The 72,089-nt window shown below is 36.0% G+C and overlaps 1 protein-coding gene across 1 annotated transcript; it reads right to left on the bottom strand.

Annotated features, from left to right (window-relative positions):
• Window positions 1-22,948: 22,948 nt before the first annotated feature.
• Window positions 22,949-30,603, bottom strand: LOC141595110 (O-fucosyltransferase 7-like). The gene is made up of 7 exons (XM_074415084.1): window positions 30,556-30,603; window positions 29,689-29,739; window positions 28,935-29,063; window positions 28,723-28,836; window positions 28,202-28,366; window positions 27,789-27,973; window positions 22,949-23,039 (listed from the first exon to the last, which is right to left on the bottom strand). Exons 1-7 carry the CDS (start codon window positions 30,601-30,603, stop codon window positions 22,949-22,951), a joined length of 783 nt encoding a protein of 260 aa, XP_074271185.1.
• Between the last annotated feature and the right edge of the window lie 41,486 nt (window positions 30,604-72,089).

The raw sequence follows: 72,089 nt of genomic DNA, 5'->3' as shown, positions 1-72,089 counted from the left end.
AACAAACCTAAATTCAATATTTCAATACAAATCATAAGAACATTCTCCAAAAGATGATAATAAACATGAGAATTTTCTTAATTTGCACTTCTTCTTTATCTTAATACAATTCATGTTTTTTTTTTCATTTCATGTTTTTTATCATTTTTCATTTTTTTCTTCTTTCATTTTTCTTTTCTTTTCTCTTTCTTCATAGCATTTCTCTTATTTTCTTTTTCACAACTTTTTTTCTTTCACTTTTTTTCTTTCACTAAACAATTTCGGAAACTAGCAAATCCGGCATAACCAAGCTCATAAAGACCAAAAATTAAGCAAATCGTAGATGAGCACCCTAACACCAAAGACATAGCTACTTAACAAGGTAGGCAAGTATGATGTTGCTAGATAAGATATAAAACATGTGTAAGAAGGGGCTAGAAATGGGCAATAATGTCTATGTGAATGGCTTCAAATGCAAGCATGTAATGAAAGTAATGCTCATAAAAGAGATGAAATAAAAACCATGCTTGTGCGATATTGATATAACACACACCATAAGGAGACCTACACTTACCTATGTGAGACCGAAAATGGATGAACCGGTCCAAGGAGGCTCTACCTTACCATCTTGTGGCTTGCCAAAAGTCAAGATCAAGCCTATTTGGTTTAAATTTCATCTTCCACCTACTATGTCAAGACATCCTCATGTATGCAAAACCCGTCAAAAGCGTGACTCATTAGCTTTAAAAAACTACAATATGGGAAATGCAAAGAGGAAAGACATTATGCATAAGATAAAAGGGTGGACACAACACATAATTTGTAGGTTTTTAGGATTTCCCATAACTAGACTCACTAAATCCCTCCCCCAAGCTAGAACAACACATTGTCCTCAATGTGTAAAACAAAGAAGAACGCCCAACAAAAGGAGATGGGATGACACATGTGGAAATAAAGAAAGGAAAGCATACAACTGCATAGAAGCTCTCCCAAGCTAGCTTCGAAACAGGGTAAAGCCCAATTCAATTAGCAAAGCACCTGCGAAAGACAAGTTACTACATACGAAAGCAAGCTAAATTTCTTATTGTCCTAACTATTGCATCAAAACCGAATTTGAAATTGCAAATGTAAATTGTCTTAAAAAGCATAAGTAAAACAAATTTTCCGAAATAAATATCCGTTGTCCTCTAAAAATCATGTCAACACCCTCAGAACTTGATCATAATTCTGCGTATGAGCAATACACAAGCATATATAAGCAATTGATAAGATATAAACATGAAAGATCAAAGGCAAGAAAGGATTAATGTTATCAAATTGCTCATGAGATATTTCAAGTAGAACCACCGTACTCCACTCGTCAGCAAGAGAAGGAGCATCATGCTTAAGACCATAAAAACAACTGTTAGTGCACAAATTATAATCATGAACGGTCTCAAATTGGTGGTATGAAAACTCTAAGTGGTAGGACTCATCAAAATGGGGGATGCATCCCACTTAAACTCTATATTAGCGTCACTAAGTCCTCCATCAACTTCGAATGGGTCAACTACATTCCATGTGAAAGGATGTTCAAAGGTTTCTGATGTCTCGGGTAAAAGCTCATCCACTTCACTATGGTTGGGCTCAAGCTTATCCATGGCACGTGTGGCAACTACCTCCTCCAAGAAATAGTAAATTCGAAAGACAATAGGGGGCATTTCAATAAAGAAAGTCAGTTCATATCATCGTCATCCAATAAATCAAAATGGTTAGGGTCAAAAGACTCGCATTGGGAGGTTGGAAAAGCAAAATGAGAAAAGATAGGCTCACATGGTCTCAGTTTCTCTTGAGAATTTTTTCCTAAACGAGCCTGTAACACTTTAAGCTCCTCTTCGATGCGCCAATAATGGAATTGGTGTGCTGATTCCCGACATTCGGAAGTCATGAAATCTAAGAAATTCTAAAGTTTCGGCCCAATCATGTTGTAGAGATTCTCATTACTCAACTTAAGAGCCAATCCACGGGTCTCAGAATCCATGACACCAAGCACGAAATGACCCAAGTAATCCCCATTGTTGGACCATATAGTTTATATGTTTATGTTTTGATGATGTCAAGGTATTTTATACTGTATATACTTGTTGTGCGTAATAGTTTGTTAAGTGTTTTAGCATTAACCTTTTGCGAACAACAAAGAGGATTGTGACGGTTACATGAGAAGTTCAAGCCCTCTATCAAGATCAAACAATTCAAAGATTCATTCAAGTATTATGTGAAGACGAAGTTCGTCTAGAAGATTAATCAAGCTTGGATGATGATGTAGCCTATATTCGAAGATCTCCTTGAAGATTAGAATAGTATAGGTTATTATCTCGTAATGATAATTAGAGAATGAGTTTCCTAATTAGTAAAGTTATAGCTTTGCAGCTATAACATTACTAGTAAAAGAGTTCAATGTTATAGCTCTTCTACTATAACATTGAAATGCTGAGTTTTCATACACGACTTTTCAATGATTCGAAAATTGTTTTTACAAATTCTTAAAGTTTATTTTATATGTTTTAAGGAAAGTATTTATTTTATTAAGCCCGGTTTAGTGAGGTCCGGTTTTATGGTTGGCGTTAATTGATAGTTTTTGGGTCAACTTATGAGTTGGACTCTACTATCAATTAGGGTTTCCATCTAGCCTCTTCTAAACCTAAATTCTAATTATATACTAAGATTAGGGTTTGCATGGTTCACGAGCCTATGAGCCGTGTTATGCCGTGTTACCTAAGAGATATTAGGTAAAGATTTTATTCTATAATATAATCTTTACATATCTTGTATATCTTACTTATATATTTGTTTATGATAAAAGATATTCTTGTTTTAGGAAATCTTATCATAATCTTAGAATTTATAGTAAAGATAATATTTGAAAGATTATATTCTATCTTTTAGAATATTCTTTATTATCTTTTATGGCTTTTAGGTAAGAGATAATAAGAAGATATAATTTGCAATTATATCTTATTTCGGCTATTAGGGTTTTTATAGAAACCGTGTGGCCTTCCTCTTCTTTGCCTATAAATACTTTGTTATTTGCAACATCTAAAATAGAGACCTTAAGCATAAAATTATTTTCATATTTTAAAGTGCAAACCGTGTGTTTTTAGCGAAAACCGATTTGCAAATTTTGAAAGGTCTTGTAGTACAAAACTCGCATACTTGTTCTTCATTTATCGTTATAAGATAATAGTGCTTAGTTGATTTCTGAACTTGTTCATTAACGTGAACCTTTGTTAGAATCATTAGTGCTTTTTTATTAGCGTAAGTTAGTCACTCGAGTATTTAACGGTACTCATTGAGTTACAGCTAGAGTTAGTTGTACGAGTTGGGTTAGTAAATTTGTAATCCGTAGAAAGGTACTAAATTTATTAATCGAGAATAGTGGACGTAGGTTTCGACTTGTGAAACTGAACCACTTCAAAAATCCGTGTGTCTCTTCTTGTTTCGTTCTTTCATTTACTTTGCTTACAATCGTTAGTTGATTAGTTAAAGTTTAATCAATAAACTTTAAATAATCAATTACATACGCACAATCGAAAAAGCTTTCAAAAAGTTTTAAATCCTCAATTCACCCCCCCCCCCCCCTCTTGAGTATTTTGGATCAATAGACTCTTCAATTGGTATCAGAGCCTCGTGCTCTTGATTGCCTAACCGCATAGAGGCTGATCTATATTGTTTTTCATTTATCCTATCGCTTTATATTCCGCTGCCTATCACGTGATAAATGGATTCCAAATATCTCAAGTGTCCCGTCTTTGATGGGAAGAATTACGGATTGTGGAAAAACATGATGACTCACTATGTGAAAGGACACGATTGGGAGTGCTGGAGGATTATTCAAAACGGACCGCATAAAATTCTTGTGGCATCCGAGGAAGGCACTACCTATGAAAACAAAGAAGAGGACTATGTCGAGGCCGACTACAAGAAAGTCGAAAAGAACTCCAAAGCAATAAGTCTTCTGCAAAACGGAATGACCTCTACTGAGTTTGATCGGTTCTCCTCTTGTTCCACGGCCAAGGAGATATGGGATGGGCTCGAATTAGCTTATGAAGGTACTTCCATTGTTAGGAAGCACCGAATTGATTTGCTTATGCAAAAATATGAGCTATTCATCATGGAGCCTAATGAGTCTCTAGATAGTATGTCCGCAAGGTTTTCAAGCATCATCAACGAACTGAAAAACCTAGGTAGGAAATTCAGTACTGAGGACATTGCTAGAAAGGTTCTTAGGAGCCTTACTAAAAAGTGGCGTGCTAAGGTCACTGCAATGGAGGAATCACGAGATCTTGAAACCCTATCCTATCAAGAACTCATAGGTGCTCTCATGGCCCATGAAATTACTCTTAACAAAGATGACGCTGAACCAAGTCGTAATAAGAGTATGGCCTTAAATAGTGAAGAGGTTGACTCTGAATTAGAGGATGAAACCGTTTTGTTTGCACGGCGTTTCAAAAATAAAATATTTCGAAATAAACAAACAAAATCATCCTACAACAACAACAACAAGTCATTCAACAAGAAGGTTAATGACTCAAAGTCGTCCTTTGCAAATAGAGGTTGCTTTAAGTGTGGAGAATCTGGTCATATGATCAAAGATTGTCCAACATGGGAGAAAATAAAGGACAAGACGAAACGTGAGAAGACAAAGAGAGAATTCAAGCAAGTTATGATGGCTTCGTGTTGGGGAGACCTTGACTCAGAAGATGACGAGGAATTTGAAGACGACGAAGTAGCGAACCTTTGTCTCAGCAGTGTCAGTCTTGACCTAATCTCCGACAGTGACGATGAAAGCACAAGTTCTCATTCAAACTATTGCCTTCTTGGAGAATCAGACGAGGATGACGATGAAGAGGTAAGTTATCTTGAGCTTAAGAAACTTGTTAGGAAATTGTCTAAAAGTGCTTTAATTGAATTCTTTGAACAATCTCTTGATAAGTGTCACGAACAGGATTTGGAATTAAAAGATCTAAAGGAACAGATTCTTGAAATTGCGGAAGAGAATCATACTCTCAAGGCTAAAGCTAAGAAGTTGAAATCTAAAGTTATAGCTGAGAAAGCTACAACATTAGATTCTACTAAGGCTGAAAAGAAGGAATTAGAGTCCAAGGTTATAGCTAATGAAGCTATAACTTCTGACCTAAAGCTTAACATCAAGCATCTTCAAGCCAAAGTTATAGCTAATGAAGCTATAACTTTAGAACTTAGAAAAGTCAAAGAACTTTTGGAAACTAAGGTCACATCTAATGAAGAAGTGATCCTAGACCAAAAGAAAGAGATAGATTCTCTTTCGAAGCAATTGAAAGAATCTAAGACCGATATGATCAACGTTAAGAAACAACACACTGATGTCGTGTTCATTCTTAATAAACGATTCCAAGACTTTCGTGATAACTTCAAAAAGGACAATGATGTAGATCACACGAAATGTCAAGAGGAAATCAAAACCCTAAAAGACCTACTTCTACACGCTAGAAAGGTCCATGACAAGTGGGAAGGTAGCACAAAAGTCCTAAACTTCCTAACCGAACAATCTGACAATAATATGAAGATGGGGTTAGGACATGAGTGCTACAGCCGTAGAGATCACTCTAAATGCAAATCAACACCTTCGGATTTTGATTTTAGAAAAAGGAAGTATGCTGATCTTCCTGAATATTTGATTTGCAATTACTGTGGTCATACGGGTCACATCCAAATCAATTGTGTCAAAAAGGCTCATGACTTACGAAAGAATGCCGAACATGCTAAAACTGTTGACACTGTTGTCGAAGATAAGGAAACCCCCACTAACGAACCTAACGAAGAAAGGAACAATAAATTTCGTTGGTTCTATGACATGGCCTTTGACTACTCTAAGAAACCTAGCACTTCACAAAGCCCTTGTAAATCTCAACCTAGTAAACCAATTAACAAGGGAAACAATCAAGAACGACCTAGAGATATTCCTCGACCCAGAGAAATACCGAGACCTAGAGAAGTTCCGAGACCTAGAGAAAACCCTAACCCTAGAACTCCTCCCAAGCCAAAAGTTAGAAAAACGGTTATTAGACGTGTTTGGGTTCGAAAGGATTTAGTATTTAAAGCAACTAATAATAAGGGACCCAACTTAGCTTGGGTACCTAAAAACTGTATCTAATCCTTTATGCAAGAAGTAGTGAAAGAAAACAACCAATGGTATCTTGATAGTGGATGTTCAAGACACATGACCGGAGACAAAAATCTATTTCTTTTACTCAAGCCCTTCAATGGAGGAAAAGTGACGTTCGGGGATAACAAAAAGGGAAAGGTTGTTGGCGTTGGCAAAATTGGAATTTCTAAGGATCACGCAATCAGTGATGTTTATCTCGTGGATGGTCTAAAGCATAACTTGCTAAGTATATCTCAACTATGCGACAAAGGTAACAAAGTAGTTTTTCATACTGATAGTTGTCGCATTATTATTGAAGGGACTAGCAATGTTATTCTTGAAGGCCACAGAAAAAGGAACGTTTATATGGTGGATTTAAATGCTGTACCTACTAACTCTTTTTCGTGCATGAAAGTTACATTAGATGATCCTTGTTTATGGCATAAGCGTTTTGGTCACATTAGCTCTCTAACCTTGAACAAACTCAAGAAGTGGGACTTGGTGGAAGGGTTACCTAAGATCAAGTTTGACCAAGAAAAGATGTGTGACACGTGTGCAAGATGTAAACAAGTAAGATCATCGTTCAAACCAAAAAGAGTAGTAAGCACAGATCAAGCCTTGGAACTAGTACACATGGATTTATGTGGACCTATGAAGGTAAGGAGTAGAGGAGGATCCAGGTACGTCTTTGTTCTTGTGGATGACTACTCAAGGTATGTATGGCCTATCTTTCTTCATTCAAAAGACGAAACTTTTGAAGAATTTGATTGTCTTATGAAACGCGTTCAAAATAAATATAAGACTAATCTAGTATCTATTCGTACGGATCATGGCACCGAATTTGATAATCAAACCTTTATAGAATATTGTAGAGTTAATGGTGTAGGGCATAACTTTTCTGCACCAAGAACTCCTCAACAAAACGGTGTCGTTGAACGTATGAATAGAACCTTAGAAGATATGGCACGTACAATGCTCTTGTGTAGTGGTTTACCTCGTAACTTTTGGGCTGAAGCCATTAGTACTTCTTGCTACATCCATAATCGTGCTATGATCCGACCTATCCTTAAGAAAACCCCCTACGAACTCCTTAGAGGTCGAAAACCTAATATCTCCCATCTTCGTTGTTTTGGGAGTAAATGTTTTGTACATAATAACGGTAAAAACCGCTTAAGTAAATTCGACCCTAGGAGTGATGAGGCGATTTTCATAGGATACTCAGATCATAGCAAGGCTTATAAGGTCTTCAATAAAAGGACTCTTTGTATTGAAGAAAGTGTACACGTTATTTTTGATGAGGATAACATGTTCGATAAGCCGTTACAGGATGAGCAAGAAGACTTGGATGAGCCCGACTTTCGTCTCTCTAGAGACGATCCCCCAGATTTGGAATTAGAGGATAATGAGATTGAGGGAATAAACGATGAACTTGATCGCTCCTCTAAAGACAAAAAGGAGAAGGACAAAGTTATAGTTGATGATACCATAACATCCACTCAAAATAAGAACTCCCAAACCAATGTTATAGATGATGTTACTGTAACAATGAATCCAAATCAAGGTGTAGAGTCCGAGGTTATAATCGACTCAAACACAACACCCGAATTGGATTCAGGGGGAACTTCCCCTAATTCCGAACCAAATGAAGTCGGGACAAGCTCAAATAACGATGGTGAACCAAGCACTTCAACGAAGTGGAAATACAAGAATTCACACCCCATGGACAATATTCTTGGGAATATTAAGAAGGGTGTTCAGACAAGACGTTCCTTGAACAACTTCTGCTCTTTCTACTCTTTCCTATCTATGATCGAACCAAAGAACATCAATAAAGCTCTTGCTGAATCGGATTGGATTGTAGCTATGCAAGAAGAGTTACAACAGTTCGAAAGAAATAAGGTTTGGCATTTAGTTCCTAGACCAAAAGATCGAACAGTCATTGGAACTCGGTGGGTCTTCAGGAACAAATTGGATGATGTTTGGGGTCATTGTCGAAAACAAAGCAAGATTGGTGGTCCAAGGATATAATCAACAAGAAGGAATAGATTATGACGAGACTTTCGCACCTGTTGCACGTCTTGAAGCTATTAGACTTCTGATAGCATTCGCCGCACACAAAGGAATGAAGCTCTTCCAGATGGACGTCAAGACGGCATTTTTGAATGGATATTTCCAAGAGGAAGTCTTCGTTGAACAACCCCCTGGTTTTAAGAATATTAAATTTGAGGATTTTGTGTTCAAATTAGATAAAGCTCTATATGGATTGAAGCAAGCACCTAGGGCTTGGTACGACAGATTATCCAAGTTTCTACTTGACAGTGGATTCAGTAGAGGATCCGTCGACAAAACCCTATTTCTAAAAACTGAGGATTCTGACCTTTTGGTTGTTCAAATATACGTCGATGATATCATCTTTGGATCGACCAACCGAAGCCTATGCAAATACTTTTCTGAATTGATGACTTCCGAGTTCGAGATGAGTATGATGGGAGAGTTAAAATTCTTCCTAGGTCTGCAAATACAACAAACAGATGAAGGCATTAAGATCCATCAACAAAAATACATTAAGGAGTTGATTCGGAAATTTGGAATGGAAAATTCATATGCTATGCCTACTCCAATGGTCGAGAATAAGAAATTAACATTGGATGAAAACGGTAAATCAGTTGATGAAACTACTTACCGTGGGATGATTGGGTCACTGTTATACTTGACCGCAAGTAGACCCGATATTATGTTTAGCGTATGCGTTTGTGCGAGATATCAATCATCTCCCAAAGAATCGCATATGACGGCCATAAAACGAATTTTACGTTATTTAATTGGAACGGCCAACTTATACCTATGGTATCCAATGGAGTGTAATTTTGATCTAATCGGTTATTCCGATGCCGACTACGCGGGATGCTCTCTAGATAGAAAAAGCACGTCGGGTGTCGTCACATTTGTCGGACCATGTATTATTACGTGGGGTTCAAGAAGCAAAATTCGGTTGCCCTCTCAATCTGCCGGCCGAATACATCGGCGCGGAGATCGGTATGTACTCAACTATTATGGCTTAAACAACAATTACGTGATTATGGTGTTGACGTAGGATGTATTCCTATTTTATGTGATAATACTAGTGCGATAATAATTTCTAAAAATCCAGCACAACATTCTCGCACCAAACATATTGAAATTAGACACCATTTTATACGAGACCATGTTGAGAAGGGGAATATAAAACTTGAATTTTGTAGTACTGAAAAACAATGGGCAGACATTTTGACAAAATCTTTAGCTAGAGAACGATTTGAGACTTTACGGTTGGAAATTGGTTTAATCAGTGATACCTAAGCTTCTATATGTGTTTGATCTTTTTATGACTGACTAGTTAAGTTAAGATTGTATGACTGTGTCCGTATATTGCGTTGCATGAATAATTTCGTTATAGAAATTTTTGTTTTCATAAGATTCTTTTTGCTATTTAGAATCTAATTAGTCTACAAACCTATTTTTATCTCAATAAACAAACACACCATATTTCTTTTATCTTTCCAAATCAAAAGAAAATCTCACAAAAAGGCTCACAATACACGGCTCATATGACTCCTATATCAACCCAATTTCCTAATTCATGTCTTATCATCATAAATTCCATCTTATCACTCTCCTATTCCTAATTAACTACACTTACCATATTACATCTACACTTGTTAACCCTAAACCTACACCTATATCTACCCTTGCTTGAAACCGTCCACCCATCCCCACTTGTCTACCTTTTTCTTCTTCAAAATATTTACCATCATTACATATCTTCTTCTTTACTCCAACAATCACCATCATCCCTTTTTCAAAACATCTCCATCATCATGAACACATCCCATGCAAAAAACACCCGATCCTCAACCCGTCACCACCAAAACCGTCCCTTTCCTCACCAAACATCACCTTTACCACCACATACTCCTCATTCCATGAATTGTTCTTCACCACAACCAAATCCAAACTCGCCCCTGTTTCACAGTCGGGAAGAATCGGTCTCCGAAGGAAAAAGACGTCGTCTTTTCAAGGGTAAAAATAAAGTGGTTGTTAATGATAGTGAAGCTGTTGTGGAGGAACCCGAGGTGATCGTTCGGAATGGTGTTACTCGTACTCTGCTCAGAGATGCTTCGAAAGCCGCGACGAAGGAGGGATTGAATCGTGTTCGGCTTACACACAATGAAAGCGTCTTGGTAAATCGAGTTTTGAGGTATTCTATTCATGGTGGTCGGTATTATCCGAAATATTGGTTGGTTAGTGTACCCGCTCTTGCTTTCTTTGTTAATTTTCTTGATTTTCAAGGGTGGAGTCACATAAGTCAGTTTTCGGGTCCTGTATACCCGGTTGAGGTGGTACAGTTCTTTGCAAGTGTGTCGATTAAAAAGGGAGTGTTGCATGCGGTTGTTAATGGTGTCGATGTTACCGTCTCTGTTTCGGATTTTTGCTCTGCTTTTTCGGTTCCTAATGAAGGAATTGAATTAAATCCGAGTCTTGAATGGTCTAATGTTGGAAGTGAAAAGGAATTGTTGGTGAAACAATATTTTGAGGAGATGACGGAGGGTGTCAATATCGTGGTTCGTCCTCTTTCGGCCAAAATTAAGTTCCTCTTAAATTTTTTGTGGAACACTGTGGTGCCGAGAAGAGGGGGCCATGATAAGGTGTCTAGTTATGAGGAGATAATGGTGTATTCTTGGTTGGAAGGTCAAAAGGTGAACTTGGGGAGTGTTGTTTTGCACCGTATTCTTCAAACGGGTCTTACGGTCACTAAGGACAAATTGAGTACTACAATCGATTTGCCTTATGGTATGTGGATATCTAGGTTGTTGGAAATTAAGCAAGTGATCGGGCCTGAAAGTTATGGTGTTAGTGCTAGAGATTGTATGTGTGACAAGTTAATCAAATTAATGGGTCTTGTTGTTGATGGACCCGAATTGCAACTTGTAAAGGATGTTGAGAAAGTTTCGGTGGATTCGGGTTTAGGAGCTATGGAGTCGAAGTTGGAGGGGTTTATGAGTGGGTTAATGCAGAAATTCGAGGAGCATTCGACTAGTCTGGCTACAGCATTGTCACGGGATGGACCATCTCGGTCCTTAGACTCGGGATTGGATGCTAGTCGGGTGTACTCGTGGATGGAGGATGTGGATAAGAGATTGGCGGGTTTTGAGGGGGAGCTGAAGGCTATACGTGGGGAAGTGTTCCCACACGGTGATCGTCTCACGTTCCTTACTAGTCAGGGTGGTGCGTTGGTGATGCACGGGAAAGCGATGGCGGGAGATCAAGCTCTTACGTTGGAAGCTACAAAGGCTCTTTCTTTGAAGGTCCTTAATTTTGAGAGGAGCATTGGGACTCTTTCACAGTTGGTTAGGAGTTCTTTCGACCGTCTGGATGCTTTGGAGCATCGTACTCGACCCGACTACGTGAACCCGTATAAGACCCGCAACATCTGATTTTCTCTCGTCCTACCCTTATTAGCCCTCACCTTAATTAGCTTTTCTTTTATTTCATCTAATGGTGTGTTAATCAAACTCTTTTCGGCCCATTTTGGCATTACACTTGTGGTTATGGCCCAAGTGTTCTATTAGACATGTTATCATTTGGCCCATTTCGGCTTTAGACATGTTTAATTCTTGGTTTGTATGCTAATTATCTTTTGGATGCTTCTAGTCTTGCATGTTACTTTAATTCTTATGACGTTTTTATCTCTTGTCTCGTCTTATATTATTCTAGTCATTTTTGATTTGTTCTTAACTTTTCGATGATGTCAAGAGGGGGAAAGAACGTCTATAGTAAGCATCTACCTAAGCTTGCTCCTTGTCAAGACCGATTGTCTCTTAAAGTCCTTAAAGTTTCGGTTTTGAAAATATTGTTTTGATCTTGCGTTAGTCTTTATTATCAAGATAACGGTATTATATTGAGGGGGAACTTTTGACTTAGTCACAATTTTAGGAGACTTGCCATCATCAAAAAGGGGGAATTTGTTGGACCATATAGTTTATATGTTTATGTTTTGATGATGTCAAGGTATTTTATACTGTATATACTTGTTGTGCGTAATAGTTTGTTAAGTGTTTTAGCATTAACCTTTTGCGAACAACAAAGAGGATTGTGACGGTTACATGAGAAGTTCAAGCCCTCTATCAAGATCAAACAATTCAAAGATTCATTCAAGTATTATGTGAAGACGAAGTTCGTCTAGAAGATTAATCAAGCTTGGATGATGATGTAGCCTATATTCGAAGATCTCCTTGAAGATTAGAATAGTATAGGTGATTATCTCGTAATGGTAATTAGAGAATGAGTTTCCTACTTAGTAAAGTTATAGCTTTGCAGCTATAACATTACTAGTAAAAGAGTTCAATGTTATAGCTCTTCTACTATAACATTGAAATGCTGAGTTTTCATACACGACTTTTCAATGATTCGAAAATTGTTTTTACAAATTCTTAAAGTTTATTTTATATGTTTTAAGGAAAGTATTTATTTTATTAAGCCCGGTTTAGTGAGGTCTGGTTTTATGGTTGGCGTTAATTGATAGTTTTTGGGTCAACTTATGAGTTGGACTCTACTATCAATTAGGGTTTCCATCTAGCCTCTTCTAAACCTAAATTCTAATTATATACTAAGATTAGGGTTTGCATGGTTCACGAGCCTATGAGCCGTGTTATGCCGTGTTACCTAAGAGATATTAGGTAAAGATTTTATTCTATAATATAATCTTTACCTATCTTGTATATCTTACTTATATATTTGTTTATGATAAAAGATATTCTCGTTTTAGGAAATCTTATCATAATCTTAGAATTTATAGTAAAGATAATATTTGAAAGATTATATTCTATCTTTTAGAATATTCTTTATTATCTTTTATGGCTTTTAGGTAAGAGATAATAAGAAGATATAATTTGCAATTATATCTTATTTCGGCTATTAGGGTTTTTATAGAAACCGTGTGGCCTTCCTCTTCTTTGCCTATAAATACTTTGTTATTTGCAACATCTAAAATAGAGACCTTAAGCATAAAATTATTTTCATATTTTAAAGTGCAAACCGTGTGTATTTAGCGAAAACCGATTTGCAAATTTTGAAAGGTCGTGTAGTACAAAACTCGCATACTTGTTCTTCATTTATCGTTATAAGATAATAGTGCTTAGTTGATTTCTGAACTTGTTCATTAACGTGAACCTTTATTAGAATCATTAGTGCTTTCTTATTAGCGTAAGTTAGTCACTCGAGTATTTAACGGTACTCATTGAGTTACAGCTAGAGTTAGTTGTACGAGTTGGGTTAGTAAATTTGTAATCCGTAGAAAGGTACTAAATTTATTAATCGAGAATAGTGGACGTAGGTTTCGACTTGTGAAACTGAACCACTTCAAAAATCCGTGTGTCTCTTCTTGTTTCGTTCTTTCATTTACTTTGCTTACAATCGTTAGTTCATTAGTTAAAGTTTAATCAATAAACTTTAAATAATCAATTACATACGCACAATCGAAAAAAGCTTTCAAAAAGTTTTAAATCCTCAATTCACCCCCCCCCCCCCCCCCTTGAGTATTTTGGATCAATAGACTCTTCACCCATCAAGGACATGTCAAAGGGAGATAAGATCATCGCAAAAGTAGTAGAACCGAACAAGATAGTCAGGAAAAGGCTAATCTTGGAGTTGTGGGACCAATTCGTAAATCATTATGAAAAGCCAAGATTTATTACCTACAAAATAGGCATTAAAACTACAAAGACACCGTGAGAAGATCTCAAGGAACAAGTGTTCCTCGAGACAAAATAAAACAAGATAAAATTCAACAACTAATTAGCAAACAAAACCATGCTCCCCGACAAGGACGCCAAAATTTGATAGGCTATCGCACACCTATGCAAAAATAAATACCCTAGACATAAATGAATGTAGTACGTAGGGGTCGAATCCACAGAGAGACAGTAGTTGTTATTTAGTTGTTATGGAGTGAATTTATCAAGGTTGATTATAGTATGATTGGTTGGTTTGGATGATGGAAGAAAATAATAATGATAAAGAAATAGTCTAGGGAGGTCGGGTCACACATATTAATTATGTAAATTCTTAAATTAAACATGGGAGTTGATGAATCGTTAATTGTTTAGGCTTAGAGACACCCACCTCACGATATTAGTGTCAACCATAGACCGGGTCCTAGAGAAACTCTCGTTTATGACTAGGTCGTCCTACTACACATGCTTAGTCTAATCCGATTCCATGCCTCTCGACTTCTAGAACGAATTAACAAACTTAATCAATGAATAAGGCCTTTAAAAAAATATTAAACGCGATGATACAAACATGTGATAGAAACAATGAAACGATATTATAACATCCTAGTTTATCATGTTACAAATACTTTTTATGCATGTCTCCCTTCATTCCCTAAACAAGGTTGACTACTCTAGCATATTGCAAATGTATACTAAACTAATGACAATTGAAATGGTAAACATAATGAAAATAGAAATAGAATTACCTTGAAATGGAAATAGAAATGGAATTGAAGAACAATGCAAATATAAATAACTTGAATATAACTTGAAATGGAAATTGTAATATAAATTGAAATGCTTAAAGGAAATTGTTAATAGTAAATCTAGTCTAAACTAAGAATAACTAAACTAAGAACATGAAAGTAGTGTAGAAAATACTAAGAAAAATGGTGTGTAAAAGTGTGTAAGAGATCCAGGATCAACACCCTTTATATAGGGCCACAATATGAAACGTAAACAATTAATAGGGAGCTAACCCCAATAGGGGCCACCCCACCCCGATCAGGGTCGTGGTGTTCTTGATTTTTGTGTTAATTCCATCTTAACTCTTGTTTAATGCTTGTGCGAAATCCGATGTTAGCATCTTCAAGCATCCGTTCAAGGCATCCTAGGGGCTTCTAATATCCAATGTAAGCTTTTGTAAACTTTATTTTGGGCTTAACTTTGATTTCCTTACTTGTGCATCAACTCAAGATAGTATGACTTCATGCTCGGGATTTATATTTCTTCCTAAAATGCCCCTATACTTCCCGGAAGTTCATTGCATGATCAAGACTTGCTCTCATTAGCCTCGTGAACTCTTGTACTTGCTACTTTGACGGGAAAAGGCTACTAAAATCTTAATTTCCTACAAAACACAATGAAAACCAAGCAAACACAACTAGAACATGGGATTAGCACACAAACACTAACATTAGTGCAAATGACATGTAAAATAGAGCTAATATAGGGGGTTAAAATGTATATAAAATGGACTTATCACTTTTCCTAGTTTCTTTGTCCTTAAGGTTTCTCATGATGGATTAAAAAATTAATTTTCCTTCTCAACTTTTGTGATTTAGTTGTGTTTAATAATCATGATGTTTATGACGACGTTCTTGCTTAGTGGATTTTGGAAATAGGAGTGCCGTTCATCTCTCATATTAACTTGTTAAAGGATAAGGGTAATACTCTTTTTAAGGAAGCTAATTTCTCTTTAGTTGTCCTTCATTACAATTTAGCCCTCAAGTTTTTGTGTTTTCTTGGCCTTCCATCCTTATCCGACCAGCCCTTGGCTTCCACTCTTATAGTTTCTCTTATTCTAAACTTAACTTTTTTTTTGAAATAAGGCTTTCTAATTACTCTAAGGCTCGTCTTCTCTGCAATTTTGTCTTACCTTTTGAACTTTATAATGTTAAAGCATTGTATCGTAGAGGCTTAGCCTTCAAGCAATTAAACTCCCTAACCAAGGCTCTACATGATTTTGAGTCTGCTTCGAAACTTGACCCAAGCAATAAATATATCACTCATGAGCTCATTCCGGTGGTAGACGATTTAGCACTAAATTTTAATGGAAAGCGTGTTGCTTATCCATTCGATCCTCTAGCCTTGAACAAAAATGGTAAGAAACCGATTCGGAGTTTTGGCTTAGTCATCAACTGTGTACCTCCTTATGAAGCATAGAAAGTTTCTAGTTTTGCAGCACCGTCTTCGACCACTGGTATGCCTTGTGATCAAGACGGAATTGGTACTAGCTCGGAGGTGATGGACTTCGTTAATGAACCGTATTTGCAAGTTGAAGTTGATTATAGTTCTGACCCTACTCCTTTCATTACCACTTCCTCAGAACTACCCAATTCATCTTCTCCAACAAAAATCACACGCATAAGAAATTACATCTTTCGTCACTGGACTATAATAGTTTGATGCTCGGGAAGAATATTGATTTTTTTTTCAACCCGGATCTGGGGCTTTCTTGAGGGTCTGCCCCTTACTCCTAAAACTTCTAATCAGTCCGGAACTCTCCATGATAATATGTCATGGGAAGGAGCAGTTCCAACTATTGTTCCTTTGCTAGAGGTTCGACAGTCAAAGGAAGCAGTGGTTCCTATCTCTCTGCCAGAGGAGAAATGTCATCTGAACACTGATACTAGGTTTCTTAAGAGTGTGGAGTTGGTTTATGAGGAGATTATCCTCCAAATAGATAAGAAGAAACGCATCTCTTTGGACTCTTCTTATGTCAGTAAGGTCTCCTCGACCCAATTTAGATTTGCAGCCGTTAAGGCAAATTCAAGTGAGCAATTTTTCCTAAAAGAGAGTCGTTTTCTTGGTCGCGGGAAAGTGGCTCGGGCTAATATTAATTTGAAGAAAAGCGTTTCGACTTCTAGCGCCCATTTAACTTCTCTTTGCAGGTACACTAAGACTATGGTTGCAGGTAGGAAGGCTCAGAGAAGTAAGGCCCATCCAATCGAGTTTGACGACTATCATCCACCTTTCAAGAAATGTCGTCTTGCCATTTATCTATGGTCTACTTCAAATTTTAGCTCGCTTAGTTGGATCCAAAGTAGTATAAGGGGTTTCTCGAGCCCATCCATTAAAAACTGGGTAACATGTATTTGAATGTTTTGTAGACTTGTTTTATTTTATATCAACTTATCTTTGTAAAAAAAAAAAAAATTAAATAAATAAATTAAAACACACCTACCTTGGAATCTATAACTAAAAGTCAAAATATTTGTAGAATGTAACCTTGTCCTTGGACTTGATGATTGGGGTTGTACTTATAAAACAAGTTTGCTTTAATTAACCATCAATATTCAATAATGAAAAAAAAAAAAAAAAATTACATTCCATGAGCTTTGGTGATGTCGTTTGTAACATGCTTTCCACATGTATTAGACTATTTATAGCAAGTCAAGTAGTTCGCTTTAGTTAACATAAAAAGAGGACTCATTAATTTGCTTCTTCCACTAACTAGGTTTGAAGTTGTCAAGATTATGACATCTCTCTACCTTGCCAACTATCATGTGTAATTTACCTTAATTATTCAAAAGAATGAGATAAGTTGATTCTACCCTAAAGGATTAATCTAACTTTATTACCTTATTAGGAAGAAAAAAAAATCTATCATGTGTCCATGCCCATGTACTTTTAAAAAAAATCCACTATTATCCTGTAAGATCGCTATATAGTTGGTAATATAATGTATTTGGTATTACTATCGGAAAACGATGTGTCTAACCAGGCCCGTCTAAATCTAGGCGCTCTATGTGCAATGGCACTGGGCCTCAAAATTTTTGGGGCCCAAATCTTGGTTGTCCATAAATAATTGAAAAAAAAAACAATGGAATTAGGCAACTCAAAAGCACGGTGTGTCTTATACTCTATTCCAATACTTCAAGTATTCAATCAATTCAATCTCCTTCCTAAAATACTGAGTAAATTAATTTTCTTCCTAAAATGATTAAATTTGCTCTCTAGTTTTCCCATAAATTCATCCAATGTTCCTAATTTTAAAATCTTTAAATATGATTTATCCCATATCAATTTCCCACCATTCCAAATTTACAATTAGAGAGATTGTAATCAAAATTTTGCTATATTGTTTCGATTGTCAAAAAAAATCCAGATTTACACTAAGTTTCAAAGAGATAGAAATATAGGTAATATTTCTTCTTAGTTTAATGAATTGTTTTGTTATGGGGATAGTCGATTTCTGGTGAATCTTATCTTTATTTTTCTTTTATATGATTGTCTTAATTTTTATTTGCTTTATGAATTTGCAGCTATTTTCGGGAGATTAGAGGATTTTATTTTGTCGGTTTTTGTTTCACACCGCCGCAACGATAGTTTTGCAATTTGGCTTCAATAGGGCAGTTTCAGTATTTTGTAAATCTTGGGGGCCTCGTATTTTTTTGCTCCGGACCTCCACTTTTCTTGAGACGGCCCTGTGTCTAACACAAGTTTTGACTGGTAATCGGGCTGTCTATCTATCTATATTAATAAAGGAAACTTTTTTCGAGCGATTACAGAGAGTCCAGCTTTTATAAACTACCTATTTTTCAAAAAAAAAAACGTTAATTTGTCAAGCGGATAAGAATTGTATTCTAACCCAGCCATGTTTCTAATACAAATCCTTATTGAAATCAAAAGCAGTACATCCGTATCAATTCAATGAGATTACCCTAGGGAAATGAGATGGCGACACCGGGTGTTACTCAAACTGAGCGACACCCGGGGTATTATTGTAATTTATTTATGTATTTTGCTTTCCGTTCTTTAAAAGTCAAATTTCAAAGTAAATAATACTAAAAGGTAATATAGGAATCTAACATTAATTAATTAATTAATTTAACAATTGTGATAATAATAAATATTTTTAATACCCTGCCACTCTTCATACAATCAACCACCTATGCTACGTCCCCTGCCGCCGCCCCAACGACAGCTATCCAGCCCTCAATCACCGGCAAACCAGCCGTACCTCACCCCACTGTCGGCCCAGTCATCTCCCTCCTACTTGTGCGTTTAGTTCTTTGAAATCCTTCTTCATTTTCCGTAGATCTATGATTTAATTACATTTAGGAACTGAATAATCTAGGCGGGATGATCGTCAAACGGTGGCGTTGAGATTGGGGAAGCCGACTGCGGATCTCGGTGACAGCTAGGGTGATTGGTTGGTTGGTGTCAAGTTTCCGCTAATTGGGTTGGTCTGTCGGCAGCGAATGTCGAGGTTGGTGGTGGTCGTGGAGAGTAGCGGTGATGTGGGGTCAGTGCGTGTGGTGGTCGTGAGATGACTGGGCTGGTGGTGTGGTATTGGTGGTAGTGAATGTGTCATGTGCAGTTGTTAGGGGTGTCGGTATGGTGTTTGTCGGTGGTGGTGTGGTGAAAGTGTGGTTATAAGTGGTGGTGGGCGGTGGTAGATGGTAACTAATTGCGTTGCACTCAATATGTGATTCAAAACCATTGCACACTTAATAATATCTCAATCATTATTAATATAAATAGTTTGTGAATTACGGTTTTATCCCTATAATATTGGCGTAAAAACGAAAATTACTTTTTAATTTTTAGTTTTTTTCTATTTTTTAATTAGGGTGTTACCGAAGCTCGGTAACACCCGGTGTCGCCCTAGCACCTCCCATTACCCTATGTCTTATGAGTTGTGTTTTCTACTATTAAATATTCTAAAAGATAAGATTAAAAAATTAATTACTATTATTTTCATCATGGAATTTGTATTGGAATTAAACTACTCTAATTTGTATATAAGAGAAATTTCATGCGTTTGATTTCATATACTTCATCCATCATCTTTGATAGATTAACAACTTTTGATATTAGTTTTATTTGCTTATTATGATTATGAGTGTGATGCATATACACACGACTATATGCAAGTTTACATTTATAAATGATTGTAAGCTTAGTTATGTAATTTGTTATCCTATTTTTTTTATTTGAAGTTCTAATTAATGATTTTTATAATATTTTTAGGCGCAAGAGAACGCAAGGTTGCTAGCTTTACTAAATCAATGGTAATTACAGGGTCATAAATTTATAAAAGTAATTCTAAGTGCTTCCTCATAGTGTGTTTATATCACAATAATTTATTTGGAGTATTTTTTTACAGGTTTTAATGATCGGAGTATTTATATCACAATAATTTAATTCTATTTTTTTTTTGTTTTTACAGGTTTTAATGATCGGAGCGAAAAATAGTTTGTATAATCATCGGATCGAAAAATGGTTTGTATATGGAGTATTGTTCAAAGAAATCATGTATCCGTCGATGCATGGGGGTAAGTAGCTGCATGGGGGCAAGTAGCTAGGGTAAATTATTAGTTTACTGATTCATGAGATAAATTGAAACCTACAATACTATGAAGGTGGTTGTGAGATGTTATAATTACCTTTTCATTACAAGTAAGAATAATCGTTGATGAAAATATCAAAATTAAATCGAGAATTTGGCATTACATAAGGTAGTTGGCGGCCTTGGCGCCAATACGATTAGGGGAAGTAAGCTTATGCAGGATTTAGTCGCGTAAAAATTATGTAGTACCATTTTAAGACTCTATTAATAAAAGATATTAATATACAATAAAACTATATAAGTAATATAAATATTATAAATATTATAAACATATAAATAAATAGTATAAATTGATAACTTATACCTACTATAACACACGTTTTCAAATCTTATACCTAAGGTAATTTTCTTTCAAAACTTATACCAAAAAAATTCATTTCTTTCATACTCAATACCAAATCACACGAACTGACCATTTTACCCTTACTAATATCTATTAACACCCTTTTACCCACCACATTAACCTATCACCACCACATTAGCCAATCAATCCCACATACACCTCATCACCATCATCACCACTTGCCTCCTCCCCCCACCGACATTACCACTGGTATGAAAGCTACCACCGCAACCTCCCACGGACGTTGCTGCCCCCACATGAACTCTCGGTGGCGTCCCGTATATCTCGAATCCCCAAACCCGAAGCATCACTTCATGTCTACTTAAGAAAACTCTTCTTGGCATTCATAAACATCATATCTAATGTTTAGAATGGGGGGGAGGTGATTTTGATGGCGAGGAACTGTTTTTGTAGGATGGGTGGTGGTGTTAAGAGTTTTGGGTTGCTTGATTTTTGATTGGTGGAAGATGAGGCGTGTGATGGAGGTAAGGTGTAGTTGGGTTCCGTGAGTTTGTGGGGTAGGAGGGTGTAGTGGGTTGCGGAGATTATGGGTTGCGGAGATTGTGGGTTTTCCGACAGGAAGGCATTTATGGTGGAGCCTGACGCCGGCGGTGATGCTGGCAAGAGGACAAGAGGGATTGTGGTGATGGGTGGTGGGTGTGTGGTTAATTAGAGAGGTTAAGGATTGATATTGTGGGATAATGGTAGTGTTGGGGTAATTAATAAGGGTAAAACCTTCCTTTTAAGTCTTTTTTTTTAGATTTGGTATTAAGTTTGAAAGAAATGAATTTTTTAGGTATAAGTTTTAAAAGAAAATTATGTTAGGTATAAGATTTGAAAAAGTGGATTACACTAGATATAAGTTATCAATTTATCCAAATAAATATTATAATATTGTAAGAATACATGAGTTTTAATGGGATGAAAACTCAAAGAAACTAAACGGTATACCTTAAATACCTTCCTCTATATATGTACCTTCGTACCATCAAAAATTTGAGGTTACATTTTGATTTTTGACCATTCTTATCATGGTTCTACGTTTCTTATTTTTTTGTTATCACATGTTATTTACTATTAACATTACACGTATGTAGATACATAATTCTTTCTAGGATTATTGTTTGGTTTTTATCTCACAAGCTACGAAATTAATTGTAATTTTTTTCTTTTTACAGGTTTGTTGAAATTCGTGGTGGGAAATAAATTTAGATAAGCTCTAACTATTTCAATATAAATTCTGCTTCTGAGATGTGCACGATTATCCAACTATGAAAACTCTCAAAATATATAATATTTCAACGGAAACCACCATAAAATAGGGTTAAATTTTTATATCTTTTACTTTTCTTTTACCTAATGCAGGGAGAAGCAAATCAAGGTTCTTATTTGAGATTGGCAGGCGATTATACTTGGTCACTTTATATTTGAACTTTAACAAATAATGATGATTATACGAGATTATATTTTAACAAGGTTTGGTGCTCGGCTATGTCCGGGCTACCTTTATTTACCATTTAAATTTTATTTTCTATAAAATTTGTTTCGCTAAATTGGATTAACACATACATTTATAATTTATATTTTGAAATTATGATGAGATGTAAAATTAATCAACAAATTATGTGACACATTCACCACACCCGCTGTCAATATTATTACTTTCACTAAATCCCCTGCTAATACTATTATCTTCACTACTTCTTCGTTTAAAGTTTTTACGGTTAACCCGTTAGTTTTGTTAAACTCATATATTTAAATAAATTAATATTTTCTTAAAATCGATTTGTTAGTTAATTCTTCATACTCTCTCCGTTGTTTCTACTGTTACTTTCATTACATGTTTTGTGACGACTATAGTACTATTACTTTCACTTCTCCCGCCGTCATAATTTTTTCTTTCACTGCTCCCGCATTTTTTATTGTTAATTTCACTATTCTCATTACTGCTAATATGACTTTCACTACTCCGGTTGCTATTATTGTTGTTTTTACTACTCACATGGGTGATTACTATCATATCATAGTAGTTGATTATCTAGTTGTATTAGAATATTATTTAAGCTTATTTTATAGGAATAATCCAAACTATTAACCACCTTCTCAAAGTAATCCGAACTTTAAATTAACTCCCAATAAACGATACTAATGACCTCCTTATCTCATATTATACTAGATGACTCACTACCGATATATCAAGTAACTTCTTCACTTTCCTTTTAACATACCTTCTTCAACCCCAGAACCTACTCTCCCTCATTTTACCCACCACCCTAACTTCCTCTCCCTCATCTTTAAACACTACTAGCATCACCATCACCCGTCGCAGCTGACGGCCACCTGAATGACTGAACTATCGAAGATGATAATCCCTTCACCAGTTTTCTTTGCCAGCGAAAAAAAAGTCATCAAAGACCAATTATTACTGGCTCCAAATTTCCCGATGACGTCGTTGGTGAAGATTAATTTTTGAAATTTACATCGTTTTTGGTAAATCTTACATTTAGATCAAATTGGGGGAAAAAAGAAGTTATTCAATTTATGTGCTTACTGCTTAGAGATATGTTGCTATAAAGAAATGGCGGGAGAAGGGTTATGAAATCAAAAATCCATTCCCCAATTCGTTTTTTTTGTTGACACAGGTACTAACATCTCCAAAGTGCCATGTGTCAGGAATCTCCAAAGGGCTAAGTGCTATCTAATAATGTACGGAGTACTAATTAGGAATTTCTTAAGCTCAATTTCGTCGTATCGATACCTTCGTTTGGGCTATGATTATAATGACTATGACAAGGTCTTTTTCTGTGATGACGATTACCTTAAAAAAAAGGTGAGGAGGTTATGGTGGTGCTTGGTGTATGTATGGCGGTGGTGATGTGCGGTGAAGCATGATGTGGAAATGGGTGAGGAAGTATGTGAGCAGGCAGCCAAGAAGGGTATTTTGATTAATAGGTCATCTTAACTTAAGGCAAATAGGTTAAAATTAAGCTAGAGTGTTTTGAGAAGAGAGCATCCGAAATTCGGTTTAGTGTGAGTTAAAATAAAGTTCGGATTATTGTGAGAATGTGACCAATAATTCGGATTATTCCTGTAAAATAACCCTATTATTTAAGAGCAATCATTATTATTTACTAATTAAATTACAAATCTAATGAATTATGGAATATTATATTTTTTAAAATTGTAGATTGGTTTTTACTTTTTAATAGTTTTCAAAATATAAAATACTTATATTATATTACATCATATTATATCCGTGTATGTTAAATAATTAACACCTTTATACTAATTAGTAGCATAAGTGGGGCATGTTATTTTAAGGAAAATCACCATATTATAGTGTTCTCTAAATTTATACTTCAACCAAAACTATATAATATTTACATTAAAGTCCCTTGGTCGGATCCATCACACAGGGCCATGATTAAAAATTATATAGTATAATTAATTTGTATAGATTTATTTAATTACATTGAAGTCCCTTGGTTTCTGGAATTAATATATAGTATTGATTGATTACATGGACATTATACTATTTTAGCAATATGAGTAATATGGGCTAATACTGGAAGTTTACCCGTAAACGGGGTCGGAGTATACATTGATATATTTTCCAATAGAAAAACCAAATATTTGAGTTTTAATAGGACTCGAAAAAAAAAAAAAAAAAAAAAAAAAAAAAAAAAAAAACAAGATAAGATTTTTAAGGTCAACTGGGAAAGAGAAATTGGTTATGATGGAAACACAACCGCGTTTTGCGGTATATAAGCGGTCTCTTATAGCCTCACCTACTTCCTCTTATAAATTTTTATATCTTTTACTTTTCTTCTACCTAATGCAGGGAGAGGCAAAGGTTCTTATTTGAGATTGACAGACGATTATACTTGGTCACGTCGTTGTGCTTCTTTCATTGCATTAACCAAATCAAATGAATAAGGAGTGTAATGCAAGAACGTTAATGTTCGCTCAATACAAAATGTAAGATATATGGCGCACACAACACAATACTTATGTTAGGGTATTTGTCATGTTTTGTGTGGTGGGGGTGAAAGAAAGACTACTACATCTTATCGACTTCAATCTTAGTGTCTTCCTTAATTTTACGTTAAACGACTCATACTCTTACTTCAGACCGTAAAGTTTAAGGAAGTGTGTTGTCTATTATAAATATCCAACTTATTTACGTGGTTAACTGAATAGATTCATAAAGAATTACGCAGTTTGTTTTAATGTAGCAACGGGTGAATTATATACTAGCACATATACCATGTTCCATAGAATCCTTACACCATTTAATTTTGCGAAAGAGATCTGAATTAGACCCAAACTCTTTTCGTTTAAAACATGATTTTAGTAGGAAAAATTAAGGAGATGTTACTTTAATTTTAATTTTGAAATGTTATTTTCTATGATCGGTCTTAGAGAAATTAAATTAGATATTATTTTTAGGCCATGCATCTCACGGATATTAAATCTAGTTGTTATAATATTCGGATGTTTATTAACTTAGTTGGTAAAGTCATGACATGTGATAGTGATACTCATAATCTGAATATGAACACCAGTAGCATTAAAATCGTTCTTGTGACTCTCTTTATACGAAAATAAACTATTGTTACTCCTTATGTCCCGGTCAATCAGTGTCCTTTGGTTTTGGTACAAAGACCAAGGAAATGGGAGGGAACCAATGACTTAATGAAAAGTGGAACAAATTGGATGTGAATGATCACATTACTCATCAAGTTCATTCTTAAAATAGAAAGGACAATAATTGACCGAGACACCCCAAAATGAAAAATGACAACAAATAAACGGAATAGAGCAAGTATAATATTATTATCTTTAAATTTCTTGTATCACAAAACCTTTGAGGGGTGCTATTTTTTTTCAGTTATAATTAGGATAATTCAACCACATTCATCACGATTCACAATTTTGTTTTCACAGACAAGGGTTGACATGACGATTTCACGGACTGTATTCATCAACTAAACTATTAAGAGATTAACGCTTATTTATTGTACACTAGTTGGTTTCACGGCGCGCGATGCACGCCGTCCCCCAAGTTATTCTATTTGTCTACGTTTCAAATCCGTAGTAGCGTATTTTGATTTGGTTTGGTTTTTATACATTTTGAGTGGTGTTCACAATGAAATCTTGTCGTTATCATTTTTTAATTGTTCGAATCGATTGCAAACAAAATCACATTCGTAAATATTTCGTATCTAACTTTGTTGGAAACATGAATATACATGAGTATGTTAGTGTATCCTTATTTGGGTCAAAGTTAGGGATGGTGGTTGGCCAAGGAAGCATGGTGAGAAGGTGGGATGGTGGTTGGAAACAAAATCACATTCGCAAAAGCGCGCGATCCCCCAAGATATTTTGATCGTTGATATTTTATGAGTATGTTAGCGTATCTTTATTTGGGTCAGTTGTTTGTACATGTTGAGTGCCTATCACCAACAAAACTCTCGTTATATTGCTTAGATGGTTTAATCTATTGCAAACAAATTAAAACCATTCGCAAAAAAATCGTATTTAACTTTGTTGAGAGCATGAATATCCGAATATAACTATGAATATTGCATAGATGGTCAACTATTAAAGAACACAATTAAATGGAATACATAAGACATTAAGTATTAAGTTGTAGCTTGCGAAGTAACATAAAAATTCCTCCCATTCTTCGTCGTCCTGCTCCACCATATCTTCCCATTTCTCCTCCCCATCTTCCTCATTCCCCTTTCTCTTATAATTTAATCCTTCCATTTCCCTCCCTCAACCTCTTTTTCTTTCTCATTACTCTCTTTCTCGAATTCCATCCCTTTCCCTATTCCCCTTCCCTTATACCTTCCATTTTCCCTCCTCTTGCATTTGCTCTCATATTATTACTATTCTCCTATTTTTTCTCGCACTACTCTTTCATATATTCCCTTTTCTCTTCCCCTCCCTTTCTCTTTTTCTTTCCTCTTATAGTTCACATTCTTCCATTTTCCTCTTCATACCTATTATTCTTACCCTTTATTTTCTTTGTCGACCTTTATCCATTTCCCCTTCTCCCCATTTGTATTCTTCTCCATTCTCTTGTCCTCCTACTATTTCCCCTTCCTCTTATCATTTTCAGCCTTCCATTTTTCTCCCTCAACCTCTTTTTCTCTCTCATTAATCTCTTTCTCGACTTCCATCCCTTTCCCTATCCCATTCCCTTATACCTTCCATTTTCCCTCATCTTGTATTTGTTCTCATACTATTACTCCTCCTATTTCTTTTATATTTTTCTTTCCTCTTATAGTTCACATTCTTCCATTTTCCTCTCCATATCTCTTATTCTTATCCATTATTTTCTTTATCGACCTTCATCCCTTCCCCTTCTCCCCATTTATATTCTTCTCCATCCTCTTCTCCTCCTACTATTTTCCCTTCCTCTTATCATTTTCATCCTTCCATTTCCCTCCCTCAACTTCTTTTTCTTTCTCATTACTCTCTTCCTCGACTTCTATCCCTTTCCCTATCCCCCTTCCCTTATACCTTCCATTTTCCCTCATCTTGCATTTGCTCTCATACTATTACTCCTCCTATTTTTTCTCGTACTACTCCTTCATATATTCCCTTTTCTCCTCCCCTCCATACTAATCGCTCTTTCACCCTTAGCCCTCCTTAATCCTCCTCTTCCTTCTCCTTTTCCCCTACCTTTCTTACCCACTACTTCGTCATCCTCTTTATCTCCCTCTTTTCTCTTCAACGCAGTCGCATCCTAAACCACCTTTTCTTCTTCAACCTCGTAGTGCTCCTTCCCTTTCCCATTTCTCCTTCCATATGTCCTCATTCTTATACCTACTATGTTCCTTTATCCTTCTCTTATATATCCTCCATTTTCCCTTCTCCTCCTTCTCCTCCTCCTCCTACTTCTCTCGTATTACTCCTCTCCTTTTTACTCCTTCACGCACATCTTCCCTTTCTCCTCCCCCTTCATGCCTCAGTCCCCTATTTCATATAATACCTACCGTCTGATGTTTCTCGTAGCTTTCTTTCCTATCTACCTACCGTCAGTTAGTCAGTACCACCAAATGACAGACCAAATTAAATTAACACACTAAAAAGAAGAAATGAGTATAATGGAGAGGTGTTAACCTGTCAGGGCTAATTGTTTTCCTATGCCCTAAATATCGACGATGGCCTTCAACAGCCCTTGCCATGTTCCCCAAGTGTGTCAGGATGAATACATCATTTTCAACAGAGACAATGTAATCAAGTGCGGCCATTTGAGAAGCATGGTTGGCAAAAGGCGTGAGTTCTTCATCAGAGGCTAATTTCTCCTGAAAGATTCACTTCTCATCAGTAAGTTTTATGTTGACTTTAAGTAGCAATTACTTAGTAACCAAAAAATTAAAGAACATGAAAACTCCTAACTAATTGTAATATTATATAATATCATAAACTACATGGTCCTTTCCGCAGTCGCCTCAAGAGTTCAACAGAAATCCTATAGTGACAGAATAGTAGAATGGAAGAGAGATTGGAAAAAAATCTATATTACTATATACCTTGCTCATCAAAATGGGATAACGGGACTGCAAATACGCAATGGGAGATTCACCTCCATAAATCTCTCCGACAGTAATGTATATGGGGGTGTTAGATGGATATCTCAGTGAAGATAGAAACATGCCGACCTCCTTTGGAGTTAAAGGGCAGTACCTTTTGGTTCTCTGTTCAGTGGCATTAATATCTTTAACTTTCCAATATGTTGTATTTTGCCTTGAGTTCAAAAAGATCATAGACATTCATCAGTAACTTGTTTAGCTACAGCCATAACTCAATAATCAGTCGACATAATTGTTACAACCAAAGTCTTTGGATTTAAGTTATTTCAGGTAGGAGATTCCATTGGTGGCTTTTGACGATCAATTACATTTCTGTACATAAACTAACAAATGGCCTTCTTACCCTAATGGTTAAGGAGTTAATGTTTCAAACTTGAAGTCAAGGGTTCAAACAAAGTTGCCTAATTCATTATAAATACGCCACGTCGATTTTCTTGATCAGAGCCAAAATTTTGCTTTACCTTATCAATGTCAGCTTCCTCAGGCGATAACCCATGCGTGCATCCACTAAATGTAAGCATGTCTTGCTCATATCGTAAGTGCAAAGCAATATATCGGCCATAGCTCCTCATACGCTCCACCAATAGTCAGAGACGGAAAGAAAAGAGCTTTAATGGAGAAATCCAGTGGACAAAGTTCAGAAATCACATAGTAAATGAGTCTTCTTTTGTACCTCTCCCATAGCTTCAATCTTAGGAGGAAAACAGAGAGCTTCATAGCAGCCACGGTAGCGTAACTTCTGGATGTCGGACGGTAGATGATTGTTTTCTAAACGAGAATCAGATTTTGCAGCTCGAATAACCTATCAGAAAAGTTGACAAGATCATTATTTGTTTGGTGTAAATGGAGCCACAATGACAATCTTCATGACTTAGGTTCGAACCCACGTCAAGAGTACAACCCCACCATGAAATCACTAAATAAGCTACCAGCCCGCTCATTAATGCGAAGGCATATTTATATATGTCCAAATATTAAATTCCAGAGTTGAATAGCACTGTTTTATATATTAACCTAATACTTAGCCCACATGCTTGCTATCTCATTCCGACAACAATTACAAGAGACTACCCTAAGCATATCTCCTGATTTTTATAGGAAATCATAATGCTACCATTCTGAGGCAGAGGCCAAAAACACGACGACGGGTTTTACTCCGTTTCTATAGCTTATCTTTACTCCATCAAATTGAATGATTTAACTACGGATGTCAAAGAATAGCCCAAATAAAAACTAATAAGGAAATACCAAAACTGACTAAAATGACCCTCCATTAAAAATGTCTGAGGCATTACTCTTGCTCACTTTTAGTTAAGGGAATTCACTATTCATTGTTGAATAGTAGCTACTCTTGCTCACTTTTAGTTAAGGGAGACATTTATTTTCATTATAAAGAAATATCTGATACCATAATGATATGTTTCAACCTTTCTAACTTCCAAGTTCAACCTAACCATAACAACATTCGCAGAAGAAGCCTAATGTACAGAAAGATAACATTCACAAGTACCATAATATACACTTGATCTCATACTCAGTTGGGAAGCACCGGCTCAGAATATCCAATTCATTTGCTATCTATACAACTCATTTAAAACCAACAAACTTTAAAACTGATGTGATACACCTGCTATCGCAATGATAAAACCACTAATAATCACAAATAATTCATCTTTGTCGTCATTTTTCTCTCTATAAAACACTTCCTTGACGCATAAAAAACGATAAACGTCATAAAAATGCAACACGTAATACCAATGTTCTCACTCTACATGAGACCATGACCAAACAGTTGCATTGTTCAGAAAAATTATAATTACCCTCACGGGTTCTTGTCAGTATCAAAATAACATTCATATGGAGGGCCAACTATGCAAACATTTAAACCAGACAACCAATTGTCTAAATATACACCATCCCGAACGGAAAATCAAGTAATCACATAAATTTACCACCTAAATTTAGCTATCTTTAGTGGATATATACTCGTTTGGACAGCGTGATATTAAATCTTAGAAGCAAGGCAACACTATGATCAAAGTCGTTAGGAGAAGCAAACTGATGGCAGGAGCCTAATTCAAGACATACATTTCACCAAAAGGCCCAAAAAGAATAAAAATCGACAAACATTTCACCAAAAGATCCAAAGACATACTTTTGACCTTACTGAATAAGAGAGTATATTTCTAGCTGACTACATCACATAAAAAGAGGCCTTAAGACGGTCTCTACTAATCTTTTACACGGTGACAACAGAATTAAACCAATAAAGATACACAGTACAGTTTAATTACCTGCTCAATGTCCCTTTCGGCGAGGTTGCCTCTCTTAAAATCACCCATTTAACCTGATAAATCCAACCTTTTCCTTGTCACTGCCTCGAGTAGTCAGCCATTTGAACAGCTCCCCTAAAAATAAACAACAATGTGAATAGATTAAATTAGTAAAACATGGACTAAAAAGCCAAAAGAAGGCTACTGATGCATAAGGCCGGAAAGGTGATCTTCCCAACAATATAAAATCATATCATCAAAACAATAAAAATCAAGCTTGACCAAAGCTTTAACTTACTCAGCAACAATAGCAAGACTGTTGCTCAAGGCAGGTTGACTTTCAAAGGCTCTAATGACAGCTTATTGATCACTTTGACGATACAAATCCCTACGATAAGCATTTTCACTCATTCCGTCCGCATAACGTACTCGCCAACTGTTCCGATAGCTTGACTGAAACCTCTTTTGAGATACAACAAGCCGCCTTTCACACAAAATGCCTACATTAAAAAAAACCAGCAATGCTTCAGTGGTAGACATAACACCATATAAACAGTAAACACAAAAACCCACATCTCCATATCTCAAGTAAATTGCAAAACACCATATGAAACACCCAAAGGTGTACGTAAATACTTCAGTGGTGGACATGACACCATTAAAACACCCATATCCTTAAACCTCGTAACAATAAGAACAACTAAATAATGAAATCCGATCAAATCAGCGTATTTGATGCAGCTAAATACTTTAGTGGTGGACATGACAACCTCCTACAGTACATTCAATGGTCCAATTTTCTTCCACACCTTCCTCAAGGACTAAGGTTTTACTAACAACACAACCAAAAAGACGAAGACAAAGAACTAAATATAAATCAAATCAAATAAGCAACAAACATTAGTTCAATTAGGCTCCATCTCTATATGCAGCTCTTTGGCTCTACGTTTTGCTATATTTCTGATCATGTGTCTACTTTGGAACAACTCCCTCTTGACTCTTAATGTTGATAGTAGATAAATAAAATCTCAAGGAATCGTAACAACTTGTTTGGTAATCTCAAGTTTCCCAACTTGGTCAATCTTAACTGTTAATAAGGGTACTAAAAGTTCAAGTAAGCACACCCTAAAGCACCTCGAGCAAGCAAAATCTCGACTCAACAGAGTCGTATTAATGTCACCAAACTGCAGTTGCTGACAATTTTTGATCTTTTTTTTTATTTTAACAATTTCACCAGACATATTAAATTATCATTTTGATTCCCGTTTTCGGGCTAAGATGAATAGAGTAAACACCATAAAGCACCTCGCAACATGGGAACTTTCAAACTATAAGCCTGATTAACCTGAGCCAATGAACAACCCAACTAAGGCCAGGGCAGGGACAATTCAGGGATACCATATAAAAATATGGTTCCATTAACTGGTAGCCGTCAATGAATTTAATTGAAACTATGATCCTAATTAATTAATAAACACAATGGAAGGTTTTCTTGTATATATACTCTTGCAGTATGTGAGCCACCAGTTTAGAAAATAAAGAACCAAATAATAAATGATAAGATTAATGGACATACTTAAAACAAATCAACACAATCACGCAAAGTTTCAACATATAAGGTTACAATTAATACATTTCGATCTGTGCTCAACCCGTCACTCAACAAATTTCCAATAATCGCAACCACAACAACCACTATCTAGCCAAAGGATTTATTGTTTTTTTTTACCTGGAAAAACACAAACACCGCATAATCACTAACCATCGATGATTTAACATGCCACAAGGCAAAGATCTGTTCACATAAGTACCTAAAAAAAAAGGTGTGACTTATTTAAGAGACGGAAGGTCTTCCTGCATATGCACGCCTGCAATCTTTAAACCACCAATTAAGAAAATAAAGTACTGTATAAAATAGTAAATGATAGACGGTCAAACGATAATGGACACAAGGGAGTTTAAGTCACTCAAGCCGAGCCTGCAGTTTTACAAAGAAATATGTTGTAAGACAATATGCATATACACAATGCATACTAAAGAAGAGCATATGGTATCGGCAAATATCAGCGAGAAGATTTGAAAACATAAATAAAAACGTGAAATGTAAAAACTACATGCGTAAACAAGCACTCTCAAAATGCAAGCACAACAAAGAAATTAAAATAGTAACCTCAATAATTAGATTGAACTCGGCTGTACCACTACAGCCCTTCATAAAACACCAATGTCAGATGAAGTTGGTGAACAAAAGCTACTCAAAATAGAAATTCTAGATATGGAGAACAGTAAATCGAAACCCTAGATTAGAAAATCTACCTGGAGATCCGAAATTTTTGAATATGTAAAGATCAATTTGAGAAATTAGGGTTTTATGAGAGGAGAAAAGAAGGAACTTGATTATGGTTTGTTAGGCGGAGATAAGAAATGGTAAAAGGCGAAATGAGTGATGGAGAGGAAAAGAGGGAGAAGGAGTGGTAGGAAGGAGACGTGGATGAAAGAGACGAAGTGAAGGAGTAGATTGAGATGAGATGCAACAGACCAAAGGACAAAGACATGGAAAATGAGGAGGGAAAGGCCGTAGAGTTGGGCTGAGGAGTTAAAAGGCCGTAGAGAAGGAGTAGATTGAGATGAGAAGCAACAGACCAAAGCCCAACACAACTACCCGCCAACATCAGGACCAAACCCGCCCAATTGGAGTGCAACTGTTCATTTTGCGCATCTTTGTTCATTAGTGAACGATCGAGGCTCTCACACTTTTTAGATAAGGTGAAGGATTTGAGTATTAAAATCATAGGGAAATTAGATCCCATCGTAAAAGATAAAAATGTAAAATCACTTTGAAATGGTTAGACAAAAACATGCACATCCACTATCATATAAAAATATTGAACAAATTTGTGGAATTGTTTTAAGCAGCGAAAAATTTATCATCTTACAGATACAAATCAAGGACAACCTAGCGTTTTCATGTGGCAGAAACATGCCAAGGAACCGAAACACACATCTCAGTATCACACCTAGCTAAGAAGACCAGGTAAACGGGTTAGTAGGGCCGGGTTTGGCCCGACCACTTAAGGTCGGGTTAGTTCGGTGTTGGGGAAGCGTCTTGTAAACCCGGTGCGAAAAGAGTCTCACCCAACAATGATATTAGGATGGAACACTAACAACTAATAAAATGACACCACAATTTCTCACGTGGAAACCCTCTTCTCAACTAAGGGAAAAATCGCGGCTCTATCGACAAATTAATTCACTATTAAGAAATTACAAAGTTCATAGAGTACAATCACACATTAGTATTGTCACTCCCTCGCAAACTTTATCTCACTCTTATTATCTCTAATGGATGTTGAACACTCTCTTTTCTCTCCTTTAGAACAAGAAGTATTCTCACCAATATAAACTAATTTGTCTCTCTATATTTTGTGTGTATTAAAACAATTAGCACCATCACCTATTTATACTAAAAAGTTCCTAATAACTTCTAGTAAACCATTAATTGTTTTAATTAAAACAATTACATAACTTCTTATGCATGAATGTTATCTGTTCCAAAAATGTAGGCAATTTACGTAATTTGCATTTGAAACATCCAAGCTTTATTTCCACATTTATTTTAGAAGTTTAGGGAGATTAACTCAACAATTTTCTCCCTCGACCCAAAGTTCCAAACACCTCAACTATCTCAGAAAAGCAGACTTTTTTCTTTACATCGGTCATTCTCTTCACGCTATGTCCATACACATAGCAAATATTGTTTTTCGTTTTCACCCCTTGCATTACCAAGTTTTTTCCACGATACACATTGTACCACTTACCATTACCAACATATCGGTTCCTCTGAGTCGTCAACACACAGTGGATGTGGGGATTCGGGTATCCACGGGTTTGGAAATCATTTGGAGTCGCCACCAAATTTAAGGAGATTTGAGTTCGTTTTTGAAAGTACGTGATGGGAAGTTCGTTAATAAAACACCCATCCCCGCCCGTTGCAATAACGACCTCTACTAAGGACTATGATGGCTAATTGGATAAGACTACGATTCGTTAAAAGAGAATAAAAAACACCATTTTGATCCTAACATGTGAGCTTGGTTTCTAATCGTTTAATGCATCTAATCTACTTTGTCCAAGTGATTTAACATATGAGATTGATTTGAACTATACTAACAGGAATTTACAAACATGGCTTAGATGGGAATGGGGGAGCCGTTAGGGAACTAACTATTACAACCCAGACGATTCTCGTCGACTCGATTTGCAAACAATTGAATTAAAGATACTACTCGATCTAAATACAATTGCAAGAACACGACACTTGACTCACTTTTGGCACGCTTATATAAGTGCCTAAAAAACTGTGCCAATGATGAGACTACGGCTCACATAGGACTTCGTCCTTAGCCTTATTATTGTTTGTTGCACTCACTTCAATTTAATTGATTAAATACTTCAATTTAATCAATTAAAACAAAGGTTTTGTAAAATCATTTTGACTCAAAATAAAGGACAAACTAGACTCATATTTTAAAGTACAAATTACATTACTTGAAATGAACGAAAATAATTAAAATGATTAAATAACAAAAACAATTGAAATAAAACCGCAATAATTAAATAAAACGGCAAAAAAAAAACGAACCAAAGATGGCACGAAGGCCGAGGCATCACACGGACTAGGAGAGGGGGGTTCAAAACTGACTATTCTAGTCATCGAGTGCAATTAATCGGATGTTAAGCATGCACAATTCAACTAACAAGAAATCGTCATAAGAAAAGATGAATTCATTAATTCTTTAAAGAAATTCTTTTCAAATCCTATGTCGGGTTTTATATGAGCTATGAATGTCTTATTCAATTAACATGTTTTCTACATATTAATTAGGCCAAGTTTGAGATTTAATAATTGATAACGATACAAATAAACATACAATCATCATTAACCAATTAAAACATGCGATTTAAAATAATTATTTCATAATTAAAATCTATCTATATATATTTATAAAAGAGGCTTTTTTCGAGCGATTCTAGAGCGTACACATCATCAAAAATCAATTTAGGGAAGCATCATAAATAATAATCTTTGATGTAAAAAATAAAGTGGAGAATCTTTTAATAATTATAATATATATTTCCTAAATTATATTCAAGTGGTTTTTCCAATTTTTATATAAAAACTTTTCCATTTCATTTGACAAAAAAGTATTGGTAAAAAAATTATGAAAATAATATAATTAGATTCGTGATTAAAAATGCTATCATTAGAGTATAAATTTTATATCATTTGCACATACTAAAGATAGTGTACCTCTTAGTTCTTAATACATTATATGTCCCACATTGAAAAATAATGTAGGTGTGGAGAATATACTACGTATAAATAATATAATTGTCCCACATCGAAAGATTAACAAAGTGGGTTAATCCTATGATTATAAATAGAAGGCATCCTTGAAACTTAGGTATTGACCCAAATCTTTTGAGTCTCTTAAAAGTTTGTATCATATCTCCACAATATGATATAAAAAATAAAATGGATAGTTTTTAATTATTATAATATATATTTCCTATATTATATATCCAAGTCATGTTTATAATTTTTATATAAAAACATTATACATTTCATTTGATAAAAAACTATCGTAAAAAATTAGATAATTAGATTTGGGATAAAAAAAATGAAATTATTAGAGTATGAATTTCATATCATTTGCACAAAAAAAAAATAAAAAAAAAGTACGATTATTAATAGACAATATAGGATGTCGAACTAGGTGAGAAAAAAAAAGACGTGCTTCTTAGTATGTTATATGTCACGCATTGAAATCTAATGTAAGTGTGAAGAACATACTACATATAAATAGTAGAATCGTTCCACATCGGAAAATTACCATAAGGTGGGGGTCATCCAATTATAAATAATAGAATTATTCTACATCGAAAGATTAACATAAGGTGTGATGATCATATGATTATATATATATATGAGTCATCCTTTGAACTTAAATATCAACCCAAAATCTTTGAGTCTCTTAAGTATTAGCTTAAAGAGCTCTTATATGTTTGTTACAGTTGTCTTATATGTTACATTTGTTGTGCGCTAACAGTTAAATTGATACAAGACCTTGATTTTCTTGATTCAATTATCTAATTATATTATACTTTAATCTAACAATCGAACACCGATAAGACTAACTAATAAATGTAACAATAAGTATGCATGATCTCCATAATTAATAAGTCTTAAAAGCGATTAATATTGATTAATTCAATTTAATGAGAATGAGAATATAAAAATGAGTTAGGTATGATTTCATTACAATGGGACCAATTCACTGAATATTAGTCAAATAATTAAGCGGACAACAGTTGAAGAAATCCAAGTATAGCAAAGAGCTCAAAGTTCAGCTACCATATTAGCTCTAGGAGGTGCCAACACACTCATAATAAAATGCTACAAAAACATATTCCTAAAAAATCCATAGGCCATAACAGCATATGTAGTCTTAATACCAAATTTATTTGTATTTTATTATACACGAATTTTTATTTAAGACGGAATTATCCGCCTTCAACCTTTTTTGGTTTAAATATGTACTTAAATTAAAAGACTTACAAAAAGTGTCTAACATCAGTGAAGGGGGAAAATCCAAAGAACAAAACGTTATTAAATCGAGTTGGATGTCGAACTAGGTGCGAAAAAGATGATGTAATTCTAAGTATATTATATGTCATACATTGTAAAATAATAAGATGTGGTGAACATACTACGTATAAATAGTAGAATTGTCTCACATCGAAAAATTACCAGAATGTGTGGTCATCCTATTATAAATAGTAGAATTGTCCCACATCGAAAGATTAACATAAGGTGTGCTGATCCTATCAATACTATATATTAAATCCAGAAACCAAGGGACTTCCATGTAATTAAAGAAAGTTATACAAATTAATTATACTATATAGTTTTAAATCACTAGCACCGTGTGATGGACCCGATTAAGGGATCTCAATGCAAATATTATATAGTTTGGGTTAAAATTAAATTATATAGAAGCTTGGTAATTTTCCTAAATATTTGTAAGAGACTAAAACATGGTCAATTTCCTTAAAATAAAATAATTAATTAAGATGGTCAATTTTAAGGAGACTAAAAAAAAGAAGATGTTTGGTAATTTTCCTAAATATTTATAGAAGACTAGAAGATGGTCAATTTCCTTAAAATAATATAATTAGTTAGTAAAAACATGTACACTTATTCTATTAATTATTATCATCATACAATTATATATTAAATTTTTAATTATATATTAAATTTAAAATCTATGCAATTTTATTAAAGAGTAATTTAATATTTACTCCCTTTTAGAAACCTCTTTTCTAAATTTACTCCCTTTTGAAAACTTTTTATTATTTTACTCCCATGAAATGTTCTCAGGTCAAAAATTGCACCCAATTGAACTTTAAGGTGAAAAGTCATGTTTCTTGACCGTTTTGCCCCTCTTTTATCATTAACCAAACCTCACCTATTTTGCCTCTTCACATTCACTTTTTTACATCTCATTCTTCCCTCCCATTTTCATCGTCAAATTTTTTACATAGAAATTCAAATTTTTACTCAAAATTTTTCCCTCAAATTAGAGCACTGGTGATTCCTTCAGTTTTTTTTGACGATTCCAGATTCTTAACTGTAAGTTTCCACCCACTACTCATGTTCATTGCTTTAATTTCTTTTTTTTAAACCGTAATTTCTGAGTTTAATTGCATGTGTATTCATTTCTGGGTTCATTGCAAGTTAATTTCTGGGTTTAATTTGCGTCTAATTTTTTTTGTGTTGTTTAATTTCTGGGTTTAATGTTGGCAAATTACTTTATTGATTTCCCTAATTGATGTGGATTACTCCTTTAATTCTGTGTTTATAGCCCAAATATTTATGTATGAAACCCTAATTTCTGGGTTCGAAACCCTAATTTCTGGGTTTGAAACCCTAATTTCTGGGTTTGAAACCCTAAATTCTGGGTTTGAAACTTTAATTTAAGGGGTTTCCCTAATTTCTGGATTAGAAACCCTAAATTCTGGGTTTGAAACTTTAATTTATGGGGTTTCCCTAATTTCTGGGTTAGAAACCCTAAATTCTGGGTTTGAAACCCTAATTTCTGTGTTTTGAACCCCCAACCCTAATTGCTTTGTCCTAAACTATTTCATAAGTTCGCATCCCTAATTGTTGATGAGGTAACATTGTAGGAAATGACCTCAGAAACAACCTGCAAGAGGGTAACTGTTCGTGCCTTTCATGGGGGTGATTTTGAGTGCAAGAATGGTAAATTTGAGTATGTTGGTGGTGTTGTACACCTTAAGCATGGTATTCTCTTAGACAATGTCACTGTTGAATTTTTTAAGAAATTGGCTACTAGCTTAACTAAGAGAGAGGACTATGAGATTTGGTATAGAAGGCCAATGAGGAGTATTAGTGATCCACATGGGAAGGGGTTGTTGGTTTCTAGTTTTGATCTTGTCAATATTTTGAAGACTGTGTGCAAGACAACCCATACAGTAAATGTGTGGATTACTATACCAAGGACAGCATCTAGTGCTGCATCTGTTGTTTTAGAAAGGACAGAAAGTGTGAGTGTCAATGTGGGCCTAGGGGAAAAAGATTCTGAGGAGGGAATCAATACTTTATCTTCCAAAAAACAGTTGAAAGGGGCCCACAATAGCCTTAATGACTCTTTACCATTCAAAGCACCCAGACAAAAGCTACCAACCCCAAATAAAGTTTCTGCCATACCCCTTAGAAAAAGCCCTAGACAAAAGAAACCTACAACACAAAACTCTACCACACAAAATTCTGAAAAACAGATAACTACCTCAGATCTACAAATTATCAATGTCCCAACTCAGAGGGAGAAGTTGCCTTTGTGACACCCTCATTTTTAGCAATAAATAAACACGTAAATTCTATAGAAAAACTGACAGGATATGTTTGTAATTGGTTCGACTAGATAAAAACCTGTAATTTAAAAAAAACTTTTCTAAACCATTCACAAACACTTCCAAATGAAGAGTGCCAAAACCTGCAATTACTAACAAACTAATTTACATAACATAACTAAAGTCGTGAGAATTAAGTGATACAAACCAAAGTAAAAGAGGGAGACATATGTCCCTTCAAAATATAAACACAACCAAATGTTTAAAGGTTTACTACAAAATATAACCAAACTAAGTTCAAGGTTCTTTTGCTCACTAGCTCGTCCGTGTACCCCATTTAATCATCATCAACCTGTCAATCGCATTTTATACAAACACGAAAGCCACAATTCAGTGGGGAGTAACTTCGAGTCCTCCCAGCCACGAAATGTCATATTTAATGTAACATGTAATGTAACATGTAAACAACATCATAAATCAATTAACTATCGAGTATTCTAACATATGAACACTAAACTGACCAAATTAAACTATCATGTGAAACATATAACAAGCAGTAATCCAAACTTTATCAATTGTAACCGGCTTGCATCTCACCTATTACAATTCATAAAATCACCATACAAGAAAGGGCAATATATCAAAGACAGGCATAAGTTCTTAGCACCGTCAATAGTCACTCAGAATCCCGAGTCTATACCACGAGGTAGGGAAGGTAATCGAACCGGTATCTTGGCTCGGAGGTTCTATCAAAACATGGCTAAGACACAACACAACCCTAGTCCTAAATCACAGCAGACCTAGACATGCGGATACACACCACCGCACCCAAGACCCACAATTTTTTAAAACAAAGTGAGTACCCTAAGGAGTCCACCAAAGGGTTGGCTAGTACTTAAGCTGACCACTTACCCTCAAAATAAGTAACGAGGTCATGCCCCAACTTGGATATAAACCCACCAAGTCAGGAACACAAAGGCTATTAAGTAGTGAACATATACTCGTCAAAGACTATAAAGACCTATCTATGACAAACACAACAACCTGCAAGAAGTATTCAATACCAATTCCATTTCAAGCAATATTAACAATATTAAAGGTTTCAGGGAATCTAAGGCCGTTTCTACAATATAAGAAACCATTCGATTCAACCAACAACACATGTGAACTAAAAACATAATAAATGGCCTAAAACAAGAATAAGGCCAATTATCCATTTTTCACAATAATTTTCATCCAACCGAATTTTTACCCGCAACCCCAGTTCTGCGACAGGTACGGGTTCAATCGCGGCTGACCAATCACACAATTGACTGACATCGATTCAGTCAAAGGGACTAAGGCTCAGTTTTCGGCATAATCATCCAAACATTACAATTATCGCTATAAAATTCATTTTAAACCTATTCATTACAATTTCATATTATAATCTACGCTAACATGTGCCAACTACCAATATAAGCATAACTTTACCATCAACATTATATTTACTACTAACATTATTCATTTCATAAGACTACCCATATGTTACTTATACTAAATATAACATTAATACGCCCAAACGACGAACAACGCATGAAAAACCGCAAACAAGCAATCGTCGACCCGGCCAACCTGAGCTGGCTCCTGGGCTGCCGGGCCTTTCTTGGCCGCCACCCCCAACCCTTCGTTTCTCCAATTTTGTTCATTTTAACATCGTTTTAAGCATCAATTAATCATTCCCATTTCATTTCCATACTAATATGTGAACTTAAACATACAAAAGACATGAATTTAACACATATTTTCATGTGAATTAAACCACTCAAATAACATTCACAAAAGCATACAAAAAGCAAAGAATGTGACATTTATTCGTCGAGTAACTCGAAATATGTTACCTTAAACTAGCAAAGAGACAAGCAATAAACTTGAGAAAGCTTCAAAAACCCAAAATTACTCTTCATCTTCAACCACATATGAGTCACCTAAAATAATTATGTGAAAGGACGATATTAACGAATTATCGTTATATAAAATATGAGACAGAAATTAATTTAATTATATTTTAAATAAACCAAACTAGCGTCAAAACAATCTATAAGTACGACCTAAACTCGCGACTTAGCCAGGCCACTGCCTAGGCCACGGCCAAAGCATCGCTTAGGCCACGGCCAAAGCATCGCTTAGGCTACGGCCAAAGGCCACAACCAAAGCACGCCACCGCTGCTAGGCTACAACATACAAAGCCACGGCCAGTGCAAGAGGCCACGGCCAAAGCCAGCCGGGCCAACCTTATAATAGTCACTCTCGTCCCAATAATTAATTCAATCTCAACTCTCTACCCCATCTCTCTCATTACTCCGTCCTACTCATTACTCCGTCTCATAAAATAATACTCCATAGTAACCAGATTTCCATCTCAATTTCAATATCAATATTGCCAAAGGCTCAAAGAACCGTGCTCAACACTTAGAGTAAGACTCTAAGCTACTCACCCACGAGTCGAAGGTCAAAGAAAACGACAATTTAAATACAATAAAAGCCGACCTCGAATCCAGACCACCAATTCTTATCATAAGAGTGGCATAACCTTTCATATAATATACTCCGTATAAATTAATAATGTTCAATTCTCATCCTTATCAATACCGTACCATACATTAATTAGTAACAACTCAATCTCAACTTAAATCCCATCTTCAATAGTAATCAGTATCATATCCAATGCACTATGCTCAATCTCCCAGTAATCAAATCTATTTGAATATTCCATGCATCAACCATCCACTTCTATTACTCTCTATACTACCAGACCTTCGCCGCTTACACCCCAAATTAAACCTTATTAACAAGCTTACATTAAATTATGCAATAATACGTATTACCCCATCTCACCACTAATTAACTTAACAATAGGAAATATAATAGCTAGTATTATAAATAATTCGAGTAACCTATCACCGTTACCTTTAACTCTCGAATTCCCGAGTAAAAACCTCCAAAGCACGAGCCTTTCTTCAGTCTTTAACTAAAAAGGAGGAAAAACGAGTTAATTAAGACAAGAAATCGAGTTGTCATTTAAGACGGTATTTTCGAACTTCTACAAAATAGAAGGTTGCTTACCTTAAAAGAACGAGGAAAGGACGAGGAAGCTAATGGTACAAAAATAATAGAGTTTGGTTGAGAAATGAAGGCGGGATCTGGGTTTTTAGATCTGATGAATAATGGACTCGATGTTGTTGTTGTTGTTGTCACAGTAGAAACGAAAAAAAAGGAAGGGGATGCGTGAGAAAATGAGGGAGCAAATTAGCTAGCTAGCTATTTATTATACGTACGTTTCTTCATCGTTAAGAAATTTCGCTTGTTTTTAAAACCGTCTCGAGTTAATAAAATCGGTTTTAGTAAAAGTTTCATAATAAAACTAATCAATAATAAATAAATTTAATGAGTGAAAATAAAATAAACTCAGATAGTTAACGTAAATAATACAATATCAGCTTGAATCGGAATTATTAGCGATTTTTACAAAACTAACGGATATTAATAAAAATTGCTAATTTAGTGAAATAAGCTCAAAATAGCTAATTGGACGGTTTTGTTCCCAAAATCCATCTCGGGTTCACTTAAAACAACTTTCATAAGGACTCGTAAAGAAATGGAAATTATTAAATAAATAAACTCGAACTAACTTTAAATAAACTTATTAATGATTATTAAAATTAACGTATCGAATTATGATGAAATTAATTAATTAGCTAAGCATATATAGATAAATCGTTAAATGATGTAATTAAATTCAAAATAGCAATTAAAAGAATTTTATCCAACTTAATAAAATACGGGGTGTTACAATCACCCCATCTTTTAAAAAGTTTCGTCCTCGAAACTTGAAAGTATAAATGAAAGGTTATAAAAATAAAACTGAAATTGGAATCGGTAACCAAAACATTTTAAAGGTTATTTATCGTAAGAATCAAAATTCTTTCAAAAGTTTCAAATAAAATTTTCCGACAGAACCAGACTCTCATCAGAGGAACGGAAGTGTTCTCGTTACGTATTCAAGAACATCTCATTCCAAATCAAAGATAAGGTCAAAAGGCAAATCATTTGTATAAATCAAAAATCAAAATACCTTCAAAAACATTAATGAAGAGTTTTCAAAAATATAAGTCTCATTCATGGAACGGAATTGCTCTTGTCGTGCACACAAGAACGCTAACTTTCCAAGTCAGAGACAAATTTAAAACAAATACTATTCGCCGACAAGCGTAGAACAAGTTATCAAACGTTTCCAATAACTAGTTCTAACCTCCGATCAACGTTAAAATCAAAATAAGAGAAAGGTAATCTACTCAAATTTTCTTTTGCAACAAGTCAAAATAAAAATAAAGGTTTCACTTTTAAACTCGAAAGGGAATCAAATTTCTGAAAATGTAATCTTAAACTTTGACAAAGAAATCATAAATAAATCAAGGTTATTAGAAATTGGATAAAATTTAAAGAAATATCGGGTTTAGCAATTAAAATCATGATAAATGAGTTTATACTAAAGGAACAATTATGGAATTAAATCAAATTTTCATTTTCCAAATTTTTATAATAGGTAAGGTTTTACAAAAGTAACATAAACTTTTAACACCGAAACAAAAATGATAGTTTAAATTGTTTAGAAATTGTACGAATAGAAAAGTGACTTATTAGACATCATAGATACAAGGATGCTAAAAGGATTCAAACTTAACTAATCAAAAGAGCCACGATGAATTTCATAGGGTAAGAATTGAAGTAAGATCAGAGAGGATGTCAAAGATAGAGTTTTAATAGGTCACTAGCACCAAACTTAAGGGAGGAGCAAGATGGAGCGAGGAAAGGAGGTATGAACGGTAACGCTTATGATTGAGGAGAAAGGGAATTTAGACAACAATGAAACTTAAGCAACATGTCAGGGTGTGAGACTAAAAGAGTCGAATAATAAAGATAACTAGTTAACAACCAGTAAGAAATATTAGAATTAGGGAGGTATTCAAGACAAGGAAATAACGAGTAAACTTTTATACTTAGAATCAAATCCAACTAAGGTATGAGCGAAAGGGAGGAAAACGATTAATGGTATGAAAGAGGATTTTAAGGCTTAATCCATACGCTTCCTAAAACTTAAGGTTCTCTCTAACAAGGTCACGTCTATTAGGGTATTGTATCTTCATAACAAAACGACAAAATCCCAAAACAAGGGTCAAGGTAAAATAAACGCTCGCTTAAGGGGTGATAAATCGGTTAGATACTTCTTCCACCTATCTTATCACATATTAGGATTTCCCTAAAGCAAATCTACCACTCATGTATAAAAGCATCTCTTTATCTCAAGCACTCGACACAACCTCAATGTTTTAAACACCAAAGAATGAATTGACAAAGATTTCTCAACAAAGTTCTCAAGGAACAACTAACATCAAATCACATCACCAATCTATACGGGATTGTTAACATCTAAAAATGGGTTTTCTTCCAAATTCATATCCTAAACTTAACTCATGTTTACTCCTAAGGCGACGACGCTCAACCTACTAAGCTTTCAAATCCCAAACATAAACAACAAAGCCAAGTTCTATAACTTTAATCACATAGGCAACTCATTCCTAACACAAAGAATCCACCAATCAATTATACTCACTTTATCAAGGAACTAGGTATAAGAATCACTAAGTATGTCTCATCACCTTACCTAAGTCTTTCTAACATCACATCCTCTCTAAACCAGGATTAAGGGTCAAACACAAACTATCTCCTCAAAGGTCATAATTTTCAACCAAGGTCAACATTTCTCAAAAGAAATAGTGCTATCAAAAGGCGTTAAGTAAGGATAAGCAAGGAACAAAGAACAAGTTGGGAAATACAAGAGTGACTCACAAGGAGAAAGAAAGAGGATTTAGAAGAAGGGATAAGCATTAAGAAGTAAAGAACAGGGCAAGGTACACAAAGTATGAGAAACATCTTCGAGGAAGTGAAGCATTCTTCAAAGTTGAACAAATCTTCAATTTCTGGCAATAGGCACCATGTCTTGATCTTCACGTTGATAAGTTCACAATTATTGATCCAAGGGCACAACAATTATAAAATGACAATCAACTAACATGTTAGTACCTAACAAAGAGCAATCACAAAGAGACTACAACATAAGGTCCTAAGTCTACCCATCCTACCCATCTCTCAAGTTTGTTATTTTAAGGTCAAATTATTTATATTGGGGTGCACAAACGTGCGTCGGGACCAAATATGCTCTGATACCAACTGTGACACCCTCATTTTTAGCAATAAATAAACACGTAAATTCTATAGAAAAACTGACAGGATATGTTTGTAATTGGTTCGACTAGATAAAAACCTGTAATTTAAAAAAAACTTTTCTAAACCATTCACAAACACTTCCAAATGAAGAGTGCCAAAACCTGCAATTACTAACAAACTAATTTACATAACATAACTAAAGTCGTGAGAATTAAGTGATACAAACCAAAGTAAAAGAGGGAGACATATGTCCCTTCAAAATATAAACACAACCAAATGTTTAAAGGTTTACTACAAAATATAACCAAACTAAGTTCAAGGTTCTTTTGCTCACTAGCTCGTCCGTGTACCCCATTTAATCATCATCAACTCACAATCGCATTTTATACAAACACGAAAGCCACAATTCAGGTGGGGAGTAACTTCAGTCCTCCCACCACGAAATGTCATATTTAATGTAACATGTAATGTAACATGTAAACAACATCATAAATCAATTAACTATCGAGTATTCTAACATATGAACACTAAACCGACCAAATTAAACTATCATGTGAAACATATAACAAGCAATAATCCAAACTTTATCAATTGTAACCAGCTTGCATCTCACCTATTACAATTCATAAAATCACCATACAAGAAAGGGCAATATATCAAAGACATGCATAAGTTCTTAGCACCGTCAATAGTCACTCAGAATCTCGAGTCTATACCACGAGGTAGGGAAGGTAATCGAACCGGTATCTTGGCTCGAGGTTCTATCAAAACATGGCCAAGACACAACACAACCCTAGTCCTAAATCACAGCAGACCTAGACATGCGGATACACACCACCGCACCCAAGACCCACAATTTTTTTAAAACAAAGTGAGTACCCTAAGGAGTCCACAAAAGGGTTGGCTAGTACTTAAGCTGACCACTTACCCTCAAAATAAGTAACGAGGTCATGCCCCAACTTGGATATAAACCCACCAAGTCGAGAACACAAAGGCTATTAAGCGGTTGAACATATACTGGTCAAAGATTATAAAGACCTATCTATGACAAACACAACAACCTGCAAGAAGTATTCAATACCAATTCCATTTCAAGCAATATTAACAATATTAAAGGTTTCAGGGAATCTAAGGCCGTTTCTACAATATAAGAAACCATTCGATTCAACCAACAACACATGTGAACTAAAAACATAATAAATGGCCTAAAACAAGAATAAGGCCAATTATCCAATTTTCACAATAAGTTTCATCCAACCGAATTTTTACCCGCAACCCCAGTTCTGCGACAGGTACGGGTTCAATCGCGGCTGACCAATCACACAATTGATCGACATCGATTCACCAAAGGGACTAAGGCTCGATTTTCGATAATCATCCAAACATTACAATTATCGCTATAAAATTCATTTTAAACCTATTCATTACAATTTCACATTATAACCTATGCTAACATGTGCCAACTACCAATATAAGCATAACTTTACCATCAACATTATATTTACTACTAACATTATTCATTTCATAAGACTACCCATATGTTACTTATACTAAATATAACATTAATACGCCCGAAACGACGAACAACGCATGAAAAACCGCGAAACAAGCAATCAAGCCGACCGCCAACCTGTATCATGGGCTGTCATGGGCCTGCCGGGCCTGCTGGGCCGCCACCCCCAACCCTTCGTTTCTCCAATTTTGTTCATTTTAACATCGTTTTAAGCATCAATTAATCATTCCCATTTCATTTCCATACTAATATGTGAACTTAAACATACAAAAGACATGAATTTAACACATATTTTCATGTGAATTAAACCACTCAAATAACATTCACAAAAGCATACAAAAAGCAAAGAATGTGACATTTATTCGTCGAGTAACTCGAAATATGTTACCTTAAACTAGCAAAGAGACAAGCAATAAACTTGAGAAAGCTTCAAAAACCCAAAATTACTCTTCATCTTCAACCACATATGAGTCACCTAAAATAATTATGTGAAAGGACGATATTAACGAATTATCGTTATATAAAATATGAGACAGAAATTAATTTAATTATATTTTAATAAACCAAACTAGCGTCAAAACAATGTATAAGTACGACCTAAACTCGCGACTTAGCCAGGCCACTGCCTAGGCCACGGCCAAGCATCGCCTAGGCCACGGCCAAAGCACGCTTTAGGCCACGGCCAGGCCACACAACCAGCCACGCCACCGCGCTAGGCTACAACATACAGGCCACGGCCAGGCTACAGCAGGCCACGGCCAGGCCGCTGCTAGGCCAACCTTATAATAGTCACTCTCGTCCCAATAATTAATTCAATCTCAACTCTCTACCCCATCTCTCTCATTACTCCGTCTCATAAAATAATACTCCATAGTAACCAGATTTCCATCTCAATTTCAATATCAATATTGCCAAAGGCTCAAAGAACCGTGCTCAACACTTAGAGTAAGACTCTAAGCTACTCACCCACGAGTCGAAGGTCAAAGAAAACGACAATTTAAATACAATAAAAGCCGACCTCGAATCCAGACCACCAATTCTTATCATAAGAGTGGCATAACCTTTCATATAATATACTCCGTATAAATTAATAATGTTCAATTCTCATCCTTATCAATACCGTACCATACATTAATTAGTAACAACTCAATCTCAACTTAAATCCCATCTTCAATAGTAATCAGTATCATATCCAATGCACTATGCTCAATCTCCCAGTAATCAAATCTATTTGAATATTCCATGCATCAACCATCCACTTCTATTACTCTCTATACTACCAGACCTTCGCCGCTTACACCCCAAATTAAACCTTATTAACAACCTTACATTAAATTATGCAATAATACGTATTACCCCATCTCACCACTAATTAACTTAACAATAGGAAATATAATAGCTAGTATTATAAATAATTCGAGTAACCTATCACCGTTACCTTTAACTCTCGAATTCCCGAGTAAAAACGTCCAAAGCACGAGCCTTTCTTCAGTCTTTAACTAAAAAGGAGGAAAAACGAGTTAATTAAGACAAGAAATCGAGTTGTCATTTAAGACGGTATTTTCGAACTTCTACAAAATAGAAGATTTCTTACCTTAAAAGAATGAGGAAAGGACGAGGAAGCTAATGGTACAAAAATAATAGAGTTTGGTTGAGAAATGAAGGCGTGATCTGGGTTTTTAGATCGGACAGAATGGCGGACTGATGTTGTTGCTGTTGTTGCTGCAGGTAGAAACGAAAAAAGGGAAGGGGATGCGTGAGAAAATGAGGGAGCAGCTAGCTAGCTAGCTATTAATTATACGTACGTTTCTTCATCGTTAAGTAATTTCGCTCGTTTTTAAAACCGTCTCGAGTTAATAAAATCGGTTTTAGTAAAAGTTTCAGTAATAAAACGGAATCAATAATAAATAAATTTAATGAGTGAAAATAAAATAAACTCAGCTAGTTAACGTAAATAATACAATATCAGCTTGAATCAGAATTATTAGCGATTTTTACAAAACTAACGGATATTAATAAAAATTGCTAATTTAGTGAAATAAGCTCAAAATAGCTAATTGGACGGTTTTGTTCCCAAAATCCATCTCGGGTTCACTTAAAACAACTTTCATAAGGACTCGTAAAGAAATGGAAATTATTAAATAAATAAACTCGAACTAACTTTAAATAAACTTATTAATGATTATTAAAATTAACGTATCGAATTATGATGAAATTAATTAATTAGCTAAGCATATATATATAAATCGTTAAATGATGTAATTAAATTAAAAATAGCAATTAAAAGAATTTTATCCAACTTAATAAAATACGGGGTGTTACAGCCTTTGAGGAGGAATCTGAAGTTAGGTGCTCAGCCAGGGATTGTTATAAGGGAAAGAGAAGAGTGGGTTGTCATTGAAGAGGGCAGTGATGGGTCTGTTGTTGTGACAGAAAAGAGTAAGGGCAAGGGCAAGGGTAAGGGCAAAGGCAAGGTCAAGGTTTGTGTCAATTTCAGTCTTCTTAGGCTGTTTGTTGAGATGAAAGTGTGTTGCAGTTGGTTTGGTTTGTGTATACTGCAGCAGTTGCCTTTCAAGCAGTAACAATTGTTTAGATGGTTGTTCATTGAACAAGCCCTTGTGATTTTCTGGTTTATTTGTTTACTTTTGAAGTGCATTTACTTGTGTAAATGTGAGAAATGAACAATCAAACCAGAAAATTAGTGAAAGGCTACAAATGCAAAATTATTTCATCAACACCAAATTCACACATAACCAAATGCTACCATTGTCATTACTGCCAAATTCTTGAACATTAGAGTACTCATAACATTACATTCATACAAAGTTCCGCCTACTTAGTACATACTATGATCAAAACAATGACAATGGCAAAAACAATTGCCAATGGAAACCCTTTGCAATAACTAACCCTTTCACACTTAGACATGAATGCTTTGTTCTTCAAGTTTTCAATCTCAAACTGAAGCTTCTTCCTATCATCCTTCAACCATTGAATTTCACGAGACAAACAACCAACTTCATACTCATTCACTCTTTTCTCCATCTTCATCTTGTTGATTATGTCTTTCTCGCCACTGTTTGAACACGATCGTGCCAACGAAACCAACGACATCCCCCCATACCAGCTGATGGGTTAGAAAACTTGCACCTTTCAAACCTCCTCCCTGGATTGTCATGTGTGGAAGACGTCAAAATGGCAACCGGGACACCGCACAGACACTTTTTGGGTTGCTCATCAACAACACTTTCCATTGACATGTTCTCGCCTAAATTTTGAAACAAAAATGCAGAAAACATGAACCCTAAATTAATTGCAGAAAATCAAAAATTGTAAATTACTAATTCAATGGCATAAAATCGCATATATGAACCCTAATTGCATAATTTTTTGAAACAAAATCGCAAATTTGCAGAACACTATACTAAGTAGTAATTACAACAGAAATAAAATTGAGAGGAAGAAGATGAACATACCTTAATTGGGGGAAAAATGGGGAAATTATAAGAATAGGATGAATGAATGAAGTGAGGTGAAGTATATGAGAGAGAAGACCTATAAGAGTATATAAGAAGAGGGAAGGGCATTTTCGTCTTAAAAATAGACTTAAAATCAGAAATTTCAAATATTGACGGAATATGTCACCGGAGTGTCAAATTGGGTGCAATTTTTGACCTGAGAACATTTCATGGGAGTAAAATAATAAAAAGTTTTCAAAAGGGAGTAAATTTAGAAAAGAGGTTTCTAAAAGGGAGTAAATATTAAATTACTCTTTATTAAACTTATAGTTTATTAGATGTATAGAGATGTTAATTATTTAACATGCAAAAATGTAATATAAGTAGGCTTATAAATAATTCAAGTTAGATTACATAATATATAATATTGCATAATTGGTTCGATTTGATTTAATGCATATATGTAATATATTTATATAAATATATTATCAGCGAGATTAGTGAAAGTGGTAGAAACAACAACGGAAGTAGTGAAATAATCAATATTAATGCGGCAATAGTGAAAGTAACAATAATTACGACTTTTAGTAGTGAAACTATCAATATTAATGCGGCAAAGAGTGACAAACAATAATAACTACTACGAGAGTAGTGAAAGTAACAATGATTATGATATAGTAGTGAAATGTTATTACTATTGTTTTATTAATACGAGTAAAATATTAATAGCGGGAGTAGTGAACTGGTCTCAAAAAATTTCATCGTAATTTTAGGATATGTCATAGGAAAATATATTAATGATAAGTTTATGTCTTATGCAACTTTAAATAATTTTATTTAATGAAAAAAAAATTAATGGTAAGTAGAGGTAGCCCGGGCGAAGCCGGGCACCAATACTAGTTATTATAAATAGTAGAATTGTCTCACATCGAAAGATTAACATAATGTGAGGTGATCTTATGATTATAAATATGAGTCATCCATGGAACTTAAATATCAACCCAAAATCTTTTGAGTCTCTAAGATATTGTCTTAGATAGCTCTTATAAGAGTTTGTATTATTACCTCCACAATAGTGAAATTTATTTGTATTATACTTTTGATTTTGGTGGTTTCACAATTATATAATTATATACTATTATATCATCTCATTTTCTACTCAAATTTAGTAGTTTAGCAATAAGTTATTTATTTTTTAATTTTTAAGCTGAATTTTTAAATAATGAACATACATCAGTAGTATTCTTATTTATAAGAGACTTTAAAAGTCACGTGTTACATAATGTCAAATTTTCAAGTTTTAACATTTTTTTTTCATCTAGAGAGTCCAACCCTTAAAAATTACTTAATATTTATAAGAAAAAAAATGTTAATTTATACTTAAGAAAAACTTTGGACTTTAGATAAGATTAGTTTATTAGCAAACAAAATATATACTCCCTCCGTCCCAGTTAATAGTTTACATTTGCTTTATTCTCCCTACCAAAATAGAGCAAATATAAACTATTCACTAATTTCACACATGTCTTTGTATTAATCATAAGGGTTATCAAAGCGCCCCCATTGGTTTACACTTATGATGATTAGTACTTAATAAATTTTGCTAGAATTCGAGATAACAAAGCTTTAGAGACTACTTAATGCTTAGAATCAAGTACGTATCAAGAGAACATAAAGGATTAGGATATTTCATTTTTTTTTTAGAATTATGTGACACCCGTATTTGAACTTCGAAACACCTATTCGATAATCTTCTATAACTTAGTTTTAAAATAACCAAGGTTATTAACCCGTACGAAGTACGGGCTTTCAAACTAGTAAACTAAAATATTAAACATGTGAAACAAATTAAATACTTCGTAGTTAAAACATTAACATGTGAGATCTAATTAAACTAACTAAAATTTCATTTTACTTGATTTAAAACATGTTATCGTCATACAATTGCAAACTATTTCGTTAAACATGTTAATTATTCTAACTAAGCATGTTATCGTCACAAAATAAAAACAAACATATGATTGAAATACTATTATTCTAACAGCAGTTAAACCATCAACAAATAATAATTACGAGACATTAACAAATGAAATGGTAATTAAATGACGGAAAAAAAAACGAGAGAAAGGCCTTAAGGCCGTGTAGCACACGAGCAAAAGGAAGGAATTGAGATGGGATTTTGTGCAGCATCAACGTACATGTAAACTTGGACACCACTCGGGATTCCGTATGCAAGTTTTGCTTAGAAGGCTCGTCTTCGACAATTGTAAACAAATCTATAAATATAATTAAAAGGCAAAACTAAAGAAGTTACGTGGCAACATTAGAAATATGAAAATCCTACGTTGGAAATCTAGAAAAGCCAACTCTAGACATCTTGATAAATTTCCCTTTATATGAACTGAAATCTCTCATGAGTCATGCGGTCAAACCCTCCAATTTCCCTATAACCACTAATTACCGCACTTCATTTCTCCATAACTGTTACTCTGTAATTATTAACACATAACTGTCCATCTTCCATATCTCTCTAATTCTCTAATTTATTTCAGCAACGTCAACCGATCTTTCTCTCTAAAACGCAACATTTTGCTTCTCACATTACTATATATCCTGAAATGAAATAATTCTCGGTTAAAATCATTTAATTGTTTCGAGCGTAGAGATTGTGATGGCTCTCATATGTCAATTCCTTTGTTCTATTAATTCATGTGGGTAGAAAAACAATTGAAGGTGAATTCTATTCCTTTCATCGTTATGTTTTTTTTCGATAAATTGAGTTGTTACTTCTTTTGATATATTTGATTATCACACCCTTTATTTTATAGTACATGTATGTATATCCTGAATTGTAATCGAATGTACTCATTTTTGCATAAACTTTTGTGAATTGTTAATAGTCAAATGATAAGTTTGGAATGATAATTGAAAATGTTGCGCTATATATTGTTTTCTTGATCATCTATTGTTGTATTATATGTTTCAACTGTGTAGTCCGCACGATGGTTGCGATTATAAGCCTTTTTCTTATAGAGATAGTCAAGTTCTGGTATGAGACTAACCTTTCCTTCTTTTTTTAAACCAATAAATGCAGATTAGTATATCTTGTAGCTCATAGGTATGGTTTGTGTTAATGCTCTCAAATGTAATTTGTTCTTTGGAATTCTTGAATAACAACCCTTACCCAGTTACCCTACCTAGATATCTTATATATAATTATTGCAGAGTATTTCTTTTTCATGTTTTGCAGATTGAGGGAGCTTAGATACGCTGCAAATTATTGACATGTCTATTATACCCTTTGAAGCAGCTAACATGGTACTATTCTGTGTCTCAATTATTTATTTACCTTTGATTAAAACAACCTTTACAATCAATATAAAAAGTAAACAAATGACTAAGACGGAAAGAGTACTAACTCTCCATTTTGCCCTTAATTAATTTGTTCTTTTGCATAACTAAAATTTTTCTTACCTTTTGTACTAACTTGGCTTGATGCATGGGCTAACAACGATCATGATAAGAGCCTAACAAAATGTACATGATGTTTGCTTGCTAGAGCCACAGTAATTTACATGATGATTGCTAAACTGTTTCTTTCTTTAACATATTTGCAGGTCATCAAATTATTTTGTGTTATTATATCAAAATACGAATTTCCAATCATGTGATGAAACGAGAAGATGAAATATGCAAATATGCCAAATGAGGAGTGGTTTAAATTTCTAACCTTATTGATCTCGAGTTAAGCGAATGAAAATTCATTATTGCTCAAACTAGCAAACATACTCCCTTCCATCCAAACCAAAGGTAACAGTTACTTTATCACACTTGCCGAAACACGTTTTGCAATGTGAATATCTTTAGTTACACATTGTTAAAAATTATAAAAGTTTGATATTTGTATAGCATTCATAACGATAAATCAAACAAGATCTCACATGACTATATTTTGTCTTATAGATTAAGAATTATATCAAAGATTTCCTACGATCATAAATAGTGGCAAAAAACAAGTGTTACCTTTGGTTTAGATTGGAGGGAGTATATTACAAGGAGCATATGATGAGGTTTATATGGGATGGAGTGGCATGCTTTGAAAGTCTACTTGGCAACATCCTATTAAAAAAAATTCCAAACGTGGAAAAGTCTAGAAGTCGTGTACTTCATTCCATTTTTCACTCCTGTAGTCCTGTTTTCTCTTCCCAATATCTTTCTTTTGACTCTTAATTCCTCATACGACTTACGAGTACAGTCATTTATAACAATGCCTCATAATGAAATAGTGAAACCATTTGCCTTCCTTCTTACGTATTAATCCATTGCTATTACTATTGTATTTCTGTTACAGAAGTATAATTGTACTAATGGAGCTAACTAATTGATTAATAAATTATAAATATTATTTGCTAGTAAAACGAAGAAGTGCACTAACGTTCCATATTTTCATCACTTTTATAACTTTAAAAGTCAGTCTTTACTTTAGTGCCTAAATGAAGAAGACAAGAAGGAGCTATCATGTAGTGATAAAAGAGAGTTATATTTAGAGTAAATTATCAATTACACCCACGTTTAATTCACTTTTTTAAACTAACTTCACGTCAAATTTTTTTTAATAATTTACCCCCAAATTATTTGCTCAGGTTACATTTTACACCCAATACCATTTTTAAGCCAGTTTTCCGTCAAAATTCAAATTTTTTGTTTAAATATGACGATTTTGCCCTTATTCATTTATTAAGTGGATTGTTGACTTATTTCGCCACTTCCCATCTCTATCATTCTCTTCTCTGTGTATGTATACTCCGTCTGAAACCCCAACCGACGTCAACAAACCCAGCCACGCCCCACTACTCCCAGCCAGAGGCCCAACCGCAGCAAGCTGACATGACACAGTTCGATCCGATATCGTCCTTTGTGGCTCCTTCAACACCTTCTTCGCTACCGGCCGCATTTCAATCTGCAACAATCATGATTAATTGTTCTTTAGTGAATGGTTAAATTAGGATTTTGATTGGTTCTTCATCTTCATCAATTGCTTGATTATGATGGAGATTTGGGGAAAATTTTTGGTGGAAAATTTTTGGGTAAATTAGATGAAGAACCCATAAAATGAGGTGGAAAGAAGAGAAAGAGAAAGCAAAAGCGTTCGTGTTAACTGTTAAGGCTGTAATCCTATTCAGAGGCCAAGATGTTAATTGATTGTTAACAATTCATTAATGTTGTGAAATCTTGGATAATAAAATATAAACAAGACAGTCAAAACTCTGTTGAATTCACTACAAAGTAAACTTGCATACTAATACTAAAGTAACGCAATCAAATCTCTCTAATGCACTCAAAAATTTAATCTCCTAGTATAAAAAAACAGAATAATCATCTTAAACAACTTGAAGGATTCCAGGAACAATAATGCGTTTGAGAAGGTATTGAGCCATACGCAGATAAGCGTGCTGGGTTAGATGGATTCCGTCCCAACTGTATCTTCCTTCTGGGTTCGCATAAACTGACGCGCTTTCGCTCCACAAAGCTTGTTCATATTAAAGTTATACTTGTTAGCATCTCCACAGCACGCCTTCTGAAGGCCTTCCTCTTTAAACCCTATATACATTGAAGTGATTAGTGTAGATACCCAGTATCTGCACCTTCTAAAAGCCACCCGATGATATGCGCGCGTGGATTGGCTATACATGAAACGGTTTGATGCACTACTCGAATATGAAAAATGATTTCAAAAGTTTTCTAACTTCATTTGCATTAAAATGACCCTATTTAGAGTTAAAACCGTCTTCGGACCCAAAACCGACTAACAAACCCGCTACTTGAGTCAACCTGAGTCAACCCAAATCTCGAATGTCAAAAATAATGCCATGAATGTCTTCATCATGTCATTTCCATTAAAATGACCCTAATTAGAGTCAAAACTGACACCGGGCCAAAAACCGACTCAAAATTCAAATCCCGATTTAGACGGATCAAACCCGAGTCAAGCACACAAAACACCTACCTCAAGTAACACCAAAATCATCTTATTAGATGCCCATATTGTGACACGACATCTCATTTCAGTACCACATATCAAACCAACCAAACAATGGATGGAGAATAGGCCACGTCCAAATTGAAAAGGATAATACACCCATTTCCATCACAAGGTAGCTCGCGCCTCTTTAGGGTGTCTGCTTAGCCTCTAAGCAAACTCAACCGACCTACCTCCGCACATTTCTCTATAAATACCCACCATCACACAACACAATCTTCACGCGAGAGTCCGCCCCCTCCTTCTCCCTTAAACTTCTAGACCCGACTTCCTAAGTCACAAAATCGACACGTGTTTACGACCTACAATCCTAAACACAAGCCTTACACATTTTGTTTGGTACCGTCGCCGTGCATTCGACCGACCCATTTGACCAACTCAATTCATCAATCAACATGTTTTAATTAACATATTTTCAACATATTTTCAAAACAAAATCCTTTTTAAGGCACTCTTTTAAACTTCTTTGATCGCGATTAGTCACAACGAGAAAACCGTCTCTAAAGTCGTCTACTTCGCAAACATCAATACACGTAAGTTTGAGGGTGTAAATAACTCACTTATTTCATGCCTTTACTGTTTTTATGAGTTCATATGCATGAACAGTGCATAACACGATTCAAATATAGGTTAGACGAGCCAAAACCGAGTTTTGGCCCGAGACAGAAGCCCTTTGTTATGCAAAGTGGCTCGCGCCTCTTGTGGGTTCTCGGGTCAGACTCAACCGTGTTTGTTCTCGTCTTTCCTCTTATTTCATTTCTTATTTGTAATCGGTTTTTACCATTTCAAATGTTTCAAATCATTTTTATGACAAACCTTCTTAACCATAAATCATAATCACCCTTGTTCCATATACCATGACGGTTTAATCCGTGACTCGGTGATATTAATTGGTTAATTACATTTTAAAAGAAATTCTTTTCTTTTATTTACCATTTTAATGCATTTTTATGTTAAAACATATTTTGATCATTACAAAAATCATCCTTGGTTCTTTATACCATGATGGTTTATTCCGTGACTCGATGATATTGTTGGTTAATTACATTTTAATGGGTATTTTAACACCCTTTTCTTTTATTTACCATTTTTCTCATTTGTTTACATTTGAAAACGTATTAGTCATAATTCATAATCATCCTTTGTTATTTATACCATGTCGGTTTAATCCGAGCACGATGACAAACTTGACTAATTACAAATAATTGAACTTAACATAATTAGTTCAAATCAAACATTTTTCCTTTTACACATTTTACTATGCCTTTCAAACTTGAAAATACGACAATGAATATTATTAACATAATAATAATTATTCCAAGTCGTGAAAATCAGTCTTGCAAATCATTAATCACAAAAAACGGTTTTAAACAACCTTTTTAACAACCAGGAGACAACCCTTAGGTCGGCTCATGGCTCCCGCCCCAAGAGGCAGTCTGTTTTCTACATTTCAAAACTAGGGCAGAGCCCTTTCTCTCGCCAATAGGCTGGCGCTGTTCTGCCTCGTTTTTAACACTTGTCTAGGACGATCCCGATTACAGTTAATCCGAATACATGACGGATCAGATTGAAAAATTTGCATTTTTACACTTTGTCATTCGACACCCTTTTTCAAATAAATGGACCGTGTTAAGCATCGTAATGCGAATTTGGTAAATGGATGTTTAATTTCCATTTTCACATGCAAATCAATCTAAATCCAACTTTGACACCAATTTCTTGGTACATGCATAAACAACCGACTTAGGAAATATTCACATGTTAGTTTAAGACTTTTGGATGTGCATTCATGCATTTACACCGTCTTATCTACTTTTGCACTTAAATAACCACGATCGATCAGTAGAGGCCGCTAACGCGGGTGGGATTGGGTGTCCGATTAAAGGGCTTCCCAATACGTACCCTCACCCCTTACTCAGAACCTTTGGATAGTGGACGACCTTATCCAGGGCGTACGAGAGTCATTTTAGGCATAGAATGCTAAAAGGGGGACGAGTCCTTATCTTTAGTACCTATGTCAAACACTGCTTTGTGCATCGATTGAACGAGGTATAAAGTGGATTTTGAACGGGTTCCAGGCATCCCATAAATGCTTGGTGGCGACTCCGAACATCTCTGCATCGTTTCGAGACCTTTACCGAGACGAAACCGACCGATCTAAAGCGATCCGGTCGAAAGCATTTTTACGTCACCGAGCGTGGCTTTAAGACCGCTGCATGTCCACAGATTGGCTTGGCGTGCAGGTGGCCCGTGACTACGGACCGGTAGGCGGCATCGCGCGCGCAGACCGGCTTGTGGCCCATGTCCACAGATTGGCGACTCCACTGGGGAAAACTAGGACACTTGTGTCTTTGTGATCCTTAGAGGTGAAACTCGAACGAGGTCGTGGTTAAAGTGCACTAATTGATATTACGGTCATAAGTCGGGTTCCTTGTCCGGGCCCACAACTTAACCTTTATCGACCAATTGGCTCGTCCCGTCGGCGTGAGTTTTCTCATCCCCGCGTTTCGAATCCTGATTGAGTCAAGGATACCGTTGACGTTACACATTTCTGTTTCGTCAAAGAGCTTTCATCACCTTCAAGCACGTTGCTAGAGCACCCTCCTTACACATTTTGTTTGGATTGCTATCCCTCTCGCAAATTGGGGTTTGATTGCTTGGTGTGTAACCCACCTTATTAAACCTAAACTCGTGTCAGCATTATGCATAATATAATGAACTGTGAGTGCTTATGTGTTATGTAATCATAAGTCCTTCCGTGTCATTTTCAAACTTTTAAAAACACCCTTTTGCGCCATTGTAATGGCCATTTAAAACCTCGGCCTTTCGCCGACCGTTGTATTTCAAACAACATGCCTTTCTAAGCCGTCGTAATGACGATTTTCAAACTCGATTTTTTTACAACCATTTTAACACACCTTTTTATGCCGTCGTAATGACGATTTCAAAGCCCGGTTTTTCATAACCGTTTCAAAGCACCTTTTCATGCCGTTATAATGGGCGTTTCAAACCTCGGTCTTCCGCCGACCGTTTGTAGATACCCGGTATCTGCTGAGACTCCAACAAACACCCGATGATTATCGGACTACAACATGTTTTGAAATCGCGGCGTTTGATCGACAGTTTGTGTACAACTTTACGTCGGAAAACTTAAAACGATTTCGAAAATAAAATATCTCAAAACATTTCAAAAATACCTGGAGTGTTTAATGCACGACGACACTAACTAGAGTCAAAACCGACACCGAACCAAAAACCGACTCAAAAAAGTCAAATCCCGACTCTAACAACGAGTCAAACCGAGTCAACCACCAAAAACAAAACATTTTAAATATTCTACATTAAGTTTTCCCGGATTCATGTTGGTGAAGTACCAAACATGTGACTACAAAACCTAGGATAGAACAAATCATGATTGCGTTTGTTGTGAAAGTGACAAGACAACTCGAAGAACCGCGACGTGGCTCGCGCCTCTTTGAGCAGCCCAAGTGGCCACCTCGCTCAAAACTCACACAACCACTCATTCTCCTATAAATACCCCTCAAATGCCCCCCATTTGAGACTTACGCGATTGTCCGCCCCCTCTTTTCTCCCTTAAAATTCCCAACTCGACTTCTTAAGTCACAATCCGACGCGTATTTACGACCTACCGATCGTAAATACAAGCCTTACACATTGTTTGGTACCGTCATCGTGCATTAAATCACTTGACCGACCATTTTGACCACTACACCATCACTAATATTAAAAACACTCTTTTTATTTACCAAAACGGTTTTAAACCGAGTTTTTTCCGATCAAACGAGTTGTTACACTTACGTCGGTCAATCGCCATAACCAAACATGTAAGTATGAGGGTGTAAAAATCCTCTTTTATTATGTTTTCATTTGTCTCATGACTATAACATGCTAAAACGTGCATAACATGAACCAAAACATGGAATAAACGAGCCAAAACTGATTTTTGACCTGGGATAGAAGCCCCTTCGTTCGCCGGCTAGCCCGCGCCTAAATGGGGTGTCCAGGCCAGAGATCAACCGTGTTTGTTCTCGTCATTTCCCTTTAATCCATTTTCATATTTGTAATCGGTTTTCATCATTTCAAATATTTTCGAACCCTTTTTATTTCATGTTATTTGTTTTAACCATAAAACATTTTTCACCCTTGGTTCCTCATACCATGACGGTTAAATCCGTGTTTTGGTGATAATATTTTGTTAATGACATTTAAAAGGTATTTTAAAACCTTTTATTTCATTTATTTACATTTCTAAAAACGAACATATTAGTCACCAACACAAAGTCATCCTTGGTTCTACATACCATGCCGGATCTTAACCCGGGTACGATGATGAGTATCGACTAATTACATTCAAATGGACTTAAAACAATTAGTCCATAATTATTTTCAAAACTATTCATGTCAAGTTTGTCAAATCGAACCCGACATCGAATATTATCAAAATAATGATGATTATTCGAGTCTAGTTCTTCAAATCAACAAATGCGGTCTAAACGACCCCTTCAAAGCAAACCGGGTTCAAATACCCATTTTCAACACGTTTTATAACGTTTTCTAAAATGTCAGAACACGACACATAAACCGTGGGCTAACCCGCGCCTAAACAGGCCCTCCATTTCTCATTTTCAAAACCAGGAAGAGGCCCCTTATGCCGCCGGCTGGCTCGCGCCTCATATAGCCTTCTGGTACAGGACCTGTTTCCTTTTCCTGCATGAGTCTAGGACGATCCCGACTCCGGTTAGCACGGATGCAGGACGGATCAGATGACTATTACTCGTTCAAAATCATGTTCGCAAAATACCAAGACAAATGGATCACATTATGCACCCTAAACCTAATACGGTAAATGGATGTTTAATTCCCGTCTTGCATGCAAATCAACCATTAATCCAACTCGACATATTATACTTGATACTTGGATTAAATCAACAGACTTAGAAAGCTCTCACATGTTAGGTTTAAATTATTGGATGCGCATTCATGCATTTAAACCGTTTTATCAACTTTTGCATTCAACCAACCAAGATCGATCAGTAGAGGCCGCTACCGCGGGCGGGATTGGGTGTCTGATTAAAGGGCTTCCCAATACGTACCTTCACCTCTTACTCAGAAACTTTGGATAGTTGACGACCTTATCCAAGGCGTACGAGAGTCATTCTAGAGATAGGATGCTAAAGAGGGACGATTTCCTTATCTTTAGTACCTGTGTCAAACGTTGCTTTGTGCTTCGATTTGACCATGGTATAAAGTGGATTTCGAACGGGTTCCAGGCATCCCACAAATGCTTGGTGGCGACTCCGAACATCTCTAATCGTTTCGATACCCTTACCGAGACGCAACCGACCGATCTAAAACGATCCGGTCGAAAGCATTTTTATGCCGCCGAGTGTGGCTTTCAATAGACCGCTGCATGTCCACCAGATCGGCTTGGCGTGCAGGTGGCCCGCGACTACAGACTGGTAGGTGGACCCCCAAATCCACGGACTGAGACGTGGCCCATGTCCACAGATTGGCGACTCCGCTGGGGAGAACTAGGACACTTGCGTCTTTGTGATCCCTAGATGGTGAGACTCGAACAAGGTCTTGGTTAGAATGCATTAATTGATATTACGGTCACGGTCGGGTTCCTTGTTAGGACCCACAACCTAACCCTTTTCGACCAATTTGCTCGTCTCGTCGGCGTAAGTTTTTCTCATCCCCGCGTTTTGAATCCTGATTGAGTCAAGCATACCGTTGACGTTACACATTTCTGTTTCGTCAAAGAGCTTTCATCACTTTCGAGCACGAGGCTTGTGCACCCTCCTTACACATTTTGTTTGGATTGGTATCCCTCTCGCAAATCGGGGTTTGATTGCTTGGTGTGTAACCCACCCTTCTAAGCCAAAACCCGTGTCAGCATAATGCATAATATAATGAACTGTGAGTGCTTATGTGCTACTTGATCATAAGTCCTTCCGTGTCATTTTCAAACTTTCGAAAACACCCTTTTGCGCCGTTATAATGGCCGTTTCAAACCTCGGTCTTTTACCGGCCGTTGTGATGCGTGTCCTAAATATGATGTTTTACACCCTATTTTACTCGCATTTCAGAGCTCAATTATGTAGTTTATGCTACTATTTTCCCTATTTCCGTCTACTTTCGTGTTCTTGTGTAATATTGCAGAAACGCGAAGAATCCAGCGGAAAATGAGCAAAATCTGTCCCCGAGTACTTGGCATATTATTTGGCATGAAGTATTTACTCAAGAAACGAACTTGGTGCGCGTTTCGAGGCCTGAAAGACAAATTTACGAGAAGATGGCAGAAGCATAACTCCAGTAGAGGCAGTCGATCGACTGACATAATAGGTCGATCGCCCAAGGAAGCTGAATCTTAAGTATCAAGTCGAAAGCTATTGTTCACAGCGTGCTTAGGTCGATCTGTAACATTCCGTTTGATGTCTATGAGTGTTTTGATATTGGATTTGGTAGTGGATGATATTACGGAGCTAGCAGCGTTAGAGAATGGTAGTTGGTAGTGTATGGAATTAGTGTCGGGAGAGTTTATGATGTAGTTGATACGACATCGTGAGCGATGTGTGGAGGTAAGAATAGTTGGTGGAGTTGGTGTTATGAGTTCACGAGTTATAGGGTGAGGTTTTGTTTTGAGTCTTAGTTGCGTTGTTCTGTCCTAGTGAAGTTGGTAGGTTTGTTTTTATGTATGGGTTGAACTTCGGGGACAAAGTTCTTTTTAAGGAGGGAAGACTGTAATACTACGGATTTGTGAGTCTCTGGGTACTCTATTGAGTAGGCCTTACTCTGTCGAGTAAGGGTGAATTGCATTTTATAAAAGTTTCTGACCTGTTGGGTACTCGATCGAGTAACGCAGATACTCGATCGAGGAAGGGGGCTCTCGATCGAGTACCTAAGCTACTCGATCGAGTAGCCGGTTTACGGGGAGTTATTTCTCGGGTTTTGTTAATAATGCGATTAGGTAAATAATCTTTTCCGTCATTGTTCTTAAACACTTTTTCAAAACCTAATTGCTGTCAAGAGAGAAAACAAAGTACGTTCTTCGCTTTAATCGCATTGTTAGCAAATCCCGGAGTTTGGAAGGTCGGATTTCACCTTTCGTTATACCGTTGAGATCCTTGCGTCGAGGGTAAGATATATGTACCGTTTTTATAGTATTTCCTTTAAGTTGTTTAAACCCTAATATGGGGATTTGGGGGTTTTGTTGTAGATAATGATTGGTAGTGATTATGTGTATGTATGATAGGAGGAGGATTTTTAGAAGAGGCTTTTTGATACAGCTGTTGAGACCGTCTGATTGTTGTGCTTTCCAGGTAGGGTTTCCCTACTCAGTATTAGTCCCATAATGTGATGTTGATGTGTTGTGGTTGATTGAATAATATAGTAATTGTATTGTGATGGTTGTTGATTGTGATTGTTTGTCTCTGGTTCTCGAGACGCGTTCTCGGCTGAGTGGAGTCACTTGCGGGAGTGGCTTCACGCCCTAGTTTCGCCCTTCGTGGAACCCGCCACGAAAGGGGATGTGCACATTAATGGACAGGGTTATCGCTCAATATGAGGAGCGGGGATTTGGTGGGTACGACTGCGGTCCCCCCACTGGCATGGTTGGTCCAGTGGACAGTCGGTGATTGAGATTAATGGGACTGGTGTGATTGTGTGTGTGTGACGGTGTGAGCTGTTTGTTTATCGTATTGTTGATATATATAAGTTGTGTGATTAGTACTGACCCCGGTTGTTGTTTTGTAAAACCTGCGGTGATCCATTCGGGGATGGTGAGCAGTAATTGAGCAGGTTTGAGTTGAGTTCTTTGGGATAGGCAGGGATGTGCCACCGTCTGACGATAGAAGTCTTCCGCTGTAGCTTTACTAGTTTTATAGACATTTCAGTTAACTCAGTAGACAGTTGGTTTTGAGAACATGTATCGTATTTTGGTATTTGGTTTCAGTTGTAACCTTTCACTAAAGTTATATTATTTAATGTTGTTTTGTTATTGTCTTATGATTATCATGCCTCGGGTAACCGAGATGGTAGCACTTCCATGCCTTATGTGGTCCTGGTAAGGCACTTGGAGTATGGGGGTGTTACAAATGGTATCAGAGCGACGATCCTGAAACCTGTAACCAATGAATCTAATGAATATAAGGAGTCAATTAAAATGAACCCGTGGTAAAGGTTGTAGGAGCTAATGCAAAGGCTTGGGAGACGTCCTAAAGTCACGAACTCGCCCTACAATTTTGAACCGGTCACATGGGGGTGTATGTCAAGGTCGTATGTGATGCTTGTTAGTTCATATGTGATAATATGTGATGAATGATGATGTTGCAGGATGGATGATTCATAATGTGGCATAATAATAACATGTGCATAGGAATGTTGTGTCGTATACGTATATTTTGTTTGCATAAAGTTGTAGGATAAGTTTATGTACTTGTCCACTATTGTTCATGTGTATATGTGGTAAGAAGTGTGTAGCAGTAATGGATGAATTGGTTGGAAGAGATTAAGTAAGTAGTTGCATAAAAATATGAAATTCATATGTGGAACATGTTTATGTGGGTAATGGATTTTATAATATTGCGATGTTAGTAACATGTGAATAGGGGATTTTATGTCGTATATTATGTTATTGTGTACGTAAAGTTATAAAATAAAACCATGTGGGTAAATCGTGATTGACAAGTTAAATAACCTATGTACATGATGAATGTTGTTGCTTAGCTTTTGAAAATAGTAACATATGATTATGAATACTGGTTTTATGAGTTTTGGGCTGGTTTTGTTTGCTTGGTTGCTGTTTAAGCTGTTTGGAGGTAAAAATCAAATAGTTATGTCGTCTGATTACAGCAAAGTTGTCTTTAAACTGTTATAACTTGAGATGCATAAATGATTTTGATGTGATTCCAATTGCAGGTGATAGCTTGTCCTTTTACGATTCTAACGATAGGTCACATGCCCAAAACGACCAAGAAATGAGTGAGTTATGGCTGTTTTACGAAAAACGGATGTCTTTGAGAAATGCGTAGGTACTCGATCGAGTAGCCTTGGTACTCGATCGAGTATGGGGGCACTCGATCGAGTACGTCACTTACTCGATCGAGTGGCCCTGTTAATTTGTTTTACGTGCTTCTGATCTTCACCTACTCGATCGAGTAAGTCACTTACTCGATCGAGTGGCCTGTACTCGATCTAGTGACCCCTATTTTGGGTCATATGCTTATCTTTTGACTTCGTTGGATATTATGTTTAATTCAAAGGTGTTAAATTACTTCGTTATGTATTGTTTTACGTCTGTGTTGGTCCTAAAGCGTAAGTTACCCAATCTTATGGTGGTGAGTGGCACCTTATGGTGAGTATGAGTTTGGTGGGAGGAGATGAGCTATATGTGGTTGTGCTGAGAAGTGGAAAGACAAAAAGAACATTGATGAGCCGATTGAGGCATGGTACAAGTTTTGGTGAGACGTGGTAAGTGATATATTCGCGAATTTGAGTGATGTAAAGGCAAGTGGATGTGAGTAAGGAGTAATGTAAGTGTAAGGAATGTGAGACTAAAGGGGTGACATGAAGGATGTGGATAGTAGCAACTTGAGATGTGTAAGAATTATGGAGGGAGATGGTTAGATTGTGTTGGTTAGGAATATCTGTAATGAAAAGTCGTTGTAGAGGGATGGAGAATGGTGGTCTATAGTGAACTGAGATGGAGACATGCCGCGAGGTGGACTTGTAGACAGTGAGTGAGTTTGGGAGATTTGGTTTATTAAGAGGTGAAACTAATATGTGATTTCCTTGGGCAATTAACGGCATGAAATTGTTTGAACAATGAACGTTGATTTTATGGATAGGTTAGTGGCAAGTGTGAGTGGTAGCACAATAAAAGAAGATCCATGGTAAGAAAGAGTGAGATGATATCGACATGAAATAGTGAGATTTGAGTTTTGGAGCAACGAAAAGGTAATTGCAGCACTAAAGCGTTAGGAAGAAGTAATAAGGAGTTGAATGGTTAATTACTTTTGTCGAGTGTAAAAAGAAAAGAATGAGGGGAGTAAAACTAAGAAAATGTTGACCGGAGTTATGTGATATAGAGGTAAGGAGTCACCGAGATGTGCGACACCAATCATGAGGATGTTAGTTAATGGTTATATAGGAGTTTCGGGACAACATGATTAGTCTTGAGTTTTGAGGAATTAAGGAAAGTAAGAAGTTGGTAGAATATCTGCATGATAAGAGATTTTGGTGGAGAGCTAGATGATGATACAATTGAGGATAGTATTAGGAAGAATGTTGAGGTAATTTTGTTGATGGATTTGATGTTCTTTGTTTGGGATGATAACCAAAGATCGGAAAGAAATCGTGACGTTTAGAGATGAGTGTAAGAGGTTTGATGTCCGGACAGTGGTAGTGTTATGGTTTGTGACTAGTGGTTAAGGGTGATGGTATATTAGAAAGGTAACAATTCTAAAGAGGCTGATTTTGTAGAGACCAGATTGATAGGTATGGTTGTGAGAGAGTATAAGAGGTGGTTATATGAGGCGGTTGTTAGTAGTTGAGTATTAATGGCATGGTTACAATTGACAGGGGGTGATAGATATGATAAAGGAAGAATATGTTATGAGGGGTATACGAGTTAAGCTCGGGTGAGAGGTAACTTTTATCTGGTGGTAACTTACGTGATCAGGATTAACTGGTTGGGTGTGATTACGGGTCTGTGATATATATATATATATATATATATAAATGTTGGTGTGAGGCTTTGACCTCACAAGACGTGGTATGGTGTGATTATCATAAAGTTGTTATTTGAATGTTCTTTAATGCATGATTGGGTACGCTAATCTAATTGAATGATGATTAAAAAGGTAATAATTTGAGTTATCTGGCATGACTGGTTATACTTGTATGTATTCATGATACATGTTAATCTGTGATATGGTAAGGGGATGATATTCATGAGGTTATTATCTGTTTTATTCATATAATATGTTGTGTTGGGATTGAGTAAAGTGGATTTGAGTAAGTTTTCTTGTCCGAAAAGTGATTTCCGAGTCAGTGTTTATGGAATTGTACGTAGTTGTGATGTCTATCGGTGTGGTTGTGGCGCCTCGGGTGGTGATCCGGGCACGGTACTTAGTGTTGTGATGCGGGTATTTTCACACTGCGGTGTGGCTGTTGGTGACGGTTTTGCGATGCCGTCACCGGTTGTGGTGGAGTAGACGGGATGATTATGATACGAGTTTTCGAAAGTACATACCAGTTATACATAGATTGTTGTTTTGTTTGTTGTTGTTTCCTGTGAGTTTCAGTTTGGACAGATAGACTGTTGTTTTGTTTGCTGATGTTTCTTACAAGTTTCAGTTTGAGAATGAGGGTAGAGTATGATATAAAGAGTGTTGTATATGTTTTCGTTGTTGTGATGGTATAGAAATGTTCTGTTGATGGGACACGGTTGTCAGAAGTTGTTACAGTACTTTTGATCTTGTTGTAGATGAGACATTGGTGCACATAGTCATGGCAAGTGATTCGTAAAACATGTGTGGTAATGACTTGAAAGATGCAGGTGGTTCATAATCCTTTGTTGAGACAGTGAGTGTAGGGTGTTGGGGGAATTATTGTCATGATAAGTTATGTATGAGTTTTGCGGTAATAAAGGAAAGAACTTGAGGATCTAGTGTGAGTGTACGTAACGAGTGTGGATCGTGAGTTATGCTTTTGGGAGATATGTGCTTTACATAGAGAGGTATGTCATGTTGCGGTAATGTGGAAGAGTTGGAGTATTGGTTATGCTAAGGGTTTTATGGTTTTGGTTAAATGGAGTGCAGAGTGAATTGAAGTATGAGAACTGTTTAAGTAAGAGAGTCTTGGAAATAGGGATGGTTATAGACATGAGGTTATAGGCGGTTATCTTTGACATGTGGTGGTGATGAGGATAATGAGATGATATAACTAAGAATTTAGTATTAGTGAGTTACGAGGACGTAACACTTGTTTTAAGAGGAGTAAGATGCGGTAAAAGAGAGTTTCATGTTTGTGCATGTTGTAATATAATTAGAAGTAGAGTGTTGGTGTAGCATAAAGAAGGAAGTTGAATATTTTGTGGTTGATGTTGTAAAAGGCCATGGTCGAGCTTGTAGTAGTGTGATGTTTAGGAGTGGGAGAATATTTTATATAGTGTTGACAGTTGGAGGATGATGTTATGGGTCTGAGTAAACTTCGAGGACGAAGTTCCTTTTAAGGGTGGTAGAATGTAACATTCCGTTTGATGTCTATGAGTGTTTTGATATTGGATTTGGTAGTGGATGATATTATAGAGCTAGCAGCGTTAGAGAATGGTAGTTGGTAGTGTATGGAATTAGTGTCGGGAGAGTTTATTATGTAGTTGATACGACATCGTGAGCGATGTGTGAAGGTAGGAATAGTTGGTGGAGTTAGTGTTAAGAGTTCACGAGTTATAGGGTGAGGTTTTGTTTTGAGTCTTAGTTGCGTTGTTCTGTCCTAGTCAAGTTGGTAGGTTTGTTTTTATGTATGGGTTGAACTTCGGGGACGAAGTTCTTTTTAAGGAGGGAAGACTGTAATACTACGGATTTATGAGTCTCTGGGTACTCTATCGAGTAGGCCTTACTCTGTCGAGTAAGGGTGAGTTGCATTTTATAAAAGTTTCGACTGTTGGGTACTCGATCGAGTAACGCAGATACTCGATCGAGTAAGGGGGCACTCGATCGAGTACCTAAGCTACTCGATCGAGTAGCCGGTTTACGGGGAGTTATTTCTCGGGTTTTGTTAATAATGCGATTAGGTAAATAATCTTTTCCGTCATTGTTCTTAAACACTTTTTCAAAACCTAATTGCTGTCAAGAGAGAAAACAAAGTACGTTCTTCGCTTTAAATGCATTGTTAGCAAATCCTGGAGTTTGGAAGGTCGGATTTCACCTTTCGTTATACCGTTGAGATCCTTGCGTCGAGGGTAAGATCTATGTACCGTTTTTATAGTATTTCCTTTAAGTTGTTTAAACCCTAATATGGGGATTTGGGGGTTTTGTTGTAGATAATGATTGGTAGTGATTATGTGTATGTATGATAGGAGGAGGATTTATAGAAGAGGCTTTTTGATACAGCTGTTTAGACCGTCTGATTGTTGTGCTTTCCAGGTAGGGTTTCCCTACTCAGTATTAGTCCCATAATGTGATGTTGATGTGTTGTGGTTGATTGAATAATATAGTAATTGTATTGTGACGGTTGTTGATTGTGATTGTTTGTCTCTGGTTCTCGAGACGCGTTCTCGGCTGAGTGGAGTCACTTGCGGGAGTGGCTTCACGCCCTAGTTTCGCCCTTCGTGGAACCCGCCACGGAAGGGGATGTACACATTAATGGACAGGGTTATCGCTCAATATTAGGAGCGGGGATTTGGTGGGTGCGGCTGCGGTCCCCCACTGGCAGGGCTGGTCCAGTGGACAGTCGGTGATTGAGATTAATGGGATTGGTGTGATTGTGTGTGTGTGTGACGGTGTGAGCTGTTTTTTTATCGTATTGTTGATATATATAAGTTGTGTGATTAGTACTGACCCCGGTTGTTGTTTTGTAAAACCTGCGGTGATCCATTCGGGGATGGTGAGCAGTAATTGAGCAGGTTTGAGTTGAGTTACTGGGATAGCTGGGATGTGCCACCGTCTGACGATAGAAGTCTTCCGCTGTAGTTTTACTAGTTTTATAGACATTTCAGTTAACTCAGTAGACAATTGGTTTTGAGAACATATATCGTATTTTGGTATTTGGTTTCAGTTGTAACCTTTCACTAAAGTTATATTATTTAATGTTGTTTCGTTATTGTCTTATGATTATCATGCCTCGGGTAACCGAGATGGTAGCACTTCCATGCCTTAAGTGGCCCTGGTAAGGCACTTGGAGTATGGGGGTGTTACACGATCGATCACTGTCGTCGGTCGATCGACCGTTATTTTAATCTGACGCAAATTTGGAAAACGAGAAAGCCCAATGTAATTAGGTTTTCGATTGAGAATATCGAATTAATTAGGGTTCAATACACAGAAGTTGAATTTTGGATTATTTCATTAGTCTAGATTAGTTTTCATCAATAAAGTTTTCTTTTCGCATTGGGGTTTTGGTCTTTTCTCTTCAACTCTTCTTTACGGTATTCCTCTGTTCCTTTGTTCAATTTCGTTGCTTTAATTCTTCCGTAGTTTAGAATAGCTAGTTTAGATTTCCCAAAGCCAAATCCTCGTTTCATGTTAGTTATTTATTTAGTTAATTCAATTATGAATTCAATTACTTTATTTGTTAATTTTATTGTTGTTATTATCACCATCACGAGTAGCTAAATCCTACGTGCTAAGATGTAGGGGATCTGTAGGTTAGACGGTTTCGACAATAGGTAACCTGTTATCGGGCTCTGGTCGATCGACTAACTTCGTTGGTCGATCGACTTGGTCTGTAGGTCGATCGACCGCCCTGCATGGTTGATCGACTGCCACGTGTTAGATTAGCTTCGACTTAATTAATTTAATTTCTATATTTGACGAATCGAGTGCACGCGACTAGTTGAATGCTTAGGAATTGACCGACCCGATAGATCGAAATATAGGGGAGGGAAATTGACTACTTAATTAAGACGACTAAATTAATAAGGTCGAGAGATAAGTTAATTTAGGCTTTAAGTATCATTAATCAAGAACGAAAGTTAGTATTAGTGAGACTTAGGGACCCGTAGCTTAGGCCGAAAGGTTGTTACCTGTTAAATTAGACCGAGAGGACTTTTTATTTTCCCGTCTAACATGCTTAAATCAGTTTACTTAGAGTTACTGCCGTCGAAACTACAGTGAACCGACCATCTTAGCATCCTTTTAATATTTGATTTCATATATTTTCATCTACTGATCATTTATTTGCTTTAGTTTAGTTTTGATTTTATTACCTTTAGTTATAGAATCATTCAAATCAAGCCCCCCAAAACTGTTACTTTAGACTTAAATTAGACAACTTAAAATTGCTTGCCTCCTTGTGGTTCGACCCTGACTGCCACTATCTATAGTAGTAGTTTGGATTATAAATTTTATTTTTGATACTCCACGACGGTATCAAATTTTGGCGCCGTTGCCGGAGAGGCAATTGTTTAATTTTTAGTTGTTTTTATTTTAGTCTTTTTCTTAGTTTAAGGGACATCTGTTCCTTAAACTGTTCTCATATTCTACTTGTAGTTTCCTCTTATGCGCAGGTCACAGGGTGGTGAATTACGACCGTTAGATCCTGAGATCGAGAGGACTTTGCGTGAGTTAAGACGATCATCTAGAGTATTGCCGACAGAGGA

This window comes from Silene latifolia, chromosome 8 (genome assembly GCF_048544455.1).
Source record: "Silene latifolia isolate original U9 population chromosome 8, ASM4854445v1, whole genome shotgun sequence".
Taxonomy (NCBI): Eukaryota; Viridiplantae; Streptophyta; class Magnoliopsida; order Caryophyllales; family Caryophyllaceae; genus Silene; species Silene latifolia.
The sequence above is the reverse complement of the archived record's forward strand: the minus strand, read 5'-3'. Positions and strand labels throughout refer to the sequence as shown.

What these genes read in the sequence shown, in the direction of transcription:
- LOC141595110 (XM_074415084.1), bottom strand. Translation starts at nt 30,603, where the DNA reads ATGGGTGATTTTAAGAGAGGCAACCTCGCCGAAAGGGACATTGAGCAG. An exon ending in CCGAAAGGGACATTGAGCAG is followed by an intron (nt 29,740 to 30,555) that starts GTAATTAAACTG and finishes TCTGTACATTAG; the next exon opens with GCTTCTTCTGCGAATGTTGT. An exon ending in AAAACAATTAGCCCTGACAG is followed by an intron (nt 23,040 to 27,788) that starts GTTAACACCTCT and finishes TCGCTGGCAAAG; the next exon opens with AAAACTGGTGAAGGGATTAT.